At 34.8% G+C, this 72,089-nt stretch overlaps 3 protein-coding genes across 7 annotated transcripts in view; all 3 read right to left on the minus strand.

The window, feature by feature from the left end:
* Positions 1-1,047, minus strand: part of LOC120772978 — an 8,214-nt gene extending 7,167 nt beyond the window's left edge. Inside the window, exons 1-2 of one of the 2 annotated variants that reach the window (XM_040101901.1) lie at positions 669-1,047; positions 1-608 (exon numbers count right to left, since the gene is read on the minus strand). The exon at positions 1-608 is cut by the window's left edge and continues 1,221 nt beyond it. The gene's annotated coding sequence lies outside the window, so the exon portion shown is untranslated. The other variant, XM_040101894.1, reaches the window with a different exon arrangement.
* Positions 1,048-8,556: 7,509 nt separating this feature from the next.
* Positions 8,557-24,620, minus strand: LOC120782739 (intraflagellar transport protein 88 homolog). Its single transcript, XM_040115172.1, has 8 exons — positions 24,414-24,620; positions 23,886-24,085; positions 23,430-23,667; positions 22,581-23,352; positions 22,295-22,494; positions 19,950-20,874; positions 19,233-19,355; positions 8,557-8,824 (listed from the first exon to the last, which is right to left on the minus strand). The coding sequence occupies exons 1-8, from the start codon at positions 24,510-24,512 to the stop codon at positions 8,703-8,705; spliced, it is 2,679 nt and encodes an 892-aa protein (XP_039971106.1). The 5' UTR covers positions 24,513-24,620; the 3' UTR covers positions 8,557-8,702.
* A 17,662-nt stretch (positions 24,621-42,282) lies between these two features.
* On the minus strand, positions 42,283-56,136 carry LOC120782859 (glutamine--fructose-6-phosphate aminotransferase [isomerizing] 1). Of its 4 annotated transcripts, none has more exons than XM_040115393.1 (10): positions 55,991-56,136; positions 52,871-52,915; positions 51,165-51,362; positions 50,768-51,081; positions 50,508-50,649; positions 46,677-46,706; positions 46,150-46,173; positions 43,986-44,107; positions 43,074-43,913; positions 42,283-42,953 (listed from the first exon to the last, which is right to left on the minus strand). In XM_040115393.1, the coding sequence occupies exons 2-10, from the start codon at positions 52,875-52,877 to the stop codon at positions 42,579-42,581; spliced, it is 2,052 nt and encodes a 683-aa protein (XP_039971327.1). In that variant the 5' UTR covers positions 52,878-52,915; positions 55,991-56,136; the 3' UTR covers positions 42,283-42,578. The 4 variants fall into 4 exon arrangements, with proteins under 4 accessions (XP_039971327.1, XP_039971325.1, XP_039971328.1 ...); XM_040115391.1 differs by having other exon boundaries at positions 43,986-44,143; XM_040115394.1 differs by lacking the exon at positions 46,677-46,706.
* Positions 56,137-72,089: the final 15,953 nt, after the last annotated feature.

The raw sequence follows: 72,089 nt of genomic DNA on the forward strand, positions 1-72,089 counted from the left end.
CACTGCGACGAGCATTCATGAGATTATTTCTTTATTATTATTCAGATTGACACACACAAACACAAAAGCACATACACGTGGCTGAGTGCACACATATTCACTTTTGTCTTGTGAAACTGTTAATTTTCGCACTCATACGTAAGAACTTGGCCAACTCATAACATTTCGGACACTCGACTCTAGCATTTCGGGTGGATTTCGAAACTTAGTTTTGCACTTTTCAAATTATATGCATCCACATACATACATATGTATGTATACATTTGAGTATTATCACTTGATGTTCTTAATTTTTGTGTTTGACAGTTGAAGACCTTAGTTAAAATGTTCGCTGATGTGTTCGTTCATTTGTTCGTAGCTCAGGTATTTTAACTATGGCAGTTTATGGACTATAGAATCTTCGTGATCGGTTTCAAAGCAACTTGCCCCCAAATTTTTCCAATTGAGATATGTACTATATTTATGTACATATGTATATAGGTTGCGGTTATATGGTAAGGTGTGATGTCTTGTTTCTTATTGTTGTGGCAAACTAAATATGGCGTCGTTCAAGAATTTCCTCTTTTCTCAAATATTATTATGGGCAAAAGTGCAGAAACTGCTCCCTACTATACATACAAGTTCACATTTATATGGATGTGTATATACATACATACATACATACATACATAGTATATGCAGCTGGAATTATGGAATACGTATACATTCGCCGTTTTCAGCCTTTACAAAATGTGGATTCAGCACAATCGTCCAAAGGTTTTTTAGTTGGTAATAGCACGTTCGGTAAAATTATGTAAATTGAATTCAAAATTCAAAACTCCACTTTCATTTCAATTGAATGTTCGAAAATTTACAACTCAGTGGATTTACTCACAACGGAATGTCACGAAATTGGCAGTTTATACGAACCACATACCAAACTATGTAGTGAGTGTACTTGTTAGTACGTGTATATGTAATGAACAAAACCGACGATTAATCTAAGGTTAGCTTAATCCGTTGATTCCGCCAACGTTGTTCACTCAACGCGGGTATACTCGAGAATAGCGTATTTTACGAATGAATACAATACCTGAAGTACCGACTACGTGGTATTTTCCTCCTCCATTCTGCCTCCGATCATTGGCTTGGGCCTCTGATTGTTTGCTGCATTACTGCCTTGGCTGAGAATTTGCTCAGGTAAATAAGTCTCTGCACACAAATACTGTTATAAGAAGGTGACGCGTTGAATGTATTGCTGAGGTGAGTTTCATGAGTTACTTTATTCTTTGGTCTACGTTTACATGTAAATAAGGGTATTTGCCATTTTACGTCTTGTCTTTTCGCTTTTGTAGAGTTTGGAGAGAATGAGAAGCCAGATCTTCAAATGTGAGTAATTTAAATTTCTTTAGTAGTAGTGTTTCACTGCGTCTCAGTTTTCATACCTGCTGATTGCAAAACAGGTATAAAGTAATAACAAAAAGTGCATGCATACACAAGCCACTTTGACTAAGGAAATGAAAGCCCTGTGGGAAAAGCAACAAATAAAATGAGAAAATATTAAACTCTAAGGAATATGTCTTAGCTAATTAAACTTTAATTAAATTTGCAACATTTTATAGTATCCACAACATATCAATTTGATGAGAAAATTTTATTTAATTGTCCTCGTCCGCCTTCTGTCAGCCAGTAAAAGCGATAACTTAAGTGAAGATTACGATATCTTAATGCAAATTGGGAAACTAAAATTTAGCATATTAGGGAAGACCTGACCTGTTTAATATTTTAATGTACATACATATGTATATCATAAACTACTAAATCTATGATTCAGTTCAGAAATTAGGCAATAGCCATGGCACTGCTCGCCTTCAGAAGAAACTTTATATCCCAAAAATTAAATCGTATACCACAATTTGCGATCATTTTTTGTAAGCAGTTCGATTTTATGAATTGCGATTGCGATAGCAGTTCACAAAAAATTGAGATTTTTTAACAGTACAGTTTAATAGGTTAACTTTTGATCGCTGTAGTTGAATAGCAGAAAAGTAGCAGGTTGCGTAAATACGTACATACTTATATGCGATTATTCTACATGCGGCTTAAAGTTTTAAGTGTAACGTAAAGGAAAATAAGTGAGGTATAGTAGAAGTATGAAGTGCTATATGAAATAAGTATATGCCAAATGTAATAATTTTAAATCAAATATTTATAGTATAAAATCTGTATCGTTAACAAATTTTAAGAAGCATGAACAAAATAGGCATTCTCTCCTCTACGGCCACTTGAACAATAAAAACGCCAAAAAAAATACCTTAGTCGTTTTAAGAAGTACAGAAGTACAGTTGCTATCGCAATAGCAATGTAAAATCACAGTGATTTTAAAATATCAATGTTAGCTCATCTCCTGTACGATAAATTAATAAACTAAGGGTACTCATTTAAAGTGGCATTTATATAATAGTAGTCCAAGTAGACTGGATTAAATGAGCGGTCTGTGGCAATATTGCAGTATTCATTAGTATTGTTATTCAGTTATTATATTTAAATGTACTTAAAGTTTGAAGAAACCCAAACGCCAGAAAAGAGTAAACAGCTGATTGCGATTTGCGACAAATTGCCAAGGATGCCACAGGGAATAGTCTCGCATAGATCCAATTTTGTTGCAAAATAAATTGCATATAAAAATGAACAGCTGTTTTGCGATATAACCATTTTGCTAAGTTTGCACATAATGTCACAAATTTCCGACATTAAATGAATAACACTGTTTAAAACTAGACCATGCTGTTGGCAATATCTCCTAACAATGAATATCGAGTTCTTAGGCGACTTTTCTTATAATAAAATCTTCTTCTTCTTCTTACATATGTTTATTTATCGCACCTCGATGTCACTTGAGTACATATTTAACATATAAAATCTAACGCATAGTTAGGATTAAAGACGATATTCATATAAAAACGGTTGAGCTTACATATATCAGGCATAACAGAAAATAAAATCCACTGATCCTAGTCCAAACCCTTATTTCATATGCATACTTATGTACATCTTAAATCACTATGGAGCTGTAAGCTGTCATCCTCAACTACAATCATCTATACTGAGTCTATTAAAAAAAATTATTTGATACACAATAATTTTTTAAAGAAATCCCAGAAAAATGTGTTTCTTAAAATTATGTCAACGTGAAAAGCATATCCAAAAAAAATGTAATATTCATATTGTTCTTCTTTTCTGGCATAGACACCGCTTACGCGATTATAGCTGAGTTAACAACAGCGCTCCAGTTGTTTCTTCTTTTCGCAAGGTGGCGCCAATTGGAAATTCCAATCGAAGCCAGGTCCTTCTCCACCTGGTCTTTCCAACGGAGTAGAGGTCTTCCTCTTCTTCTGCTTCAATGTCGTCGTATATGTTATACAGCTCATAGTTCCATCGAATGCGATGCGATGACGAGCACTTACGTTCGAATTCTGAAACTCACGAAATTTAAATTTATTTTTTTTTATTTTATTAATAGATTTTATCAATCCAGTTACTTTGATCTGAGAATGTTAATAAATATTAATTTATCTTTGCGTGTGGAATCAATTCCCACAATCCACACAGGCAATCCACGGTCCATTGATGGAACTTGTTTTGAAATATATTTCAGTCCACGACGCCCAAATTAATCCTCCAAAGAGAAAAATTAAAAAATACTCCACATTCTACGGAGAACTTTTGCGTGTGGAATCAATTCCCATTATCTCCAAGGGCAATCCACTGGTCATTGGTAGAACTTGTTTTTAAATATTTCTATGTATAATCACTGGAAAATTCTTAAACTTAAAAATGTCTGCAAGCTTTCTGTTCACAACGTGATTTGCTGTAGAATTAATTTCGAAACCAAAGAAGTTTGTCATATAGTCGACGCTTCAAAATTAGAACCACTTTGCTTTTTTTGATTCTAATATTTGAAAAATTCTAGTTTCTGGAAATTTATTTGTGTATACTTATATATAAGCAGACAAACGTATTATATTAATTTAAAAAACTATATTAAGTTCTTTTTTTATTTAATTATTAAATTGCGTACTTCTGTTCACTATTAATAAAACCCAGAAAAAAGTTCAAAAATTCGTTTATTTTGAATCGGAAATATCAATATTGGAGAAATCACTAATGTGCTTAGTAGAGAATAATTTGAATAATAAACTCATTCAAACAAAATACGCTCAGAAATTCTAATTTCAGAACGTTTAATGTATTGCAAACTCTGGTCTAATTTCATTTGGTGTTTTGCAGTTCAACAATACATTCTTATCATTCTCTTGGCAAGGACCTTTTGTTTACTGTATAGAGTGTCATCTGCTGACAGAACCAATTTTAAAAGCAAATGTTATCTTGAGGAGTTTGTCTTTGCTGCGATTTTAATTTTGAGTACAGAGACATCTGTTAAGTAAATATCATATCCCACAGAGAACGTATATTTACGTTCTCTGCATGATTTATACGTTCTCTGATGTATCGCTAAATGAATCGTGGAAACAGAGCACGTATATCAGAGAACGTATTATGATATACGTTCTCTGGTTTTTAAGTTAACAAAATATAAATTTTATAACTGCAGAAATGTTCTTGTCCATGATAAGGCTAAGCAAACTTTTCCTAATGAATGACTTAGTAACGCTACTCGCCGATTCGCCGCTTTTAGCGCAAAATAATAAGCTATTTCCTGTTGAAACTCGGTGATTAATTTGAACTCTCGTTGCAGCTCAGAGCTATATTTCTACTGAAGTAATAAATGCGAGCCAATCTCAGGCAGAAGTGAATGCATGACAATTATGCTGTTATTTTCCGTTGAGTCACCGCGTACCAGAACCCGCCAACGTAAGTCAAATGATGTGATCATTTTACGTATTGTTCTTAAAAAACAATCGCCCAACTCCACAAATTAAGAAGAATTAAAAACGTCATCGACTAAACCCCGCAGTGTGCATATGTTTGCTCTCTTTCGCGGATCTCGTCTGACTTTCTCACCCGCTTCAGTGCAGTTATCTTTAAATATTCTTCTTTTGCGCTCTATCCCACCTAATTTCGAGAATCATACGTACCGCTTCTCACTTTTCCATCCCTCGAACGCTTCCCAACAAAAGTAGGAAAAATATTCCTTGGTGGAACGCTGACTTGTCCAGACTACGGCTCCCCAAGCAGAATTTATGGTATGAATACAAGCGAACACGCTCAGCTGAAAACCTGCTCCTTTACAAAAAGGCAAATGCGTTATTCCGACATTCTGCCAAACATTATAAAAATAAAAAGTTTGAAGAACTCACTGAGACCATAAACCCCCGCACTAGCCCAAAGAAAATATGCGATGATATCAAAATGCTAACCGGATCTCCTAAACAGCCTCTATTTTCCTACATTCAAACACAAAGCGGTCCATTAACGGCTCCCGTAGATATTGCCAACCATTTTTTCCTGTCACTCTCTTCTTCCGATGCAAGCTTCTCAGACACGTTCCGCAACCTAAAATCTCAACGAATAAGTATTGAACCACCTATTTTGTACCGTTTATCGCCTCCCGCTAAGCAACTAGAGTCTGAAATTCTACTAACCGAACTCGAATTCGCCCTTTCGTCCGTTATAGGCAAAACCCCTGGTTTTGACAAAATTACCTATCCAATCATTCAAAACTTGCCTATCCAGGCTAAGCATCGTTTACTCAACCTCTATAATAATATATTTGAAAGCGGATGCTATCCTCATGCCTGGAAAACTTCGTGTATAGTTCCTATCCTGAAGCCCAATAAGCCAGCGTTTGATGTCAACAACTATAGGCCGATATCGCTCTTACCCTGTTTGGGAAAACTTCTTGAAAAAGTTATAGTTAACCGGCTGATGTGGTATGGCAACAAAAGAAAACTCATAAGCCCCAACCAAACCGCATACAGAAAGAACTATGGCACCATCGATGCTCTTTTGCACTTAGATCACTTAATATCAAGCGCTTTTTCTTCTAAGAGCCATGTCTCAATTTTAGCAATTGATTTTCAGAAAGCATTCGACCGTGTTGGTGTCCATATCGTTCTGAGACAATTAGATAAGTGGAAACTAGGCCCTAAAATCAAGAAATTTGTCAAGAACTTCCTCAGTCACAGGCAATGCAAAGTAAAAATAAATGGTTTCCTATCCTACATAGCTTCACTTGACAACGGAACCCCGCAAGGGTCTCTATTATCCGCCTTCCTTTTTATAATAGCTTTCGAAGAGATTACTCAACTCACTTACAACCATCGCGGCATCGAGTTCCAGCTTTATGCTGACGATGTAATTTTCTACACAAAGAATGCAAACCTCACCAATACAGCCCATCTGTTTGAGAATATCTTATCCGAAATTTCGACATGGTCCCTATCATCAGGAACTACTATCTCTTACGAAAAATCAAAAACATTACACATTTGTAAAAAACGAACATGCTCAGGTTTACTAACCTATTCTAACAATATTAATATTAGTATGGTAAATGAACTTAAAATCTTAGGGCTAGTACTAGACTCTAAATATAGCTTTAAGGCCCATTGTAAGCATATTAAGGACTGCCTCGACTAAATATAATCAAATATCTAACGTCGAAAAAAAGTTTAATTCATCCATTAACGCTTATCAACGTCACCAAGGCTCTAGTGATTTCCAAGATCGACTACGCTCTACCTATCTTCGGCAACTGCCCGGTTTCTACAATGAAAATACTCTCCTCCCCTTACCATGTGCTCCTCCCCTTACCATGCGCAGAAGCATTAGAGCATTTCCAACAACACCACTAAAGAATCTCTTTGCTGAAACTGGCCTGCCAACTATAATAGACAGGACTATCGACTGCACCAGACGTTTACTACCAAAGATTCTGTTCATGACCAACACTATTCTCACCAAAGACGTCCACAATGCTCTCTCGAGGAAACGGAAACCTAAGTGCTTGTCAGCCATCGCGCGATGCGTTAACTTCGCCAGGCAACTTGAGTTACCTTCCTATAAATGTTCTCTTGGACCCGAAACTCGTCCACAATGGATGATAAAAAATTCGTCCTTTGCTATTAAGACCCTGCAACTGCCGAAGGATAAGACCTCAAGCGAAAAATACAGGCAACTCTTCGCTTCGGAGAAGTCAAAATACTCCAGTTACGGTTGGAACTTCATATACACCGACGGCTCAAAAACAGCAAACAGCTCAACATTCGCAGTCACAAAAGAAAATGGTGACTTGATTCGACACGGCACTCTCCACACAATATGTTCTTCATTTACGGCCGAAGTCGTCGCTTTATTAGAAGCAGTTACTTATGTAAATTACACCAGGGGAAAGTATATCGTATGCACCGATAGCAAATAAAAGCAGCAAAAGATAATTGGAATGGATATATTCATCACTATTCTAAAATCAACCCGTTCAGATTTAAGCCGACCTACACTGCCGACATCTCCTTACGCGCCATCAGGCCCTTTACCCGCTTACGTCTGGGACTCACCATAATTACACACGCTTATTTATTGCAACGTGCCCCTCATGGTAACTGCCCATTCTGCGACGAAAACGCAACGTTAGAACACATATTAACCGCTTGCCCTATAACTGCAACAATTAGACATGAGATTTTTAATTCGGCCGATCCATTCCAGCTTCTGAATGAGCCCATCGCTAAAAATGTGAATATGATTTATAATTTTCTTAAGGAAACAGATCTACAGATATAAAGATTTATAGCTACTCTAATTAACTCACTAACCCTACTTCCTAAGTACTAATCTATCCCTTCACTTCTGTTTTAATATTACATTAAACATACATATGTATGTAGCATAACAGACAACCGAAGGCCTCTGCTGCCAGTGCTGCTAGATATTTATTTGTAGAATATTAAGTATTGTACAAATAATTTATAAAATAATATAAAAATAAAAAGAATTAAAAAAAACGGGAACTACAAATTGTATTTTACCTAACTAGTGTCCGTGTCCGGTAATTGGATCGTACGCATGTCCGGTTATTGAAATGGTTTTTGCATGAAAATATTAATGAAAACACTGCTTTTATGAAAATTGACCGATTATGGGAGATGTCCGGTTATAAGGCCTATCCCTATGGGGAAATTCACTGCATATAAAAATGAATGCAGAATGCAAAAGTATGCATTTATTACGTGATGATCTTTAGCAAAGTGATTGCGCATGAACCAAAGAAGATTTCTGAAACAGATGGTGCGTCTGCCATAGATTAAGGTTTGTCTGTATATTCTTATATGCTTTATCATATGGTGATCTTAAGCAGTTATTGCAAATGAACCAAAGACAATTTCAAAAATAATAGTAGCACGAGAGTTGTAAAAGGTCAAAAAGTCAAATAGTCTTAATTGCTGGACTGTGCGAATAATAAAGTGCCATTTAGAAAGTGGAGAGTAAAAAAAATAAAATAACAAAAGCATACTTCATAAACCTATGTATATACATAATTGGATGTTAATGTCAACTACGAAATCTTATTTTTATATTGCTTAAACTTGAATAACCATTCGAGTAATTTGCATGTTTGTTTTCATTTTTAGCAACTTTTATTTTTATGTAACTTTTGTAGGTCAACATCTAAGATAACTTTTTTCTAGTTTTAATCATATTCCAAATGTGCTAAGCATGTTTTGAACATATTAGTATTAGAGGACTCAGAAGCTCGTGTTTTACATCGGCAGCAAACTGTCAGTATTTATTTCGTCATCTGAATCGTGGTCTTGGGATATACCAGCCATTCCAGTACGGGGCCTTTCAGCGGGAGGTCCCAAAGGATCAGAGTGGTGTGTTGCTGAAAGCATAAAAAATTTAATTGACTTGAATTAAATTGAGAAATTTAAATAAGCATATGCTAAAATAGTAAGAGAAAATTCACAATACATAAAATTCTATATTATTCATAAACAGGAATTAATGAAATAAATATCACCACAGTTCCACTTATTTTATTAATAAGAGTTTGAATTTGTAGTTCGGTTAGATGAATGTTTAGGCTAAGACGTTATGGCTGAAACAAAACAGTGACAACCAAGTTTCATAGTATCTAGTGCAAAGATGTTACCCCTATTACCATGCGATATTTTGCAATTCCATTGCCAATAGTCCAAACTAATGCAACTTGCATGTATTAAGTATACCTTCAGGTGATGACAAAATTTTATTTCAACAAAAATGTCGATTGGACCAAGGTCTAAACCAATTCCATTCGTATTCAACGTTAAACCACATAATTTTTAAGTAAGCTTGTTCACTTAAATTTAATAAAATATCCCACAGTTTGACCAATTTAAATGGCTTAAAGAAAAGTGAGAAGTAGGAAATTATTATAGAGGGTATATTGGGATCCGTAAACATCTGGGCTGATGCACTTTTGACATTGCTCAGGTGTTTTCATGAACACATTTTCAAGCAATTTAATAAATGTATAACTCACCGGCAAATTCAGCATAACAAAAATCATTATGGGGATGTTCGAGATAGCAAATAACTGCACCTGTATTGCGTTACTGTTATTTTCTGCAAACTCTTAGCTGATTCTTATCTTCAAAATTTTTACGTCGAATATGATGCCTTGTTATACCTCCGCAGTGATTGAAACTCGAACACCCCCTATATGTAGTATATTATGGTTTGAGACATTAATATTCCAATATTATATACAGTGTGCGACAAAACTAAAGCACGGAATCTGCCTTGTCGGTATTTAACCGAATAAAATCATAAAGTAGGCATTATGTGATGTTTTATTGGTTTGTATTATTAGTTCATGTATTCTTCTTTTAAAATTAGTAAAAATTTAACAAATTAACTTACTAAAATATTATATAAAATTAAATATATGAAGAACTCCAAAAATCTGGTGCGACAAAACAAAAGCACATAACTAAGAATTTACATTAATTGCACATTAAGTGTTTGTCAAACGGTTTTTAATGATCAAAAATGTTGGATATGTGTAGTTATTACCTAATTAGAAAAATATTAATGCATATTCAGTTGCAGTTCGTCATTCAGTACGGATGGTTGTATGTTAAAGAGAAAGATATTTCAATGGCTCGAAATAAGTATTCTGTTCATTTTAGAAAAAAAATTGTTAAGGATTTTAAGAAAAGAGAATCGGTTATGACTATTGCAAAAAAGTTTGGAATAAATCGTCCTAATGTTTCCCGAACATTTAGCTGATTTGGCAAATCAAGTTCTTTGGTTACAGCGCATAGAGGTAGACGGCCGTGGAGAGCAACCGAACGAGAGGATAAGGGAGTCATTCGGGCAATAAAAAATTACCCTTTTATATCGGCAATATCTATTGTAAGACAATTACGGTTAAATATATTACAGAGATCCATACAACGTCGAGCTGTCGATGGGGAATTTTCATGCTACCTGTAGCAAGTTATTGCAAAAAAGCCGTATTATTTATTTAAAGAACAGACTGGCGTGATTGGAATTTGTGAGGATGCACATAAATTGAGCGATTACCAAATGGCAAACTGTACTTTTTTCTGGCGAATCGAAGTTTAATATCAAAGATTGAGCTGGGCCGAAGCTGGTAGGCAGACCGAAGGGACAACGCCTAAATCAACGTTACAAAGCGCGGTGAAACATGGTGGAGACAATGTACTAGTGTGGGGTTGTTTTCCAGGGAATGCAATAGGATAAATTCATCACATAAACAGTATAATGGACAAATATAAGCATAAAAATATTTCTCAGAATATTAATGCTGCCACATGTTGCAGAAGAAATGGCTTTAAAATGGAGTTATCAACATGACAACGATCAGAAACACACTGCTATTTGTGCAAAACAGTGGTTTGTTGATAACAGGAATGAGGTTTTGAAGCGACTCGCACAATCAGCTGATCTCAATCCCATAGAGAACCAATGGTAAATTGTAGATCGAAAAATCAGACTTGAGAATTGTAAAACTAAGGCCGTTTTATACATTCAAGTGAAGGTAGCATGGAAAAGTATTTCCTGGGACACATCAAATAAATTAATTGAGTCCATGCCTAGCCGATGTGCAACTGTATTGAAAAATAAGGGATACGCAACCAAATATTGAAAGACATACATTTTTCAATCATTAAACCATTTCGTGCTTTTGTTTTATCGCACCAAATTTTTGGAGTTTTTCATATATGGTATTTTATATATTTTTTTAATAAGTTAATTTGTTTAATTTTTACTAATTTTAAAAGAAGAATACATGAACTAATAATACAAATCAATAAAACATCACGTAATGCCTAATTTATGATTTTATCCAGTTAAATACCGACAAGGTAGATTCCGTGCTTTAGTTTTGTCGCACACTGTACATATGTACATACTATTTTCGGCACAAACTATAATATATCCAATATTTCCGTTAATTTTGCAACGATATCTTACATAGTGCTCGATATATACAGCATAAAGCTAATGTGAAGCTTGGAAATCTCAAATCTCTTTCAATTTCATAAATAATATGAAGTTCGCAATTTTTTCTGATTTTACACACTGGCATATTATTATCAAATAAATATTCTCTCTTTTTGTTTCTATAATATATCTCACAGATTTATCGATATTTTCGATAAAAGAGTTGAGGGCTTGAACATGTTTGATTCGATTTGGATAATTTTTGATCATAAGCTGACACCACCATTCCGACAACATGACATAGCCAGCGTAGCCGTTGTCTTTTAATTCGCTGAACTACATATGTCAATGTCGTCGTATGTATATCTCATAAGCTCATTGTTCCATCGAATGCGAAACGGTGAATAACCGTGGCCAACGCGCAAAGAACCATAAGTCTTTCGCAGAAACTTTCTCTCGAAACTCGTAACGTCGACTCGTCAGATGTTGTCATCGTCCATGCCTCTCCACCAGTTAGGAAGACGGGAATAATAAGTGTCTTATAGAGTTTGGTTTTTGTTCGTCGAGAGAGGACTTTAGTTCTCAATTACCTACTCAGTCCGAAGTAGCTTACCTGTTGACAAGAGTAATTCTGGGATGGATTTCCAGACTGACATTGTTGGTGGTGTTGATACTGGCCAAGATACACGAAATTATCTAAGACTTCAAAGTTATGACTGTTAACAATGACGTGAGAGCCAAGTCGCGAGTGCGACGACTGTTTGTTTGATGACAAGAGATATTTCGACTTGCCCTCGTTCACTACCAGACTCATTTGCTTTGCTTCCTTATCCAGTCTAGAAGTTCTATGCGTGGGTGTTGAGGCCAATGATATCAATATCATCGGCGTACGCCAGCAGCTGTACACTCTTATAGAAGATTGTACTTGCTCGAATAAGTTCTGCAGCTCGAATTATTTTCTCCAGCAGCAGATTGAAGTCGCATGATAGTGAGTCGCCTTGTCTGAAACCTTGATTTTGACGGAGCTTTTGGTATTGCACAACGTCTGCTTACACAGCCGTAATAGTTTTGCGGGGATACCAAATTTAGGCATCTCAACTGAGAGTCGGTTACGCTCGATACTCCACTGGGTACTGATTAAGGATAAAATACGCTCGCAATTTGCGTTGCGACCAGGGATAGACAACAAATACTGAACCGCCAATATGAACCGAGAAAAACCTGAGCGGGTTGAACTCGGTCGAGTTTTGGAACGCAACCATGAAAGATATGATTCATGTAAATGCATCCTACGCGTGGCGCGCTTTAAATTTGCGCCCAAGTAGACTAAAATGCTGTGATGCTTACTTTTTTCACCCACTCGCTCAAAAAAATAAAAATAATTAAAAAAAAATCGTCGATTCAGGAGGAAACTAGGGAATCAGTGCATTTTTCACGAAAATCAGGGAATTTTCACGAAAATCACTGAATCAGTACCGAAGGTCAAAATCAGGAAATTCCCTGACAAATCAGGGAATATGGTAACCCAACGCATGGTGAATATTGGGTCGGTTGTTGATTTTCCAGTCCTAAAGCCACACTGATAAGGTCCAATCAGTTTCTTAACGGTGGGCTTTAATCTTTCTCACAATACGATCGATAGAACCTTATATGCGATGTTTAGGAGACATTTTTTTCGATGTTCCCTCATGTGAAAACTACAAATTAGTACTCAAAAAGATTTGATTTAACATTTGGGGCTTCTCTATTTGTTAACATTCTCCGCTGAAGTCGAGTACAACATAAACGTATTGGTAGCAAATAAATGTACACAATATGGATCTGGGCTAGAGCTGAAATCAAAATACCTTGGACTGTACAATATCATTAAGCTGTTAAAACATGATGGAACGAAGTAGCGAAAAATGGAAATCATGAAGGACAAGAGAACAGTCATTAAACAGTCAAATGACGGGTAAAAAGTTTCACGGAGAGAATTCATTTGTTACAATATAGGTGCGCTTTATTAAGGGGGGAGCCTGCTTTAGAGGGTTCAAAAAAATTAATTTTTTGAGGACTTTTTTGGGAGGGAAAGAAATAATTGATTAAAGCGAAATTATCAAAGTTTATAGTTATATGTATATTCAAACATCATCCACAAATTTTGGATACGAAACCCTTTATATTTTGCCTTTGAGAAGAATTGCCCGATGCATCACGCATGTGCATTTGCCGGACGGCGGGTAGGATGCAGGTCGCAATTTCAGAAAAAAAAAATTCAACGAGATTCTTATTTGTTAATAACTTATCTTCTAGCTAAACTTAGAAAATCCCAAAAAAAGTGTAAAATTCTAAAATTTTTTTCAAATTTAAAAAAAGTTGTTTTTGACCAAAAAAATTGTATTTATGTTGTTTAAAAATATGTTCAAACTTGACTTTTCTTTGTTTTTTTTTTCAGTTTAAATACACGATAATTTAATATAATAAACTTTGCTTCCAATTTCACACGACGTTTAGTTTTTTAGTTTTCTATTCTGCTCGCCAATTAAGAAAAATCGTAGAAATGAAAAACGGAGAAATTGCGCGTCAAAGTTTTCGCTTTCTATCCAAGCGCTCATACATACTACTGTGCCCAAAAAATAAGGTGACATTTGAATTTAAACTGCGCGCGTAGAAGGATATGGAGAATTATTTTTAGGTTGGTAGTACTGTCAGTCACATTTATGCCAAATTTCATGTCAAAATATTCATTAGTGTTTTTCGTTTTTTGCGATGTCGAAATTTGTTGAGGAAAGAATTTGCATTAAATTTTGTTTACGGAATCAATTTTCTGCTGCGGATACGTTGAGAATGGTGCAGAAAGCCTTTGGTGATGAGGCTATGTCTAAAAAAAATGTTTACGAAGAGCGTTCAGGGCGACCATCAACCTCAACCGACGAAGCTCACGTTCAACCGTCGATTAACAATGAGAGACCTTGCTGATGAAGTTGGCATATCGAAAGGTCCAGCCAATACCATTTTGAAGGATGTTTTGGGCCTCAAGCGCGTCAAATCTCGACTGGTAACGAAAACATTGAATTTTTTGGAAAAAAGGCGTCGCGTTGAAGTGTGTGAAACGATGCTTTCCGACTACCAGGGTGTCATGAAACGCATTATAACTGGCGATGAGACTTGGATCGATGCTTACGACCCCGAAACAACCGATCAATCGAGCGAATATCGTGCCAAAAGAGATCTTCGATTATCGTGATGTTGTGCATTATGAATTCCTTCCAACCGGTCAAACAGTCAACAAGGAATATTATTTGAACGTTATGCGTCGTTTGCGTAACGCTATCCGCATAAAAAGGCCGGAATTGTGGAAAGACAACTACCTTCGTAGTTCGTGATAATTTCGCCAAAAACTCAACCCATATCGTTCCGCAACCACCGTATTCACCTGATCTGGCGCCGTGCGACTTCTGGCTGTTCACCAAGCTGAAAAGACCGCTCCGGGGACACCGTTTTTATACGATAGAGGAGCCGCAGCGAAGACGGAACTGAAGGCCATCCCGGAAAGTGACTACAACCAGTTTTTCGAAGATTGGAAAATCCGTTGGCATAAGTGCATTGCATCGGGAGGGGATTACTTTGAAGGGAATGAAATTGATTTGGAAGAATAAATAAAGAATTTTCAAAGTAAATACAATGTCACCTTATTCTTGGGACACATCTGCTTTATTGTATTTCGAATTCTCATCTATAACTTTGGAGAGATATCCTTAGATAACACTGGTAGACACATAATTTGTGACATGTAACATTGTGTGGGGAGAAGCTTAACTCATTTAAACAAGTGTTTCTAATGCAGTTTGATACCTGAAGTCAAATCTGAAAACATAATTTTTCTATCACCCACAGATATTCTGTAACCTGCGGCTTTAGATTTTACAATACATAAAATTTCATTATATTGCATCATCTCATATTTTCATACGATCAGGGATTTCTCCGGTTTAGACCGCTTCTGCCTGCTTGTTTGAAGTAAACAGCGTATTTTACGATCATTTTATTTTACAAAATTTATCAGTAGACTAAAAGTGTTCGAATCGGTTAGGTGTTCTAGGCTTGGTTAGCAAAACGTTTTTGAGTTCCCATTCTTTTACGTTTTTGAAATTACAGTGCGTAAATAGTGCCAACAGTTTTTGTTATGTGTGCGAAGAACTAACTTCTAAATCGCAAAGACGTATTTTTACTTTTACAAAGCATGGTCCCCTCATATCTGTTGTAAAACTTGTGTAACATTGTTAACAGCTTAGTTAAAAGGTTCAAATCGTAAAATGTCCTTTGCAACCGCCAAGGAAATGACAACCGATCCTTAATTTGATTTACCAGGATGTTCAACAGTGCCCCATCTAATTTCACAGGGTGAACTTAATGATTTAGTTCGAGATCTAAACCTTTCAAAATCGCAGTCCGAACTTTTAGCATCCAGACTAAAAGGTTGGAACCTTCTCCAAACATGATCCACGTGATTGGCGTCTATTCATTGATTCCCCAAAAGTTAGTTTAAAGGCGGTATTGGTTCATAACGGTAACAAATATACATTTGTGCCCTTAGCTCATGTGGTTCAATTGAAGGAATCATATGAGGATATGAGAGTTCTTTTAGAGCAAATCCGTTATCATGGGTATGGTTGGGCAATATGTGGAGACCTACAAGTAATAGCCCTTCTTGGAATGCATCTAGGATATACGAAATATTTTTGCTTCCTTTGCGAATGGGACAGCAGTGCGATAGACTGTCATTATGTACAGAAGCAGTGACCTGTACGCCAGGCACTCAGTTCGGGACAAAAACCGTTACCAGTGAACCTCTAATTGATCCCAAAAATGTATTACTACCACCTTTGCATATTAAATTGGGTTAAATGAAGAATTTTGTTAAGGTAATGGATAGAAATTGAAGAGGGTTCTTGTATCTGAAACAACAATTTGCAAGAGTCAGTGAAGCAAAAATTAAGGAGGGCATATTTGTGGGTCCGCAAATAAGAGAACTAATAAAAGATAAAACATTTGACGAAATGCTCAATGAAACTGAAATACGAGCCCGGAGTGCCTTTAGAAGCGCTGTTAAAAATTTTCTTGGAAATGTGAAAGCTGACAATTACAAAGATCTTGTGACTGAACAACTTACTGCCTATAGAAAATGGGTTGTAACATGTCATTTAAGTATTACTTTCTGGAATCCCATCTCGATTTTTTCCTCGAAAATTTAGGAACCGTAAGTGACGAACATTTCTTCTATGGAGAAACGGTACCAAGGCAAGTGAAGTGCCAGTTTGCTTTTCGATTACTGCTGGACATTGTTAAGGGATACTCCAAAAACAAAATATCGCCGAAAAACATCGACAATAACATTTTAAACTACTCTTTGGTTAATAAAATAATATAACAACAGTACATCTACCGCTGTTCTATTTTTAACAAAAATCATCATAGCAAAAAAAACTATAGATGATAAAAGAAATCTGTAGCTATTTTCTGCATTGGTGCAGTTTTTACATAATAAACTCTTCGTTCTGTTCATGTCACAAAAAAAAGTGGATTTTTGTTTACCATTGCAATTTTTAAAGAGATTTAAGCAAAAAAAATCGATTTTTTGAAACTTCTAAAGCAGGTTCCGCCCTTGAAGGACGATCGTTCATATAAAAAAAAAGTTTACGAAGGAAAAGTTGTAGGAAATTGAAATTCAAACAAAAAATGTCTAATGTCTTGACGCTCATGTCATAAAAGAATTTTGTTTCCGCGACATAATCGATTTAGAAAAAAGGACAAAAATAAAGGTCTTAAAGAAATTTTTGTACTTATACTTAATTTAATAAACTTATATACTTTTTTTATTTAAACCTATCATAATTACCATAAAAAACGTAACGCTCTAATATATGTAAATACATATACATATCATCGTTAATTAGTTCCCGTTCACAATAATAAATATTGTCCAAATTCTTCTTTTTTTTAACACCTTTGATAATTGAAGCCGAACTAATAATTTTTGAAATCGAACATTTGGAGTAAATAAAAAGAGCACATATCAGATTATAATGAAACAAAAGGAACTGCGTTGGTATGACCTGTCGTCACGACTTTATTGTTAGCACAGATTTAAATCCGCAAGGAGCGGAAATTATATGCCTGCTTGTGCAGTAGGCACATGTACAAAAAATGCAATAATAATAACTGCACATCAATAGGTAATGCAATTTATGTAGGTGCGAATAGATGCGCTTATACTTAATATGTATATATGTATGTAAACTAATTATGATTTCGGGAATAGAACATACGCTAGCGATGTGCATATGTACAGTAGGCAGCATTCAGCGTCGCTAGCATATGTATGTACATACATATGTATGCCTATATGTCAATAGCTGACTGAAAATAACAAAGGAAAGAAGAAATAACGCTACAATCAGGCGATATTTGTCCCATAGGCGTAGCGTATGCAAACTTAGGTGGGGAATTATACCCTATACAATATCTCAATCTTGAACACATATCTGCGTGAATAATTTTGGCACCTAGGATAATGCGGAGCCGCCTTTGAATTTATTCGAGCTCAATTTGCTCCGATTGACTTTATTAGGAAGACATCGCTTGAATATTTGCTTCTATTCAGAATTTGCCAAGTAATAAATCTGCAAGATAATAGCCCTGGCAGACGACAGCGCTAATATGCATGAGCGGGCTTAAGTTACATTTATTTGCGCATTTGACCCATATTAATGCAAGTTTGTAATGCACAAGAATTTCGTGCATTTGGCTGAATTTACCAAATTTAAGTAGGCAATACTGCTCAAAAATGACCGAACAGCTCTAAATATCACTTGAAATCTGCCGCCTTGTTTGTGTTTACAGCTTCAGACGTACGAGGTGTGTTCAAAAATAATCGCGAATTTTGTGTTTTTTCAAAAATTATTTATTTATTCATGAATATCTATTTTGTCCCCTTCAAAGTAATCCCCATGAGATATTATACACTTGAGCCAACGGTTTTTCCAATCTTCGAAGCACTTCAAAAAATCATTTTTTTTTATCTTCTTCAGCTTCTCCTTCGATGCCGTCTTTATCTCGTCAAGAGAAGCGTAACGTCGTCCTTTCATGGGCCTCTTCAGTTTAGGGAACAAGAAAAATCACAAGGGACCAGATCTGGGGAATACGGTGGCTGTGGCATCATTAGTGTGTTGTTTTTGGCCAAAAAGTCGCGCACAAACAACGATGTGTGAGCAGGGGCGTTATCGTGGTGCAAAAGCCAGGCGTCCGGGCGTTTCTGGCGGATTGCTTCGCGCAAATTGCGCATAACTTACAGGTAATATTCCTTATTGACCGTTCTTCCCTGTGGCAAGAACTCATGATGCACCACGCCCCTGCAATCGAAGAAAACTGTCAGCAAACTGTCGCGATACTTTTTGAACACACCTCGTTCACAAGTATATTAGCAAAAACAAATTTTAATATTTTTAGATGGCAGAAAATAAACAACGCACAGTTTGCTATTCATTTTTCCAATATTCTTAACTTTTTCGCACACTTTTATTTCACTTCTTTTTTTAATAAATAAACAAATTTCACTATCAGCTGTCTATGCGCATTAGCGTTGCTTAATCCGTATTAATTTTGCTCTTCTGTCAGGGCTATAAAAATGTGTATAGCCATTATCAAAGCTAAGAAACTGTGTCACAGTAAAGAACATATCTAACAATCGCCGGCAACATAATTGTGCAAGGTTTTGAATCTTATCTTATTAGCGACTGTTTTTCTTTTTCGATACTAAGAATATTTAAATTAAACAAACATTTTATAAATACCTGTCATATTTGAGTTTAAATTTTGCAAATATTGATCTCCGTTGAATCCAGACGTTAAGGTTTTAGCTTCAACATTTTCCACACATCTTCTCAATGAAGCATCTTCTTTATTATTCTTCGACTCTACAATGAACGGTTTATTAAAAATTAAGCACCAAACAAAGAAAGGGATTATAAAAAAACGTATGATCAAATTTTAAAATAAAATTTAAAAGTCCGAAGACAAGCTTAAATCTTACGCAGTGAAATCCAAATGCAGTTGTTATTTACGAAAATAAGAATAGAAGAAATTCCTTGTAAGGAAAAATACAGTCGGCGGTCTTGTTATAACATATGCTGATATTTTTAGATTTCGTTTGAAAATCGAATTAGTAAAAAAAGATATATATTTGAAAATCTTTCTGTCTAATGGTTTTCTGTTTAGTTGGGATTTAAAGAAAAATACTTAGTTTTTGCCTATAGTAACAAATATATAGTATTTCTCAGGAATTAAAAATATAATTTCGAATTCAATAACTGTTGCCTAATTTCATGGTAAATAATTTAGTTCAGTTGCTAAGGTTTTATTTAATGAGGGTTGATTAAAATTTACTTCATAAAACAAAAATACTGAGAAAAAATTTACAGTCATTCGAATACAAGAAGTATTTTATTTTTTAAAACCTTAATAATTTATTAAAAAAGGATGTACATATGTATATGTTAAAAGCAGATTACCTCTAAATCGACTATTTCCCCTGCTGGATGTTGCTGAGGAAAGTCTTTGCTGTTGGTAGCGCTGGTCGTTTTGGCGCTCCGTCCTTACTTTATGTAAACGTGCATATTCAAGGGAGTATTTTTCATTTAAATCCGTTAAGCCAAGTGATTTTGTGACTTGTACCAATGCGCGGACACATGTCAGATTGTCCGGAAAACGGTTATAGATCTTTTGAAAGATACCCAAATATTGTTTAGAAGGCAAGTATGAATTACGAAAACAGCTGGCTACCCGTAGCATTAGATTCGGATCGTTAGGATTCGCCAGTACTGCGCGCTCATAGTAATATATGGCTTTTTCTATAGCCTGCAATTTGATATAGTAGGAACCAATGGAGCTGGCGGTATTTATATCACTTGGGTTAATGCGATATGCTTCGTTGTAGTATTGATTAGCTTCCTGGTGATCTTGTACTTGTTCGTAAATTGATCCTACTTTGTCGAATAGCCGTGAATCGGTATCAGCTGCGGAGATGCCCAACACCTGTAGGTAGGACTGTAAGGCCGCTTGTGTTGTAATATGGCGAAAACTGGTGCTTGGCAATGAATTAGTATGCAATTTCTCTTGCAATTTGGCCAACTGAAAATAAACATGGCTATGTTGGACTGAATGTGGTACCATCATAACGCTTTTCAAATTTTCAAATTGTTCCTCAGCTAGTTCCAAATTATTCTCTTGCAATCCAATCAAACCAAGATTATAGTTAGCTTCAAAGTTGTCCGGCTGGATTTGGAGAGCGCGTTCTATCTTTTTTCGTGCTGCATCATAATCCCTACGCTCATAATCGATAATGCTGGCATTAACAAGTGCCATGGCATTATTTTGTAAAACTCCAAATTCATTTAGTTGGTTTATGCAATGAGCTGCCATATCAAAATTGCTCAGCTATAATATACGTTAAAGAAAATGGCGTAAATTTAGAATGATGATACTTTAAGTATTAGTTAATTATAAAAAATTATGAAAAAAGTCGTAACTACTTGAATTGTTTAGACAATGTATGTACATATGTATTAGCTATTTGTGAATATGTACAATATTGTATTGGGTAGTCGGTCGAAAAAGTCTTTTCGTATTTCTAATCAAACTTCAATTTATTTTTTTTTACATTTATAATAATAAATAAATAAACAAATATGGACCATTGTGGTCGACTACTTTTTGCCATTTTCCATCAGTGTAAATCGAAATATTTAGAACGGAAGCGAACTGATACAGCATCGTTTCCGTAAACTTCACAAATTTCATTGGTGGCTTGCGTGGAATTCTTATACAAAAATTTCAAAATATAGCGAATTTCTTCATTATTTTCACTCATTTTGAACAGCTCTAAATTTTTTTCAACTTTCCCGAATTAAATTTTTTTTGGTTAAATAAAGCTTAAAATCTCACCTTTCCAACTCTACAAGCTCTACAAAAGTTTTTTTAAATAAAACAAAAACGGTTTGGGATATCAATGAAATTTTGCAAGGGTAAAACGGCAGATATTGTTGCATTTTCACGTTCGATATTCGTACGAAGGTCATCAATCGTCGCTGGCTTGTTGGCATAGACCAAAGACTTGACGTAGTTCCACAGGAAATAGTCTAACGGGGTCAAATCGCACGATCGAAGCGGCCAATTGACTGGGCCTTTTCGTGAGATAACACCAAACTTGGTTTTCAATAAATCGATTGTGACATTTGCTGTGTGACTTGTGGCGCCGTCCTGTTCGAGCCACATATTGTCCAACTCCATATCATCCAATTCAGGTCAAAAATATTCGGTTATCACCAAACCGTAACTTTTTCGGGATGCAATGAATACTCATGGAGTACTTACGAATGTACTTTCGTAGGAATAAATAATTTCATTGATTCCCGCTCTTAAAATTGAGGCCACTGACTCCGAATTCCGGTAGTAAATTTTAATAATTTAGACTCGTTGTTGAATCGTATATCTTTCCATGATGAAATGGCAAATCTTACTAAAGAGAAATGTTGAAAGAGCGGGAAAAAATATGGCGTGGTTTGCTGTCCCTATTTGTCTACTTTTGTAGCGTAACTATTGAAAAACCCGTTATGACATCTATCCAAAAGATACGAAAGGACTTTTTCGACTATCCAATATTTGTGAAAATATCGATATTGGACGGAGTTGTGCTGACCACCTTGTATTATGGGAGTGACACCGACTCAGGAAGTAGGCGCGACTAAAATCTCTCATATGGTGAAATTGGCCATGTGTGTGGCACGCTTATTGTCCAATATACAAAATATTTTTCCCTGCAAGCCAAGTAAATTATAAAAATCAATAAAGGTCTTACATTGATATAAATAAAGGAAAGGTTTATCAGTGCACTGGCAGTCATTGATTCTTCCGAGTTTTTGTCATGCATTTGCAAGGTTTCAATTGCCTGACTGACTTCGTTTTGGCGCAAGTAAACCAAGGCTTTATTTAATTCCAGTTCGTTCGCAAGCCAAGACAAACTTGAGGTTTTTATAACTTCAATGCACCAGTTATAGCCTAATAATAAAAAAAAAATAAAATAAAGTAAAAACCTTGGGTCAAGAGGTAGAAACTATATAAATTGATTAAATAACGGCACTTGCCATCGTTATAAGTCTCCTCGATAATCGGTGATATTAAATCTACAATCATGGTAATGCCCCGTTTGTCATTATTGCGTCGCTGTTTGACGTAACCAGCCAGCTCGTCACACTTGAGAGCTTTAGTAACATAACGCTTTCTGATCGCATCAGAATTTTTTTTAGTTTTGTCATTAACATCAAGCTCCATATTCGCACTTGCTGTTTCATTCATAACTTTCTCAATAGAGGGAATGACGTCTTGCTGGAAAGGAGATGAATTACTCTCCTGCTCATCAGCATCTGCACCCAAAGCGACAGTGGCATGTTGTTGAATTTTGACAATGTTGTTCTCTATTTCCAGATCATTTTCGCTTTCAATCGGTTGAATGTCGCATAAGTTACGAAATGTACTCTTAATCTTTTCAACATCTCCCATGGCATAATAGCATAGAATAGAGTGTATACCACTGCGAATATCAGCGCGTTCAGTCATTATGAATTCAAAGCTGGACGCCGCATCAATGTATTGCCCCATGCGTACAAATAGGATACCAATATTCTGAGTTATTTTAAGTCGAAGTTGTTTTAAGTTATTCGGCACTGAGTCGAGAGCCATCCGGTACATTTTAATTGCCTTTGGATATATTCCCATTTTATAGTATATATTTCCCATATTTAACTTCAGCTGATTCACGTGTGGAAACATTTTATTCTTTGTCATGATACTGTAGGTGTTAAGAGCCTCAATGTGCATGTCATTGCGTTCATACTGTTCGGCCAGGTTAAAGAAAACCTATTACACAAATATGCATTAATCGCTCTTATCAGTTTAACAAAAATGTTTGTGAGAAATGGGTTAAAATGTCTTACCGCATAAGTAAGGTCGAAATTGTGGAAAATATTTTCTCCATATTGTGCTCGAAATTGATGCAAAGTACGATCCAGTGAAAAAGCTTCTTTGGCCTTATTTAGCGCTTCTGATAATGTTGATTTTAATTCGGCTGTAGATGTGCCGTTATTAACCAATGCATTTTTTGTTGATGACACAATTGAAGCTTCGAGCAATTTTGTGATCTTTGATTCTAGGTGCTTAAACTTAACCTGTGGACTAAAAACATATCGTATGCATGAAAAAATGTATATACTTTATTAATATTCTTCTTAATATTCATGTTCATGTAATTTCAAAATTGTATTTATAATTTAAATACAAGTATTTATTTATTTAATATATTTAAACGATAAAGAAGATCTGTGTATACTATAAATTTATATAATTTATTGAATTATACGCTTAAATGAGTCCTTACTATTTGGCATACTAACTTGACTTCCTTTTTAGTGTCTACAGTTGCATTTGTAGAGGACAGCGTTTGCTGCTTGGCCTTTTCTAAAAATAGTTCGTCGAATCGTTGTCCTGTGGAACCAGCTGAGTTTGCACCATAACCAACTCCCCGTACAGCTGTAGACGGACGTGCTGTCGTCGATCTGTCATTGCTCATCCGGCTACTAACCAAATTTCCACGCTATATACATTTGTATATGAATAAAATATTATTTAATATAAGATTATTTACAAAAATTTGTTTATCATAAAGCGGCAAAGGGAATATATCATTGATAGTATGTATAAGTATAATTTAGAGTACTTCTTTTCGAAAAGTGTCGAAAATTATTAGCATTTACAAACAATAATAAATATAATTTTAAATTACAATAGCAGTAACATGATATAAATAGTAGTATGTTCGGAGAACATTCAAAAACTGGATATAGACGATGCAATTTAGAAATGCAATGTTATAATAAAATAAGACTTTCAGATATCACCGATAAAGTTCTCATATTACTTACTGAGAAGAGCAGCGACGTAGGAGGCCGCGCGGCTGAGGTAAGCGTTGAAGCTTGTGCATTAGAACGTTGACTGGACGCACTCTCTACCGAAACACTCATACCTGATGACTACTCAAATTAATGGTGTTTGGAAATGTAAATTATAAAACTGGGTTATATGTTTAAACCTTTTATACAAGCGCCGTATTTATATTTGATTAAATTTACTTAAATGTTTACATTACCAACAAAATACCATAGCAACTACTGCCACAACTCATACACTCGCGTCCACGCAAACCTTACTACTATACTTTCTTAATTTTTTTTCGGACTCTTTTTTCATGTTTTTAGTAAGCATAAGTAAACTAAATTATATTATCTAATTATAATTAAAGTTTTCAATTTATTTCGTTTAATAAGTAAAACTCAAATTATTTTAACTTTGCTTATACTTGTAAAAAACGGGCCAATTTTATTGTTTTTACCGCTATAAAATGTAGTCAAATATGCACAATACTTAAAGGTTTTGAGTGGTAAGGTTTGCGTGGCCACGAGTGTAGTTAAGCTATGATTGGCGAACCCTTAACATAGCCGTAACGTTGCCATGTCATCAGTAGTACCAAGCAACAGCTGCAATTTTATTAATATTGATAAGTGAAATTTATGTGTAATCATTTCAGAAGATTGCCTAAACTGTTTTTATACTCTTGTAACATGTTACTGAAAACTATAATATTTTTGTTCACCTAACGGTTGTACGTATGACCTAAAACTAATCGAGATATGTAGATATAGGGTTATATATACATATATAAATGATCAGGATGACTAGAAAAGTTGAAATCCGGTTGACTGTCTGTCTGTCCGTCCGTAAATGGGCGTAAGGGGACCACTGCCACGCCCACAAATCGACGTTAACCGAAAACATATAAAATGCCATAACTAAACACTAAATTAATATTTAAAATTGTAATTTGGCACAGGGCATCCCAATAGCAAAGGGCACCTATGAGTAACAATTTTTAAAAGTGAGCGTGGCCACGTCCTCCAATATATTTAATGTACATATCTCCAAACCCACTAAAGCTACAACAACCTGAGTACAAATCTTATAAGAACTTCTACCGACAGTGTGAAAATGGATGAAATCGGAGGATAACCCCGCTCACTTCCCATGTAACGGTACTATTCAAAATTACTAAAAGTGCAATAAATCCATAACTAATTACCGCAGAGACGTTAAATTTTACTTTCAAGATGGTATGAGAAGGCTTTATGAGAGCCGGAGAGGTACTTTTTCTAACAAATCTTATGCCGAATTTGTAGGTCAGAGTATGTGTTATACAAGTATAGAGTATAAGTATGTATATAAAAAATTCCTTACATTCCGATCCTCTGGTTGACGTTTTACATCTTAAGGTATTTCCCTGGCTTTAGATCTTGCAAGTTGCAAGAGTATATTGTAAATGTTCGGTTGCCCCCGAACATAGCCCTTTCTTACTTGTTTAATATAGAGTTTAGTCAACTGAAGGTATTTTACTACTATTTTTAAATCTCTGTTTTTGATAAATTTTGTTATTCAATTTTCATTTCATAATTTTTACTATCCCTCACAAATTCAAAATAAAAAGTATCATTCAACAAGTAAGGAAGGACTAAGTTCGGGTGTCACCGAACATTTCATACTCTCGCATGATAAAGTGATAATAATTTACTTTTTGTTTTATTTTGCTGTAAAATTAATTAGATTAGATCAATTTGTGTACTTTGAGCATTGAATTGTATTTTCATTTCCTAATGTATATACATACATATGTATTATACAGAGAAGGCATCAGATGGAATTCAAAATAGCGTTATATTGGAAGAAGGCGTGGTTGTGAACCGATTTCACCCATATTTCGTACATATCATCAGGGTGTTAAGAAAATATTATGTACCGAATTTCATTGAAATCGGTTGAGTAGTTCCTGAGATATGGTTTTTGGTCCATAAGTGGGCGGCGCCAGGCCCATTTTCAATTTTTAAAAAAAGCCCGTAAAATTTGGTGTTTCTGATGTTTTTTGTTAGTCGGTTAACGCACTTTTTGTGATTTTCAACATAACCTTTGTATGGGAGGTGGGCGTGGTTATTATCCGATTTATTCCATTTTTGAACTGTATATGGAAATGCCTGAAGGAAACTTCTCTATAGAGGTTGGTTGACATAGCTATAGTAGTTTCCGAGATATGTACAAAAAACTTAGTAGGGGGCGGGGTCACGCCCACTTTTCCAAACAAATTACGTCTAAATATGCCCCTCCCTAATGTGATCCTTTGTGCCAAATTTCACTTTAATATCTTTATTTATGGCATAGTTATGACACTTTATAGGTTTTCGGTTTCCGCCATTTTGTGGGCGTGGCAGTGGGCCGATTTTGCCCATCTTCGAACTTAACCTTCTTATGGTGCCAAGAAATACGTGTACCAAGTTTCATTATGATATCTCAATTTTTACTCAAGTTACAGCTTGCACGGACGGACGGACGGACAGACGGATTTCAACTCTACTCGTCACCCTGATCACTTTGGTATATATAACCCTATATCTGACTCTTTTAGTTTTAGGACTTACAAACAACCGTTATGTGAACAAAACAATAATACTCTCCTTAGCAACTTTGTTGCGAGAGTATAAAAATTTTGTGAACTTTAATGTCAAACGAAAGGTTATACCGATGAGCGCCGATCGGGTGTAGATTAGATAGGCTGATATGCGTGAGACCACAAAAAATCCAATTACACTGTTATAGCGGGATTCTGCAACCAGTCTCTAGTCTCTATTTGAGGAATTTTGAGGTAAAATCTCAATTTGTGACTAGTTACTATTCACTAAACAGTCTCTAGCTTTAGTCTCAAAATGTTGCCTCAAATTTAAGACCTGATGATTAGCAGGTCACAAAACTAAAAATTTTGAATATACTGAATAGAGATCATAATAGATATTAATCGATTGTCGTTTTTTATATTTTGTAAGCAACTCAAACACAAAGGTTAAAAATAAATAAATTTTACATAAATTTCGTAAATATTATTATGTTTTTTGACTATGTTATTGAAAATTTAATATTTGTTATCGACATATTTTTAATGCCCGGTTTCACAGTCCATACTTATGTTGTACTTAAGATAAAACAGGAAAATATTGTTTTACAGTTCATACTTATGTAATGCTTAAGTACTGAAAAGGGGAGACTTAAGCAGTGCTTAAATAACAGCTGATTTTTGTTTTGAATTTGCTTTGAATTTTCAGCGACATCTTTCGTAGCGTAGGGCAAGTGTCCGTTCGTTTGCACTCAATAACAGCTTATACTTTTCCTTCAGTTCCCATAGGTGCTCCGACTCGCTAGTGATGAAATTTGTGGTTCTTTTGTTGTTTTCATCAATTTTTGATATAATTTTCCTCTGCAAATTTATGTATTGTCTGTTATAATTTAAATATTTCAAACATATTTTTATGAATGTCATTTGTAAAACATATGTTGCCCATAACGTTGCCATATATCATATTAAAATTTTATAGAAATTGAGCATTGACTGTGAAACGCAAACGACCACTCAGTTTGCAACAATACTTAGCTAAGATTTTATTTAGGCACAACTTAAGTATGGACTGTGAAACCGGGCATAAGTGTAAAAATAATGGATAATGAAATGTAATAGATTTTGTGACTATCACTTACAGAATAGCAAAATCATCTCAAGTCTCAAAAATTGTCTCTAACTTAAAATCTCAAATTTAGAGACTTGAGACTGTATCACAGTACATAATCCCACGGTTAGAAACACTTGTCTGTTGTGATGCCCACAACTCCAAAGTACGGATCAAAAAGACCTTCGTATATCTATAAAGCGCCTAGACCCAGCTACAAATTTATTGAGCTGGCCAATATCTACTCCAGCGAGAGCTGGTAGAAAGTATAGCAACAAGATGACAACCTTGACTTTGACAAGTTGCATCCTTCGAAATCTTTCGCATCACCGCGTGAGTTCTAATGGAACAGTACCTATTTAGGACACAGAGAGGGTCTAACTTAATACCCAAAGTCTGCAAGTTTGTCAACATATTTTTTCTTCCTTATTTTAGCACATTGCGGTTACCTAATAAACTTTCGATTATCAACCCAAAACTTTTCCAAGATTAATTTTCCAAAACAACCTTAACTTTCTTAAATTCTGTATCTTTTCCTAATTTCTGCTTGAAATATTTCACCTTTCAACTTTCCCATAATAAGCTTTGAAAATTTCTACAAATGTCATTAAAACAATAAGATTCCTAGATCACGTATTAAATCACAGAATTCATTTTCAGATAATAAATTTGTATTGTACTGCATGGATATCTGGGCATTTGGCGATATCGTAGACCATTTGAATTACTTTTGAAACGAAATCAAAATTTTCATTGAATAAAATAACAAATTTAAAAACTGTGTTTCTAGATATCTCCGCGTTTGATTTTTAGAAAACCCTAAAACTTTCTGCATAATTTTTTTTCATATTTTCGGTAAGTTTATATACATATAAAAATATATTGTTAACAAGTCGATAATTGATTAATGTATAAGGTATGTATTAAACCTAAAAATAAGAGCACATTCAATAGTTACATGGAGGATTATCTGGGCATTACCAAAAATTTCTATGCTGGGTTGCGTAACTGCCCACCTTTATATAGTTCTTCCGTTCAATATGTGCTTGAATTATGTTTTTAGAAATTGGCCTTTTTGGTTGTTTGATTACACTGTGGAACATTTTTGGGATTATTGTCTGGGGGGTGAGAAATTCCAAGTCAGGGTACCATCGTACTAGGTCAGTATAGTAAAACCCTCAAAGGGTTTGGCGTTCGTATGTGTCAGTTTTTTTTATGACCTTTTAAATTTTTTCCTTATCTTGATGTTTTATCGCTTAGTTGTAACATTTTGGCAAAAACGTAGTTTAACATAACTCGCGAACTACTATTATCTATTTTTCCAATCCATTAGACGGTTGTAGCAGCTTTCACACACTATATTTGGTACCCAATTCTCGTTCACTATAACATAAGAAAAAATTTAAAAGGTCATAAAAACAAACTGACACATACGAACGACAAACCCTTTAAGGGTTTTACTATACTGACCTAGTACCATCAACTTTTTCAACTTTTTCATTGGTATTGTTTTTTACGTGGCGGGTCCCAAGCCCAGCGCACAACCCTATGTAGGGAATGTTTCGCCTTCTCACATTAGCTCGCCTTCGAACGGATGTTCTTAGGCTACCCAGAGGATACTTGGTCAAAGACCGGAAGTAGTGAGCTGCTTGAGCCATGTGTAAAAGAATCGTTTCTGGCCACTCCCAAGTGAATGGCGATCAGAGAACTTTCCTCACTTGCGTGAACTTCTACACATGACTCCATCCTCTCATCACCCTGACTTGGAATTTCTCACCCCCCAGATTAGCTGTTGTACTGGGTTACAAAACAAAACAAAACAAAGTTTAGCATTAAATATAACATCCGATACTAGGGAACTAGCTTTAAAAATGTACTCGTATGGTTAATATAATGTAAATTAACGTATTTGAGTAGACGTAAAGAAAGTTGAAATAAATCGAAACTTACAAGCAAACATACATATCTATTTAATGTATATATATATACATAAATGAATTGCTGTTCGTTTGTCTCGCTAAAACTCGAGAACGGCTAAACGGATTTATTTTAACTTAGTCTTGAAATGTTCATGGAGGTCTAGGGAAAGTCTAGAAGGCGAGAAAAAATCGAATAATTGCCGCGAAAACCCTGAAAACAGCCCTTTTCTATTTCCCATAAGTGACGTGATGTCACATCGCATGGCATGATATCACATCACATTGCATAAATACCCATCTTATATCGGGTGATTTTTTAAGAGCTTGATAACTTTTTAAAAAAAAAAAACGCATAAAATTTGCAAAATCTCATCGGTTCTTTATTTGAAACGTTAGATTGGTTCATGACATTTACTTTTTGAAGATAATTTCATTTAAATGTTGACCGCGGCTGCACGTCTTAGGTGGTCCATTCGGAAAGTCCAATTTTGGGCAACTTTTTCGAGCATTTCGGCCGGAATAGCCCGAATTTCTTCGGAAATGTTGTCTTCCAAAGCTGGAATAGTTGCTGGCTTATTTCTGTAGACTTTAGACTTGACGTAGCCCCACAAAAAATAGTCTAAAGGCGTTAAATCGCATGATCTTGGTGGCCAACTTACGGGTCCATTTCTTGAGATGAATTGTTCTCCGAAGTTTTCCCTCAAAATGGCCATAGAATCGCGAGCTGTGTGGCATGTAGCGCCATCTTGTTGAAACCACATGTCAACCAAGTTCAGTTCTTCCATTTTTGGCAACAAAAGTTTGTTAGCATCGAACGATAGCGATCGCCATTCACCGTAACGTTGCGTCCAACAGCATCTTTGAAAAATACGGTCCAATGATTCCACCAGCGTACAAACCACACCAAACAGTGCATTTTTCGGGATGCATGGGCAGTTCTTGAACGGCTTCTGGTTGCTCTTCACCCCAAATGCGGCAATTTTGCTTATTTACGTAGCCATTCAACCAGAAATGAGCCTCATCGCTGAACAAAATTTGTCGATAAAAAGCGGATTTTCTGCCAACTTTTCTAGGGCCCATTCACTGAAAATTCGACGTTGTGGCAGATCGTTCGGCTTCAGTTCTTACACGAGCTGTATTTTATACGGTTTTACACCAAGATCTTTGCGTAAAATCTTCCATGTGGTCGAATAACACAAACCCAATTGCTGCGAACGGCGACGAATCGACATTTCACGGTCTTCAGCCACACTCTCAGAAACAGACGCAATATTCTCTTCTGTACGCACTGTACGCATTCGTGTGGTTGGTTTAATGTCCAATAAAGTAAACTGAGTGCGAAACTTGGTCACAATCGCATTAATTGTTTGCTCACTTGGTCGATTATGTAGACCATAAATCGGACGTAAAGCGCGAAACACATTTCGAACCGAACACTGATTTTGGTAATAAAATTCAATGATTTGCAAGCGTTGCTCGTTAGTAAGTCTATTCATGATGAAATGTCAATGCATACTGAGCATCTTTCTCTTTGACACCATGTCTGAAATCCCACGTGATCTGTCAAATACTAATGCATGAAAATCCTAACCTCAAAAAAATCACCCGATATATGTATGTATAAAAATAAGTTGAGCTATAGCTGACTAAACCGTTACATGAAATGAAAAATGGCCTGAACCACTTTGAAGGAAATCCAGTGAGGATGGTTTGTAAAAAAAAAAATGAGAAAATGTTAATTTTTAACGGACTTACGAGCGTAAATTTCCAAAAAGTGACTTTTTCATACCAAATTTTTTTTTGTTTTGTTTTCCAATTAATTTATTTGTAAATTATTTGAATTTATGTCGTTTGTTTTTTTTATTTGCGTCAGTGAGCCATTTGCGAGAACATTGCTCTATTCGGAAATTACTTGATATTATACATGGAATGCATCTTCGAGGAAATAGTTACGCAGAAAGCAAGGCCAACCCGTAGATTGACATCCAGGTGTGTTCTCAACTAATGCTTTAGGACGAATTTATGCAATCCACCCGAAAAACGACGATTGCTGCTACCTTCGGTTGCTATTGATAAATGAACGTGGTTCAATTTCAATTGAGTCATTGCTTACTGTGAATAGCACGGTGTGTGCAACTTTTTGAGAAGCATGACAGCAATTACAATTGCTGGAACATGATAATCAATGGAATCGAACGAAGGACGATTCGATAGCTACTTCGCATGCCACTGAAGTTCGCACACTTTTCGCGATGATAATTTCGACACATCAGCCTTGAAATCGGCGTCAATTATGGGATACGAACGAAAATGACATTGCCGAGGACACTTTAACCGTGCGATTCTGTAACTTGAGACAGTCTCAAGTCTCTAAATTTGAGATTTTAAGTTAGAGACAATTTTTGAGACTTGAGATGATATTGCTATTCTGTAAGCGACAGTCACAAAATCTATTACATTTCATTATTCAGAGATGTTTTTACACTTGAATGAAAATAAATATGTCGATAACAAATATTAAATTTTCTATAACATAGTCAAAAAAACATAATTATCAATGAAAATAAAAATATATGTTGACTTTGTTTCATAATATTTACGAAATTTATATAAAATTGGTTTATTTTTAACCTTTTCGTGTTTGAGTTGCTTACAAAATATAAAGAAACGACAATCGATTAATATCTATGATGATCTCTATTCAGTATATTCAAAATGGCAGACAAGAGTTCTTTTTAGTTTTGTGACCTGCTAACTACCAGGTCTCAATATTTTGAGACTAACGCTAGAGACTGTTTAGTGAATAGTAACTAGTCTCAAATTGAGACTTTGCCTCAAAATGTCTCAAATAGAGACTAGAGACTGGTTACAGAATCCCGCTATAAATCATATTCGATAAGAATTGGAAATAGGCAAATTCCGGTTGATACTTCCAGTGGTTTGTTATCAATTCCACCTGCCTTTTGTCAATTCACTTCAACGAAAGATGAACTCATCACAAATGTTTATCCGAACATTAACCAAATTATCGTAACTACGATTTCTTGAGTGCACGCACAATTTCAGCAGCCGAAAATACCGATGTTAATGACTTAAACTGGAAGATTCTATGTCAAATTCCGGGAGGTTTGCGCTCATACAAATCGATCGTATTGACAATGAATACGAAGCCGTGAAGTATCCAGTGAAATTTCTAAATTCTTTGGAGAGGCTTGGTATACCGTCGCATCATTAGCGTCTCAAAGTTGGATCTGTCATTATTATGTTTTCCAATCTTCACGCGCCGAAACTGTGTAATGGAACCCGATTGATTGTGACGCAGCTATCGAATACATGGAGGCAGAATGCTTGATTCTACGAATTCCTTTGATTTCCAACGATTTGCCATCTCAGTTCAAACCTATTCAGTTTCCAGGGAAAATTGCATTTAAGATGACAATCAACAAGACACAAGGATAGTCGCTAGAAGTGTGTGACATAAATCTGGAAATCCCATGTTTTTCACACGGCCAGCTATCTATAAATGGCGCGTTCGTAAGTTGGAAAACCATCCTCTCTATACATTTACGCACCAAAACAAACTACGCTACATTGAAAAAAAAATGTGGAAAAATCGCAAATAAATAATTTTTAACACAATATAAATTAAACTTTCTTTTCATTTTAAAACACCTAATTTCACACAGGACAACGCCTGTGGGGTCAGCTAGTTACACTTAAATATTTAAATATGTACATATTTATATTTAGGCGCTTATCGATTGATAAACATCCACATGTACATATTTCATATATACACTGCATCCCTACAGTGATTTGAATTACATGGAACGAAACTAGAAGTGCCAGCACAACTAGTCAGCTGGAAACTCTTTTCCATATACATATGTACTAGTATCCATATATGTAAAACGGATGCTTTGAAGAGAAGTAAGAATTACCATGCGATTCTGTTCTGTGATACAGTCTCAAGTCTCTAAATTTGAGATTATAAGTTAGAGACAATTTTTGAGACTTGAGGCGATTTTGCTATTCTGCAAGTGACAGTCACAAAATCTATTACATTTCTTTATTCAGAGATGTTTTTATACTTGAATGAAAATAAATATGTCGATAACAAATATTAAATTTTCTATAACATAGTCAAAAAACATAATTATTCATAAAAATAAAAATATATGTTGACTTTGTTTCATAATATTTACTAAATTTATGTAAAATTGTTTTATTTTCAACCTTTTCGTTTCTGAGTTGCTTACAAAATATAAAAAACGACATTCGATTAATATTTATACTGTGATCTCTATTCAGTACATTCAAAATGATAGGCAAGAATTCTTTTTAGTTTTGTGACCTGCTAACCATCAGGTCTTAAATTTGAGGCAATATTTTGAGACTAACGCTAGAGACTGTTTAGTGAATAGTAACTAGTCACAAATTGTGACTTTACCTCAAAATGTCTCAAATAGAGACTAGAGACACCTAAATAAAAGCGCTTTCGATCCATCGTTTTGAAATCACTCGTCAATAAATTATTTTTGTCGAGTGAACCAGTCTTTGGGACTAGTTTCCTCTTTTACTAAAGGTTAAAAATTAGCTAAATATTACACGTAATAGGCTATTAAGAGGGAAAATCGGAAGGTTTTAATGCTCTTTACATAGGATTTGGTTCCGATTCAATCTTCCCTTAAAATGTATTTTTGAAACGATCGCTCTTCTTTAAAATATATTAGTCGTTCGGTATTAGCTTATAAGTTGTAGGTCTACATACTTGTCGGATGGCTTCAAGGTGCGTATCAAAAACGGAGGTAAAACTTAAACAAGCAATTAGCAGAAATAGGTTATCTCTTTGCTGGAAAGAGGGCATAATTGTTTTAATTTATATCTATGTATATGTATAGTATGTATGTACTTCTGTATATGTATGTTTATGTGGATTTATGAACATATAGCAGCTTAATCACCTGAAAAATCTCTTTGATGTTCAAAAACGCCCTTAATTTACATGCATACATACTATGTATACAAAAACATAGTACTCGTATACTCATCCCGAGCTCTCTTTAACATTCTTAACGATGTCCTCAACCACATTCATACATAACTAATTACAGAACATGAAGGCAGAAATAAAGGGTTGTTAAACTTATTCCAGTGTGAGAGCGCCTCAAAATTAGCGTTTTTTATAACATTTTCCATTATGGCCAGATTGAACAAAATTACAATTTTTGGGCATTTAAATTCAAACACCCAACATTTAGTATGAATGAAAATTACTATATAGCGGTTATTTATTATATGGAGAAACGATTTAAATCTTTTTAAAGAATATTATAACAACTGACTTTTGTCCTTTCAATGCCCAATAATTGGATTTAAGCTTGTTAGCTCTCAATCATTAAACGTTTTTAATCATTTTTCATCAAATATCTTTAAATTTTACAAATTTATTTAATTTTCATTTTTATAAGTGGTCTTGAACGATGCAACTAATCCCTCCGTTTACATATTTTTTTGATAAAATTTCAATCTGGCCATCGCTCGTTTCCAATTGCTAAACGTCAAAACCTCCTGAACTCGATCAACTGTCAAAGTTTTGCTGGTTTTGACGTTTAGCAATTGCTCTCTCACTTCCAGTGAGAGAGGAGTTAAACATCTCTTTATCTCTGATGAAGGGGTGCTTATAGGAGCTGATGACACGGGGCTGTTTAGCAGAGATAAAGAGATCCCCAACTCTCCTGTCACTGGAAGTGTGAGAACCGCTCACCTACCGAACTTTGACAGTTGACTGGATTGGCTAGGTTTTGACATTTTGCAATTGGAATGACTGGAACGGTCAGATTGAAATTATATTAAAAATATATGTGAACGGAGGAATTTGTTGCCGCCGTTCAAGATCGCTAATAAAAATTTAAAAGAATGAAAATCAAAGAAAATGCGAAATTTAAATATATTTCATGAAACGTTTTACATAGTAGAATTATATGTCAATTACAAATGATTAAAAACATTTATTAATTGAGAACTAACCGGCTTAATTCACCTTGTTAAGTATTGAAAGATCCAAAGTTAGTTGTCTTAATATACCATAAAGTCATAAAAAACAATTTAAGTAGTTTCGCAATATCTTAAAAGTCCAATATACTATACAATAATTTGCGATCTTAATAAATGTTGGGTGTTTTAATTTAAATGCCCAAAAGTTCTTATTTTGTTTGATCTGGCCATAATGGAAAATGTTATAAAAAACGCTTATTTTGAGGCGCTCTCAAACTGGAATTAGTTGGGCATACCAATATCTCTGATTCCTGCTGTTTAGTCTGTCGATGCGCACTGGTTCGGTTAAAATAAGCTGGGCAAAAGTCGTTCTCGTATTTATACTCTCGCAACAAAGTTGCTAAGGAGAGTATTATAGTTTTGTTCACATAACGGTTGTTTGAAAGTCCTAAAACTAAAAGAGTCAGATATAGGGTTATGTATACCAAAGTGATCAGGGTGACGAGTAGAGTTGAAATCCGGATGTCTGTCTGTCCGTCCGTCCGTCCGTCCGTGCAAGCTGTAGCTTGAGTAAAAACTGAGATGTCATGATGAAACTTGGTACACGTTTTTCTTGGCTCCATAAGAAGGTTAAGTTCGAAGATGGGCAAAATCGGCCCACTGTCACGCCCACAAAATGGCGAAAACCGAAAACCTATACAGTGTCATAATTAAGCCATAAATAAAGATATTAAAGTGAAATTGGGCACAAAGGATCGCATTAGGGAGGGGCATATTTGGACGTAATTTTTTTGGAAAAGTGGGCGTGGGCCCGCCCCCTACTAAGTTTTTTGTACATATCTCGGAAACTACTATAGCTATGTCAGCCAAACTCTACAGAGTCGTTTTCTTCAGGCATTTCCATATACAGTTCAAAAATGGAAGAAATCGGATAATAACCACGCCCACCTCCCATACAAAGGTTATGTTGAAAATCACTAAAAGTGCGTTAACCGACTAACAAAAACGTCAGAAACACTAGAATTTTACGGAAGAAATTGCAGAAGGAAGCTGCACCCAGGCTTTTTTTAAAATTGAAAGTGGGCGTGGCCTCGCCCACTTATGGACCAAAAACCATATCTCAGGAACTACTAGACCGATTTCAATGAAATTCGGTATATAATGTTTTCTTAACACCTTGATGACATGTACGAAATATGGGTGAAATCGGTTCACAACCACGCCTTCTTCCAATATAACGCTATTTTGAATTCCATCTGATGCCTTCTCTGTATAATATATACATTAGGAACCAATGATGAAAGCGGAATAAAACTTTACACAAATACGGTATTTGAAAAATATGTAAATGACGGATAATGAAATCTCGATTATCACTTTATGATGCGAGAGTATAAAATGTTCGGTGACACCCGAACTTAGCCCTTCCTTACTTGTTACTATTAATAACTGTGCTGGAATAATTGGCTTTCAAACTAATTTAATCACTAAATCAATATTGCTTTTAGTTTTCAATATGTGTAATTTAAATATTGTTGAAAACAAGTAAGAAAGGGCTTAGTTCCGGTGCAACCGAACATTTTTTGTGCACTGCAAACTGAAAGAATCAATGGGAATTTAAAATTGTGTTATATGGAAAATAGGCGTGATTGTAGACTGCGTTTATCCATATTCATACTGAATATGAGAAAAATGCTACGTACTAAATTTAGTCGAAATCGGTATGTCGGGTCCCGAGTTATATGATTTCAGCTTAAGTAGTTTAGAAGATATGTTTACTTATTAGGGTGTGCACGCCCACTTTTTCAAAATTTTTTGCCCACAGTGCCCGTTGCTACTGTGATTCTTTGTACCAAAATACCGTTTTATATTGTATTAGTTTAGTGCTTAGTTATGGCACTTTATAGATTTTGGGTTAATGGCGATTTGTGGGTGTGGCAGTGTTCCGAAGCTTGCGGAAAGAAAGTTACCCGGATTTCAACTTTTTTTGTCATCCTGGGGTCGAATCATTTCATACGTGCACGGATCGGCAAACATACGAAAGAAAATTCCGTGATACGGCAATCGTATACGGTGATTGGCGTTATGACATTCGATAGCAAACGGATCGTAATTTGTTTTTAATTCACTATAGTTTTTAAGATCCACATTCTTTTGGATCATATGTTTAGGTCACAATAGATGTGAAACTGTCAAAACTGTTGCAAATTTTCAATAAACTAACAAAAGCTAATTAAATATTAAAATGGATCCAACTTTTTTTTTTTTTTAGCTCTAGTGAAAATGATGGGGATGAAAAAATAGTGGGGATGAAAAAATAGGAGGTAGCTAAAAAATTTTATTTGGAGATGGATCGTTGAACGAAGCGTTGCAATCTTAAAAAGACGGTGGAGAATTTTTGGATATAACAAGAGAAGAAGGTATCACCGGCATTACATTGCATAAAATTTAAAATAAGTTATGACCCTCAAAATTGCGATTCTGATCATACGCAAGAAATAGACACCGAACTGCCTAATCACAATCGGAATCCAGAAAAGAGACAAAATAAAGTATTATTCGTTAAATTTAATTTGAAAATGTATATGTCTTTAACTTTGTAAATATTATTTTTTATACAAAAATTTTGTTCAGATAAATTATTATTTTTTTTAATTAAATTCACTGATTTCTTGTCTTTGTTCTTTATTACAAAAAATTATTAAAAAAATATGAAGTTTAAAAAAGTTTACTCACATTTTTAATAATTTGTGTATTACGATTGGCATTTTTCATTGAAATGACATTTCGAACGAAAGCCTTACGATCTTCTTCTTCTTAATTGGCGTAGACATCGCTTACGCGATTATAGCCGAGTTAACAACAGCGCGCCAGTCGTTTCTTCTTTTCGCTACGTGGCGCCAATTGGATACTCCAAGCGAAGTCAGGTCCTTCTCCACTTGGTCCTTCCAACGGAGTGGAGGTCTTCCTCTTCCTCTTCCTCTGCTTCCCCCGGCGGGTACTGCGTCGAATACTTTCAGAGCTGGAGTGTTTTCATCCATCCGGACAACATGACCTAGCCAGCGTAGCCGCTGTCTTTTAATTCGCTGAACTATGTCAATGTCGTCGTATATCTCGTACAGCTCATCGGTCCATCGAATGCGATTTTCGCCGTGGCCAATGCGCAAAGGACCATAAATCTTCCGCAGAATTTTTCTCTCGAAAACTCGTAACGTCGGCTCATCGGTTGTTGTCATCGCCCAAGCCTCTGCACCAGACAGCAGGACGGGAATTATGAGCGACTTATAGAGTTTAGCTTTTGTTCGTCGAGAGAGGACTTTACTTTTCAATTGCCTACTCAGTCCGAAGTAGCACCTGTTGGCAAGAGCAATCCTGCGTAGGATTTCCAGGCTGACATTGTTGGTGGTGTTAATGCTGGTTCCCAAATACACGAAATTATCTACAACTTCAAAGTTATGACTGTCAACAGTGACGTGAGAGCCAAGTCGCGAGTGCGACGACTGTTTGTTTGATGACAGCAGATATCTCATTTTGCCCTCGTTCACTGCTAGACCCAGTTTCTGTGCTTCCTTGTCCAGCCTGGAGAAAGCAGAACTAACGGCGCGGATGTTGAGGCCGATGATATCAATATCATCGGCATACGCCAGCAGCTGTACACTCTTATAGAAGATGGTACCTTCTCTATTTAGTTCTGCAGCTCGAACTATTTTCTCCAGAAGCAGGTTGAAGAAGTCGCACGATAGGGAGTCGCCTTGTCTGAAACCTCGTTTGGTATCGAACGGCTCGGAGAGGTCCTTCCCGATCCTGATGGAGCTTTTGGTGTTACTCAACGTCAGTTTACACAGCCGTATTAGTTTTGCGGGGATACCAAATTCAGACATCGCGGCATAAAGGCAGTTCCTTTTCGTGCTGTCGAAAGCAGCTTTGAAATCGACGAGGAGGTGGTGTGTGTCGATTCTTCTTTCACGGGTCTTTTCCAAGATTTGGCGCATGGTGAATATCTGGTCGGTTGTTGATTTTCCAGGTGTGAAGCAACACTGATAAGGTCCAATCAGTTTGTTGACGGTGGGCTTTAATCTTTCACACAATACGCTCGATAGAACCTTATATGCGATGTTGAGGAGGCTAATCCCTCGGTAGTTGGCGCAGATTGTGGGGTCTCCTCTTTTATGGATTGGGCATAGCACACTTAAATTCCAATCGTTGGGCATGCTTTCGTCCGACCATATTTTACAAAGAAGCTGATACATGCTCCTTATCAGTTCATCGCCTCCGTGTTTGAATAGCTCGGCCGGCAATCCGTCGGCCCCTGCCGCTTTGTTGTTCTTCAGGCGGGCAATTGCTATTCGAACTTCTTCATGGTCGGACAATGGAACGTCTGCTCCTTCGTCATCGATTGGGGAATCGGGTTCGCCATCTCCTGGCGTTGTGCGTTCACTGCCATTCAGCAGGCTGGAGAAGTGTTCCCTCCATAATTTAAATATGCTCTGGGCATCGGTCACTAGATCACCTTTGGGGGTTCTACAAGAGTATGCTCCAGTCTTGAAACCTTCTGTAAGCCGCCGCATTTTTTCGTAGAATTTTCGAGCATTACCCCTGTCGACCAGCTTATCAAGCTCTTCGTACTCACGCATTTCAGCCTCTTTCTTTTTCTGTCTACAAATGCGTCTCGCTTTCCTTTTCAACTCTCGGTATCTATCCCATCCCGCACGTGTTGCGGTCGATCGTAACGTGCGAGGTAGGCAGCCTGTTTTCTCTCCGCTGCGACACGGCACTCCTCGTCGTATCAGCTGTTCTTTTGCACTTTCCGAAAACCAATGGTTTCGGTTGCAGCTGTACGTAAGGAGTTTGAAATGCCGTCCCACAGTTCCCTTATACCGAGTTGTTGACGAGTGCTCTCAGAGAGCAGGAATGCAAGCCGAGTAGCAAATCGTTCGGCTGTCTGTTGTGATTGCAGCTTCTCGACGTCGAACCTTCCTTGTGTTTGTTGGCGTGCGTTTTTTGGTGCACAGAGGCGGGTGCGAATCTTAGCTGCAACAAGATAGTGGTCCGAGTCGATGTTAGGACCTCGGAGCGCACGCACATCTAAAACACTGGAGACGTGTCTTCCGTCTATCACAACATGATCGATCTGGTTGGTAGTTTTTCGATCCGGAGACAGCCAGGTAGCTTGATGAATCTTTTTATGCTGGAATCTAGTACTACAGATAACCATATTTCGGGCCCCGGCGAAGTCAATCAGCCTCAACCCATTTGGGGGAGTTTCGTCGTGGAGGCTGAATTTACCAACCGTAGTGCCAAGGATACCTTCTTTGCCCACCTTGGCGTTAAAGTCGCCAAGCACGATTTTGACATCGTAGCGGGGCAGCTCCCATAAGCGCGCTCCAAGCGCTCACATACATAATATATATGGATTTGAAGCATCCGCTTGACTTCTTACCATATATATTGATCAATCCATGCAGTTTCTTATTAAAATTCAGAAAGTTTATATTTCTGGTAATCATATATTTTAATATAAAAACTGTATAAAATCGGTTCAAAAATTTCCATTCCGCGCATATACCTTATACATATAAGAAAATTATATTCAGAATTTCAAAGTTGAGTTTGGTATTATACCAATATCCGATTTACATATGTCAAATAATGATATCATTGCAAAAAAATCGATCCACGCCTTTCCCCAGCTCCCATATATCTTAAGAGTTTTATTAGTTCAGAATGAAATTGGGATTTCTCGTCCTTGCGGTCAATGTATTCTTCGTATACCCATATATTATATTTAGGCCCTTCGATTGGGTTTATTTTCCATATATCTTTTTTGAGTTAATGAGGTTGATCTAAATATTAATATTTCGGACATGCAAAATGTAGTAATGAAACCAAATTTGATTGTAATCCATTCAGTTCCTTTGAATAAAGCATTTTCAATTCTGTTTTTCTTAATATAAAGTTTTGAACCAACTGAAAGTATTTGCTCGCCATTTACCTCTTCAAGATAAATTTTGAAATGTTATGTTAACAAGTGTTCAAATTAAAAAAGCAAACCGCATACAAAATCTAAAAAAAAATATGGGATGGGAATTTAACGATTACAGAGCAGGTTAAGAGACTTACATATATATGTACGTACTATAAATTCAGTATGTTCATTCGTTAATACTCGTATATGTATAAGATAACACATATTTCAGGATTCGACCATTCCAAATTTCTGTCGAACAACTTTTGCCAAGCTTCCATAAGAATTAACAACAGGTATTATCCAAGGTGTTCACAATGTTGTTCTTTATATTATTGTAAATTTTGTTTTATTAAAATTGTGTAAATATGGTTTTAAATCCTAAGGCCCAGCTCTATAGAAAACAGAATAAAACATATTCAAGGAGCCATATACATACATATATGTACATAAAATCACTGTTAATATCAATCAATTAATGTATAATTATATGTACACATGTACCTATACGTATATAAGTGGAGTACAAAGTGTACAAAAACCAGCCATATATACATATGTATATATGTAAATATTTTAAATATAAGTATATAAACAATTGGAAGGAAATCATCACTCCACGGTTACGGACTTCGCCAAATTACGAGGACAATCAACATCACAGCCACGCAGTACGGCAATATGGTATGAGAGCAATTGCATCGGGATGACCGTTAGAATACCTTGGAGACAGTCTACTGTGCGCGGTATCTCCAGAGAACGAGATGAATAAGACTTTGTTTCTTCATCGCCTTCCTCGCAGATAATTATTGGGCAGCCCTTACGTGACGTTACTTGTTGTAAGGCGTTGATACATTTGATATAAACCGGATCTCGCAAAACTATCATCATAACTGGCATGCGATCATCAATGAGTGCTAATGGGCCATGCTTAAGTTCTCCCGCCATGATACCCTCACTATGCATATATGTCAATTCTTTTACTTTCTGCAATAGATAAGTGTCATGGTGACTATGTATAAATCTTTATTCTTGAATACATTATTTTTTAAATTTTTGTTTTGAAATCCACTTAGAGTATTTCAAATAAAAAATAGCTTCACTTACCAGTGCTCCTTCCAGACAAGTGGCAAAGTTATAACCGCGCCCCATAATAAGTAAGGATTTATGTTGGAAGAGATCCTTGGCTAATTCTTGAACCTGAATATCAAGTTTTAAGACCTGTCTAATACGATCTGGGAGCTCGTATAATGCCTGTATGATTTCCAAACGACGTTGCTGCAACGAAAGTCGATCTTCAGACATAACAAGAGCGAACATCACTAATGAAATGAATTGTGAAGTATAAGCCTTGGTTGAGGCAACACCAATTTCAGGTCCAGCATTAATGTGAACGCCACAGTGAGATTCACGACATATACTACTTCCGACTGTATTAGTTATACCGACAATGAGAGCACCTCGTTGTTTACAGTATCTCAAGGCCATCAGAGAGTCGGCAGTCTCACCTGACTGCGAAATAAAGAAACAGACGTCATCACGGAATATGGGTGTATTGCGATCGAGGAAATCGGACGCCAGTTCAACCATAACTGGCAATTCCGTGAGCTCTTCGAGTAATTGTCGAGTGGCGACGGCGCTGTGATATGATGTGCCGCAACCAATCAACATTAGCCGACGACAACGTTTAATTTCTGGTATGAAGTCTTTAATACCTCCCAGTACTATAGATTTGGAATCAAAACGTACGCGCCCACGCATGGTGTTGACCACTGATTCGGGCTGCTCGAAAATTTCTTTCAACATGAAATAATCGTAGTTGCCCTTCATGATCTGTTGGATTTCCATTTTTAAAGTTGTAATTTCACGTGCATGTGGATCATCTAGACATTTTTTCAAACGGTGGATGCTCAGTGTTCCATCGCGAACAGCGGCGACATCATCATCCTGAATAATACAAATTTTTACATTTCTCATGTACATATATGTATGTATATGTTACATTCGTATTACTATTACCTCTAAATAAATTACTCGATTCGTGTGTTCAATAACAGCTGAAGCATCCGATGCGAAGAAGTACTCAACCTCCTTTTCCTCCAATGGCATAAATTCGGATGTACTCTCTGTGCGTGGCAACACTGCCAATTCACGAGTTTGTCCATGTGGACGATGTTCTTTTTGATTAGGTTGTACGTTATCAAAGGAAAAGCGGAAGCACAAGCAAATGGTTGCAATTTAGCGTTGGCGATAAAACGTATTTACATGTATGAATTATTAAGTGCTTAAAGGGTGCAGTAAATATACTTAGTCTTGCCATAAATTCTGTTAAAAGGATACAATACATACAACGAGGAAAAAAAAACGCGACACGCGGTCAACGGCCTTAAAGTATCATTTTTACAGATGAAAAATGTTTCATTGTCAAGTAGTTTTTAATAAGCAAAACGACAAAATCCGTTCAAAAACTTCCATAGACACAAAATAAAGTATTCCAAGGGTTCAACGTCTGTAATGGTTTGGTTGGGAGTCACCTGTTAACGCATTATACCTCTTCACTCCTGTGAGTAAAATGTTAAAACAGGGATAAGCTTGTATCAACAGGAAGGTTTAAAAAAAGTGGTAAATCAGTTAAGCAGTACTCTCATCGATGTAGAACATTGGACTTTCCAATAAGGTTCTGTTTCAGCAAACAAGACAAAAACTACAAAAAATTAGAAGAGTGTCTAAAAATCTTCAGTTCAAGCAGTGCCGTCAATACCTTTAGAAACAGTGCGTGCAATTTGAACGCTTGTGTGAAAACGAAAGGTGACAACTTCGAGTAAAATTTTGAACATCGCTCAATTAATACTTGCATTAATTCATCAAATTAAGTTTATTAGAAATGTATTATAGTTTCTATTACATAATAGCATAAAATTGCAACAGAACTAATGACAGGGTTTAGTGAAAGATCACAAATTAAATCAAAATATACTTTAGAGTGGACCAGACGGACCATATGTTTTTGTGTAGGATTGTGTTAAATAAAAACTTAATGCAAATACCAATTTTTGCTTACCAATTATTAGAGAATTATAAATATCTTAGAACCATACTCTGATATAACAAAGAATTCTATGCATTAATAAAGACACATATTCTCATACTGTCTGCAAAAACTGCTACAAGTCTGGGATGAGGTTGTGATTAATCACAAAGAAACATGCGAATTATAATTTTTATACATACTGAACCTTTTTCATTTCTTCAAGCAAGTCCTATGATGAGATAATTGTACCCTTTCATACAGGAAATGTTAAGAAGTCGATGTTACCTTAAACTCCTGTGTAATAGACCATAAGCGCTTTGAGCCTGTCACAAATTTTTTTGAGGCGGCTAACGTTAACTATGCCTTCTGGTTCGACGAAGATAAGACCGATGAGATGTGTCAACCTACGTATTGTTAAGGTTGGACAATGGAAAAAAGAAAGATGAGGACAATTTGCGTCTGACAAAATTTTTAGCCTCACCGCATTAATGACTTTTGGACAGCGTCCAGTAAGAGCCCCTACGGGAAGATGAACTTATCTAAGGGCAAGTTGTCCAACTCTGTGTTCTACTATAGGCCAAAGCGGGTCGCCGACCAGCGCCTACTAAGCGCTCTCGACGACCATTGTGCTAGAACGTTAGACACCAATGTAGATTCAACACGGTTCCATTCCGATGTGAGCGGGATAAGAGTGCCCCTTTACTTGAACGAATTAAATAGGTACTATTGTATTTCACAATTTCGCTTTAAGGTAAATGTAGTAAATCGCAGACTCTTCCATTAATATTAAGTTAGCTGACATTGATAAGTTTTGAAAAAAAAAATTTACCCATATACATACATATGTATATATTATCTAACTACGTCTAACTTTATTAATTGATTTTTGTATTCGTATGAGTTTTCTCAGTTTCAGCAGACTTTTCAGATTAATGCCCTAAACTATATTATACATTTTGAATCATCGTTGATGTTTAATAATTTTATGATATAAAGTTGGAGAATTTAGATGTGCATAAATTCGAATGATTTTTTAATGTTGTTTCGGCCTTAACCAATGGACGTTACTAAGAAATTGAATACTATGATTGCGTATGTATGTAAATGAAATGCATAAATACTTTTGCTTCTAAATATTTTAGATGGGTTTACCTTTCGTCTTGGGTGCCTCGGTGTCTTTGGTGATTTCCGACAGGATTTGGAGAGTTTTCGGAGTGTTGCAGGTTTGCACATTTTTCGAGAATTATAAATAAAAGTATAAAAGTTAGTTTACAAATTGCAAATGGATACTAAATTTAAAAACTAGAAATGTAATGATACAGTGACAATTAACACTTTTAATACCATAATATGTTGTATACATATGTAGGTGTTGAAACAATAAATTGTAACACTGAATGCATGTTTTACTTTAATAATAATGTTATATTACAAATAATTATCAACAAAGTTAAATCGTGGTTAGTCGCTACAGCGATAAGTTATATACCATACATACATATATAATCTGCATTAGAGTTATTTCTTGTATTACGAGATACTCTTACATGTATATTGTTTTTAACCGTAGTATATTATAGAAGCTATTGAACCATTCCCAAGTAAGCAACCAATTTGATACACTTATGCATGTCTGTATGAGTAAGTTTAGAAATTCCGGTTTAAGTAATAAGAGGTACCTTTTTCACAAGTTTGCGGTGACTTTTCGTCTGTTTGAAGCGAATAGAGTTGAAAACGATAGGCAAGTAGTAGGATTGGGTAGCGGTTTCAAAGTTCAGATGAGGGTTTTGTAACATGTACAAATTGTACACATGATTCCCATATATTTATGAAATGTCGGTGGATAGAGTACATAAAAGAGAGGTTATTAAGAAACAAATTACATTAAAGTTAACATTTTACAGTATATTTAGTTTTAAAAACATACAAATGTATACAACCAAGTTCTATGTACATCATTACAACATATATATAATATTAATAAATACAAAATATAACTTACTTCCTACCTTAGAAAAAAATGTACATATGTAAGTACATATATACAGGTAAACCTCCTACAACGCGGTTCCCAAATTGCGGACATTTTCTTACAACGCTACTCTTACAACGCGATTTTTACGAAATTTTTTCAAATATTTACTATTTTAATTTGAAAAAGGTGTTCAGTCTAATACCTATTAAATTATAAAAAATTTGTGAAACAGTTGTTTTTTCGTAAAAAAGTTTTGATAAAAATATTTTAAGGTGAATAAGTAAGTTTCGTTTAAACCTTATTTATATTTATGTAACTTTATTTAAATGCAAATAAACTTTTTAATTTAGCCACAAAAATGCCGAATGAAAAAAAACGCCGTTAAAACGAAAATTTGTTTCCATTGAATTAAAAAAACAAATTTTGGATTGACTTCAAATTCAAGAGAGGACAAGTGATATTGCCAGACATTTTAACTTAAATGAGTCAACAATAAGAACTATCAAATAAAACGAAGAAAAAATTAGAAGTTCGGTAGCATCTGGGTCCTCTGTTGTCGCGAAAGTAACTGCTCGTCCTAGACCGCAGATAATGGAGAAAATGGAGCAATCGCTTATGGTGTGGATAGAAGACATAACAAAACAAGAAAAAACGTTAACTTCGGTTGCACCGAAGCTAATATACCCTTCACAGGTGCATTTCTTTTAGTAACTATGTGTTCAATTTGTATGGAAGCTATATGCTATAGTAATCTGATCTGAACAATTTTTTCAGAGATTACATTGTTGCTTTAGAAAATAATCTATACCAAATTTGGTGAAGATACATTGTCAAATGTGAAAGTTTTCCATACAAGAACTTGATACCGATCGTTCAGTTCATATGGCAGCTTTATGTTATAGTGGTCTGAGATCCGCCGTTCCGACAAATGAGCAGCTTCTTGAAGAGAAAATAACGTTTGCAAAATTTCAAAAGGATATCTTAAAAACAGACGGACTAGTTCGTATATATACAGACGGACGTACGGACGGACATGGTTAAATCGACTCAGCTCAACATACTGATCATTTATATATATACTTTATAGGGTCTCCGACGCTTCTTTCTGGGTGTTACAAACATGGTGACAAACTTAATATACCCTCTTCAGGGTAAAAAACCGAATGCCCTTAGATGGGAATGTAATTAAGTTTAAAGCACTAAAAATATTTGATTGTTTAAAGGAAACAGGACAATCGTCAATCGATGAAGACAATCGTCAATTCGTAGGTAGTAATGGATGGTTTGGAAAATTCAAAAAAAGACATGCACTTCACAATTTAAAAATATAGGGAGAAAGTGCATCCGCAGACGCAGATGCAGCAGAAAAATATCCAGCAAAGTTCGAAAAAATTATACAAGAAAATGATTATTTACCTGAACAAGTGTTCAACGCAGATGAGACAGGCTGGTGTTCGAAAAAAATGCTTTCAAGAACTTTTATTTCGAACGAAAAAAGAGCTCCTGGCTTTAAAGTTTTGAAAGATCGAATAACATTTTTGCTGTGCGGTAATGCGTCTGGTGATTTTATGACCAAGCCAATGTTTATTAACCGATCATTAAATCCAAGATGTATGAAACAATGCAATAAAAACAACCTTCCAGTGTATTGGAGAGCCAACAAAAAATCAAAAAAAACTGGCAGTCAGTTTATTTAATGATTGGTTTTATCATTGCTTTGTTCCAGACGTAGAAAATTATCTAAAAAAAAAAGAACTTAGCATTTAAAGTTTTACTACTTTTAGATAATGCGCCATCCCATTCGACTGATTTAAGTCATCCTAATGTTCAAATCAAATTTTTACCGCCCAACACCACATTGCTATTACAGCCTTAAGATCAGGGCATAATAGCAGCATTCAAAGCTTACTACATTCGGAAATCCTTTGAGGTAATATTAGAGAAGATGGAGTCAGCAAATATTACGGTTAAAGAATTGTGGAAACAATTTACAATTTTAAATTCCGTTGAAATTGTTGATGCATCACTTAAAGAAATTCGTCCGTCAACACTAAGAGCTTGCTGGAAAACCCTAATACCGGAAATAGACGTTCAGGGCACTGTTTCTATACCAATAGAAGATGAATATAGGAACATAGTGAGATTGGCGCATGAAGTAGAAGGTGATGGATTTGATAAAATAACAATGGCTGATATTCAAGAATTAATTGCGGACGACGAAATAAACGAAGCAGATTTGGTGACAATGACAAATGAAGAATCAGTTGGAGGTAGCTCTGGCGATCTTTCCAATGTTGAAAATAAAAACTTTTCACTGAAAAATATCGAGAAAGTTTTAACTATGGCAAAGGAGTTGGAAGAATACATTTTGGAGAACGACCCTTTAAGTGACAGAGCAGAAATATTTAAAAGAAATCTTCAAAACAATTTAGCTCCCTTTCAAGAAATGTATAAAGATTTGCGACATAAGAGAAAACAAACTTCAATGCACGACTTTTTCAAACCAATAATCGTCGAAAGAATGCCCGAATCTGAAAGTGGATCAAGCTCAGATTTTGAACTAGTACAAACAAAACGTTCGAAACAAATCACACTAAGTGATGAGAAGGAGTAGAAAGTTATGGTTCTATTTTGGCTTTAATTTATTAAATCTTTAAACTTGAATATTTTACGTAGAATTGAAATTTTATTTTATTTTATTTTGTTTTGTTTTCTTTTTGTTTAAATAAATGGAATGTTATTAAATTACATAATATGTACATATGTTCTTATGACTCAACAAATAAATACACAAAATTATATTAAGCACATATTTTTACTATACAAATTCCAATATTTTATTGAACATTTTTCTACCTTGGAACCAAACTCTGATTTTTGTATGGAGTTAGTGTCTCCTATAACGCGGTGTTTTTCAGGAACCTATTCACCGCGTTGTAGGAGGTTTATCGGTACATTCATATGTATAGTCAATATTTATGATGTAAACATTTTTAGTAGAAAAATTGCGATCAATAAATACTTGAGAAAATAGAAAAATATTTCCGATTTAAGAAATAACTATTCTTCAAAAACAAAATATATTAAATGGTCTCTAAACACATATGTATACTATATTTGCGAAACGGCATAAATGTTTTTCAATAATACCGATTTCCACTTTATTCGTATTTTAATTTTTATAAACTATTTCACCATTTTAAAGGGCAAAATGACAAATTTCTGTCTATAATGAAAATACAAGGATATACTGTTAGTGATAACTTACGACCATAAAAATAAAACATAGTTGTTTATAGGAAAACTAAGACATGAACCTTACTAAAATTCAACCGTTACTAAAGTGTTATTGACGTGGAAAGAAACATTTCTCCATGTAAAGGAGAAGCGCGATACAACTGTTTATACGTCAGAAGACATACATAAATATTAAACTGCTGTCAGTTTGTTTTAAGAGTTGAGTAATTGAGCTTTTGTAATTTATTAAAAATTTTGTAATATATGTATATACATAGAAGTGATATTATTAAATTACCTTTGCCATATAAAATAGGAATATGATCAGTGGATAAGCGGGTCTTCGTTTTAATACCAACAAGTAGTGGTGAACCACGTCTGGAAGCCACGCATTCTCCAGGGAAGTGCTTTGACTTAATTGCAATTGCAAAGGCACCCTCCTAAAATAAAATAAAAATAGTTACATATGTGTTAAACATTTCAGACAGATAGTAGGTTCTTATTTGATTAAATATTAAGTACTCAGCTTTAATTAAGTATTAGTGAGTCATATCATACCAGTTGTTGAATCACTTGCTCCACAAGTTCTCTAAACGAATATCCTGGATGCTTCTTCCACAGGTGATGCACCAGTTTAGCTATGACTTCTGTATCGGTGTCTGATTCAAAAATGTACCCCCGCTTCTCCAAAAATGTTTTTACATCTTTATAATTGGTAACGATGCCATTGTGAACTACAACGAAGCTATTCTCATCGTCTGATCGTTGTGGATGAGAGTTAGTTTCACATGGTACACCATGGGTAGCCCAACGCGTATGCGCTATACCGACATGTGTCATCACGGGTTCATCATATTCTTTACCACTAAAATCTACATTTTTATATCCAATTAATTTAAATAGTATTATAAGCATTTTTATTTCTTAAATAAATCGGTTAGTGAGGTAGGCTTACGTTCAGCTATGGCATCCTCTAGAACCTTTACTTTTCCGCAACGCTTCACCATTACAATATCATTGGCTTGCGGTGAATCTATTGCCACACCTGTTGAATCGTAGCCACGATATTCCAAACGTTTTAATCCATTTAGAAGCAAGTCCAAAACTTCGTGACGAGACTTAGGGGTAAGGTAATTTAGATAAGCAAATATTCCTGTTGGAACAAATTTATAAAAATTTATCATTCATTTATTACAAAGATATTCAACATAGAGTTTGTAGAAGAAGGAAGGAGTCGAGTTGAAATTCCAGACAAAGCCATACCTCCGATGTAGGTTAGATCGTAGTATGGAGATTTGTTCCTACTGTTAACCATAAACACAAAAAAGTGTATGACACAATCCTCATGGATCGATGACGCACTTTGAGCTTACCACAATTTTATTGAGGTGGTTATTATCAGTCGCAGCCCCTTCGCTAGGCTCGGAAAAGGTGTATCCACCGAAATATTTCAATCTCAATATGGCAAAAGCCGGAAAATAGAAAATAATGTAACAAGATATTCCACCTCGCCGCATTCCATTCAGCTTTGGTAAGGAGCGCCCGACAAAATATTTAACCGCACCGCGTGTGAACCCTTTGGACAATGTTCAGTTAGAAAACATAGAAGAAGGATCTCGCTTCCGCAGATACCCATAAACTACCACAATAAATGAGCCTATAGGACTAATTCCTGAATTAAGTGTTGCAACCAACGTATGTATATCTCAGTGGAAATCTGAGAAAAAATCGTATACATTAGGCCGACTAGTTATTTGTATAATGAAGGTACTTTTTTCAAAAGTTAAATATCCAAAAACTCCAAAATTTTTCATTTTGAGTCGAAATAAAAAAATACGTTCAATAGTTTATTTTATGTTTTGAAATTTCTCACCATTTCGGGAGATTTTGATTTAATATTATAGATAACTTACTCTTTAACATTTGGTTTTGAGGAAACCAGTTCATATCGATAAATGTCAAATCGATGTGACACAATGACACAGGTGACACTGGTACGAATTAGTACCGTAAAGCAAGTCAACAAGTAAGAAGCCACGCAAGCAAAGCGCACCTTAGTGCAATAATGTTAGCGAAAACAGGTTTTTAATTTTTGTATAAATCTTGTCATCGCACACAAGGAAAATTGATTTAGTACAGTTTTGAGCAAAAATGTTGTTTGGTTATTAATCTAATTTATATTTCAGAGTTTTTACAAACGCGTTATTGAACTCTTCATAGATTTATCTTTATCCCTTAGTACAAAGCTCTATTTTCAATATTTTATATATACTATTTTTTTTGCTATTAAACTTTACAGTATCTTTGAAGGAAGAGGATGCTAACAAAAATCAAATCCTCGTAAACTCGGATTTTCTTAAACCTCTAGTTGAGAATTAGATAATACTCTAAGCGCAATTTTCATCTGACTAGATTCAAGATTAGAAGCGAAGTATTTATTGTTTAAAGCTTTTAATATACGGCCCAAGCAGCTCCCATATGTAGTAATAATAAACTCAGTATGCCTTTTATATCCTCTTCAAATAGTTATACAATTGCCTAATAAGAAGTTGTCGGGTTATTGTGTATGGTGAATCTCAATTTCTTTTTTGTAACTTGGTTTAATATTTTAACCGGAAACCGATTCTTAAATTTATTTGGCTATTTACAATTATTACTTACCACACATTTTAATTTTGGGTCACTAGTTGCACTGGTTTAACACTTCTGTAAAAAAATTAAAGAAATAATTATAATATTTTGTTGTTTACTATTTAAGTACAGAGTATATTATGTATGTAAATGGAAATATCCAGTTTAAATAAAGCAATTCGATTGTGTTTAGAAATTTTCTTCTTTTTGATGCTTTTAGGATTGCATGATTCCCCAAAGGTTTTGATATCTTTTAAATTCAGTAATTCAGCAGCATTACAACACAGTTTATTGTGTTGCCATTAATGTTTCAAAGATGTGCGTTTGAACAATAACTGAGCGTCTCGGTTTTATCAAATTTACTTTTTTTGCTTTCTTTGTATTTTTGGAGAACCCTTTGATTGGTTTTGTATCCGCACAGGAAACAGAAGAACATACCGTTATCATTTTTCAACGTTTGTTAATGTTTACTTGTTTTTACTAATTGAAGTGATTCCTGTTCGTGGAAAATAGAAATATATAAGACAGTTTGCACATTTGCACAAATATTGTGAGTTTTCCTCTATATCAAATTTACTTGCTTATATGTATAATTAATAATTGATTTTTTTAATAGAACATTTGTTGTTAGTCGATATGCTTGTAATTGTGCAAAGATTGTGTACGATCTTCGATTGCATATCAAAATGTATGTGTTCTTTATTGTTAAAAAATATGCTTTTCCTTCGCTTTGACCTTTTTAATAAGTATACTCAAACATAAAGAAAACAAAATTAATATGTGGATTTAAAGCATTATCCGTATCTTATCAGTAGTTTTGCGCTATTACAACTGACGTACATAGGAAGACCAGCTGTAATGCGTTCAGACAATTTATAAATTAATATTGCATTACCCCATTACCTAGAAGGCGTTGGTATGTTTCTTTTAAAGTGCTTCACACATGTTTATGTACAAAACTTTTTAGTAATGATATAGGGCACATTATTTTATGGAAGATCAGAGTGAGATCATTATCTGTTTTAATATCTTGCATTTTATTGATGGTCTCTGTACCATATAAGTAACCATACCGACATCCATGATTACAAAATTAGTAAATATTTGTTCGATATATATACATATATACTGTTGTGTGAGCAACAAAATATTTTTAGTTTTTGAAAAAATTTTTATGTAATTGTCTACATTAATGTTGTCACCTTATAAATACTCTCCATCCGATATTATGCACTTATGCATGATTCTAAATAATTTGTTAATTTTCGTATTAACTATTTCCAGGTACTTATGCGAATATCCAAGATAATATTGAACAATATACTTTAAATCGGCCGTTTCGACAAATGAGCAGCTTCTTAGAGACAAAAGGAGTATGCAAATCGATATCTCAAAAACTGAGAGAAAAAAGATGTATGAAAAATTTTAGACGTACATATATCTCAAAACCTTTCGCGCGTATAGAGACAGACGGACATAGCCAAATCGACTCAGCTCGTCATTCTGATTATTTATACATATATATATACATTTTATAGAAAATCTGGCGTTTCTTGACATCATAAAGACAATGATGTAGCAAAAGTCAGAAGACATGTATTTGAGATTGAAGAAGGATAATAGTTTTGCTGGCTAACTATTTGGAAATATGTTGTAAAAGTTAAACTTCTTTCTATTTCTAGAAATTAAAATTTGAATAATTTGTCGTTACGTACGCATATTTTTATTTTTAACACTTATGCTCTCTGCGTACCCAAGTGGAGTTTGGGAGTTCACCATATTTAGAAAATGGTTACTGTATATACATATGTAGTGGTAGAGTGGTAAATATTTAGTTTTTTTTTATAAAATTTCCTCTTCAAATAGAACCTCAAGCGTGTATTTATAAATACATATATTATTTATTTGTATTATTATATCAGTTGTTTCTATTTATTATCACATTCTATAATTTGTGCAGTGTTTTTGTGCGGGCGTTCAAATTATTATATAATGGAATATTGACGAACATAAAATATTTGGATCTTAACAATGAAATAAAATTTAATTTCGTCACTATTACTAAAGTGCGCACACAAGTCTCACTTTAGGACTGTTCTATTGCAGTCGTGGACCATACAAATACAACAAACACAGCGAATTCTGAACTTCGTAGGCGTCGTTTTATGACTTTTGAAACACTGTGTACGTTTACTCATTTTAAGTGGAGCGTGTATGTTTATATTAGCCAACATGATTAGCTATGAAAGCGTGGTAAATACTTTTATTTGGGTGACAGGTAGTAAATAAATAAGAATATGCTGTTAATTTTATTTTTTAGAATAAAACTTCCGGAAATTAAAAGCAAAATACTTAAGGGGCATTTTCTAATTGGGCACCAAGAAAGAGCAATGTGTAATAAAAGGTAAGTAATAAATTGGTTTGGCTACAATTAAAAATGCAATGCATGAGCCACATTGTGAGATTGGTTTTTATTTAACAATTACGAATGTATGTTGGAGAACTTGTAAATTATATGGCAATTCAAATCAAGTAAGTTTCGAATTTTCGGCTACTCATGTACATATGTAGGCACATAAGCGTGCACATATAATATATAATATATTCATATGGATGTACGTATGTATGTATATACCTAGACGAGGGTGCGTAATGATGTAAAATCAGTTTACGAAATGTAAAAAACGGCGTAAATGTACGGTATGTACTCGTATTACATTTTATCTGATATTAGGATAATCAAAGTGTCGACTATAAATTTCTGGTATTAATATGGAAGTATTTCCATATACATACATATATACAGGCGTACATGCATATGAATTTTAAGTAAAAGTATTGTTCGTGCATAATTTCAACTGCCTCGACTACTGCAAGTTTAGCAAGCAATTACGGAATGTCTAAATGCTGCTGCTTTGCAATGTTGCAATATCACTTAAGTTGCCCCTTACGAAGTACAACAGGTTCCACAACTTAACAATTTCAAATTTACTCTTGTCTTTAACAATTATGCAAATAAAGGTATCTTGGTTTGTGTTTTAATTCAAGCTTGACTTGAATACTTTATTATACAGAAGAAACACAACAAAAATTACAATAACAATATTAGTCAACCGAATGAAAACAAGTTACAAACAGCTCTTTACACACCTTCGCGTTATTTAATATTCGTGGTCGAGCGTAAATCGTATTGACGCGTTTAATGTAGACCAATTGTACCACACTTCGCCGGCAATGAGTCACAAATTTGTATTTTATCAGAAACTTAACTTGCCAACTCCGCAGTTGGGTGCAGACTGAGCTGAAACGGAAAAGTATCGCGAACGTTATTCTCTGTTTTTATACTTTTACCACAGACGACGTCAGTGCTGGGTGGCATAACGTTGGTGGAGCGAACGTAGGGCCAGCGATCGTGCTCATTTAGCCACATACTCACCTACTGGTATTATGCTGATTTATACCGCTACGAGTATCAGTATTTATTTGTTATTGTTGCTGTTGGCATGATGCTTTTTTATCTTTAATGGAGTTGATGTAGTACATACATATGTGCATATATACCTACGTATATAGCATACATACATATCTTTGATCGAGTGCGTAATAACGAAGAAATGTGTCTTGTACAGGGTGTTGTGGCCAAAATCACGAATTGATTGCACTTTCAGTGAGGCTTTGCACGTTAGCACTTGATATATGTACAATATGGTCAATAAAGTTGAGGTTATATCGTGGTCTGCTCAGTCTCCTGACCTTAATTCCATAGAAAACTTTTGGGCAGATATTAAAAAAGATGTTGCTAACTGTAGATTATCAAATACAAGGAAATTATGGAGCACAGTCCACGAGGCATGGCAGCAAATCCCGATGAAAAGGTGTCGGGATCTGATCGATCCCATGTTCCGCAGATCTGCAGCAGTAATAAAAAAATGGCGTTTACTCTACTAAATATTAACTAAACTTACTTATATACTAGTGATAATTTCCAATTTTTTAAATTATTTTTAAGTTTTATTGCATTTTGTGGTGCACTCCTATTATTTTGAACACCGAATTTTTGAGGTTGTTATTTAAATAATTAATTTTTTTTCATTTACTGTGTATTACTAAAAATTTAAAAGTGCATACAAAGACTACATAAAATGAACAATTTGTGGATAAAAAAATAAATTAATAAAATTCTTGTTTTTGTTGAAAAACATCACTTTGAATTTTATGTTGTGATGCACTCCTATTATTTTGAACACAACTGTACATATAATATGTTTGTGTATATGTATGTACATTTGCATTTAGCCAAATAGCTGAGTCTATTCGTATATTCCTTCTCCACCTGGTGTTTCCAAAGGAATGGAGGTCTTCCTCTTCCTCTGCTTCTCTCGGTGGGTACGGCGTCGAATATTTTCAAAGCTGGAGTGTTTTCGTGTTTCGAAAGCGATATTCGCGGTGCCCAACACGCACAGAGGGCCATGATTCTTCCGCAGAACCTTTCTCTCGAAAACTCGTAACGTCGCCTAATGAGATTTTGTCATCCTCCATGTCTTTGCAACATATAACAAGACGGGAATAATGAGTGACTTATAGAGTTTGGTTTTTGTTCGTCGAGAGGACTTTACTTCTCACTTACTTACTTAGTCCGAAGTAGCACCTGTTGGCAAGAGTTATTCTGCGTTGGATTTCGAGGCTGACACTGTTGTTGCTGTTAATACTGGTTCCAAGATAGAGGGTAGTTAGATCTCTTTTAAAATATTAAACTCTTCATTATATATGCTGGACAAATACTTATATATGTACATATGTATACAAAAAACACTTTCCAATAAAACATTTACAATTCGAAAACTATTTCATTCTCTGTGGGAAACTTAAGAGAACACTGAAGGAAAGTGAAAATTATCTAAATTTTGTAAAAATTAAATTTATGTTTTTTGTCTTTTTGTTTCATGTACTTAATTTCAATAAAGCACCAAAACCGATTAAAAAAATTTCAATGACAATACCAAAATGTATGAAATAGGAGTTACAAGTCAATTATTTTTGTTCTAAAATTAAAAAGGAATGCTTACAGTTACTGCGAAAGTTAATACAGCCAAGCTGCACTGTAGAAGAAAATTTAGGGGATATTTGAAATCAATTAAAATTGGACAGAGTTAGAATGAAAAAATTGATGTGCGATCATCCGGTATTAAAAGCGATCAGAATCGGATTTTTTCAATGGGCATTCTGATACTTTTAAGATTTGTAAAAGGTATGGTAACTTTCAAATAATAGAATTCAAGAAAACTACAGTTCTGAAAAAATCGGATTCATATTCCTTTTTATAATTATAATAAAAAAAAAATATAAATTCTTACATAATAATGAACAAAACTCCTATACTAGGCTGTTACCAGTGTACTTTTCTCTTTTACAAGAATGAGACCAGATATTTATCGTTTTAGTGCTCGTTATGGTATATGACCGTTTATGAAATTTTGTTATTGGAAAATTCGCTTCTTTGCAGAATAACTTTTATATTTCGTATTTGCTTCAAAACAGCGATCCCAGTGTAACGCTAATTTTATTATCCGTTGAGTAAGAGATGAGAAAGTGTTTTCTCTTTAACCTGCTAAAGTAATTAACAAGTATTAGTTTTTTATAAACAATTGATTAATTTTCGATCTACATGATTTTTATTGGATACAAAAATGTATTCTATTGTTCTATCAAAAAGAACATCTAGATACCGTCGGCGTAGTAAATCAATCAACCAGCTAGTTAGTAAACACAACTCAACCCTCTCTTAAGTTCCGTTCATATCTTGCCAACAATTGCATTCCAGTTTTATAGGTCAAAAAAGATTGAGCTTGATATATCTAAATGGATTTTTAAAGTTGATAAGTTTAATAGCGTTTAATGCACTATCCATTCCATATATTAATATTACTTCACTTGATATTTATACCCTGAATAGGTTATATTAAGTTGGCCAAGATGTTTGTATCACCCAAATCAAACATCAGAGACACTATAAAATATACATATATATATAGTATATAAATGATCAGCATGACGAACTGAGTCGTTTTAGTTAGCCATGTTCGTCTGTTCATATACATATATGCGAACTATTCCCTTAGTTTTTCAGATAATGATCTGAAAACTTGCGGCCGTTCTTTTCTCATAAAGAAGCCGCTCATTTGTCGGAATGGTCGATATAGGGCGACTATAGCATATAGCGGCGATACAAACTGAACGATCGGAAATAAGTGCTTATATGGACAACTTTTTCATTTGACTAGATATATATACGAAATTTGGCATGGGCTTTCACTGGAGTCATTATAGCATATAGTTGACATGCAAACTAACTGATCAAAGTTCTAGAGAGGGACCTTCGGTGCATTCGAAGTTAACCACTTTTCTTTTTTTATGCGCACTTTGCATTTCTGATTTAGCATATTCGATATCTTATCAGATGAATACATACATACATATGCATGCATATCTTTATGTCTACATAAGTTTGTTCATTTCGATTTAATTATGGCATCATGAAGTGTTGAGTATTTATAAAAGATAGTGCGTTGTTATTTACAATGAATTTTGAAACTTATCATACAATTTCCACGGATGAGAGACTGAATCTTGGATACCGGGATAGTTTGAAAAACATACTTCGTATATAAAGCTATGTATACTTAAACATTAATTAAAGTACCGTATTTTCATTATAGTTATTGACACACAAAAAAATAAGATAACAGGGTTCGCCTGAGTTGTCTTGCTCTCGCCTTCCCTTTCTCCTACTTTTCATAATTGTTTTAAAAACTATATAATCTTAGATTTACGGGTTTGTTTACTATATTGTGTGGTATGTATTAGCGATTGTAAATATGTATAAAGTATATTATAAAGGTAATATGCAGGCCTTTTACGTAATAAGAATTTCAGCATTTTGAAATACTTATTTGCTTCAGTAAAAAATTATAACTTTAAGATTTTGACGCAAATGCAGAGCAATTTTTTACAATAGACCAATATAATGCCAATGTATGAATAAGTCTGCCTATTAAACGGTGTCTGTGGCGATAAACAAGTTAACAAAAATTGCTGGTCTTCTATTCACTACCACTTTGTTCGCGGAGGTAGCCCAAAGGCTAGTTCAAGAAACCAGATATCGCAGATGAAACTAGTTTTTTATCCGTATCTGAAATGTTAAAATAGCTTTATAATGTAAGCACATATAATCGAGTGGATCTATATGGGTGATGTGTATGTGTATTATAATTGCATGTCCATACATATGTACAACCAAAGCTAAAGCGATTGTTTACTGCCAGGTACATGTATTCGTATATTTAATAATATGCACGCATGTTAATTAGCTGGTTATTAATGATCTTTCTTGCTGGTGTCCGAGTAGCAAAGAAATAGATGACCTTGACTTCGATTGTTGCCAATAGAAATGGAAAGCTCTCACTAATATGCTTGGTTATGTTTAAGTTCAAATCACTAGTTACTTATACTGCTTACGGGAAATATATAAAAACTTGTAAGCATCAAAAAGAATTATTTTTATATTTAAATAAAATAACGGTTACTCAGGGAATAGATATTCGGTTCCGAAATTATTCGAAATAAATGTAATAGAGAAATAGCACACTTATTGATTCAAATATTTGAAGTAAATTTTTTTGATAAGTTGCATATTACAGCTGTTTAGAGAAATAACACACTTCTTGGATATTATACAAGTAGATGACTTCTAATCGAAAGTTGTTCAAGAAAGTTATTGCGTTTAGTGTGGAATTTTAAAGGGTAGAGGAACACATTGGACTCCAGAAACATGGAGTGTTATATACGAACTCATTAGAAAATAGAATCATCCTTCTAAAATCGCAGAAAACCGGTATTTATTGCTATTACATCAGTCAATTCTGATTCATATACAAAAATTAATAATATAATCTTCAAGGCTCCTCCACGTACCTCCACTTGCAAAGTTGGTCGAACAATTGTGAGAAAGTTCAAGGTTGATCCATTTACTTAAGTCGTCTCGCGCCATCCAGCAGGCTTGTCTGAAGACGTTTAAATGACAGTCCTCTTTATGCATCGAAGAGGGAACACTAGACCTAAGGTAGCGGTGCAATCAGCGTATAATAATTAAGGCATCGAAACCGACCGGAAAAAAACGCTTTTAAAAAAGTGTTTGGATTATATTTTTATGGAGCGATGAATCAAAAGTAAATCGAATTGGACCCGATAGTAAAACGTTTGTTCATTGTCTAAAAGGCCAATCCTTAAGCCCAAGATACACAAAAAAAAGGTAAAAATTGGTGGAGGCAATGTTACTATGTGGGATGCGTTTTCGCGGTATGGGCTGAGACCGTTGCTCGGAATTGTTGGTAGAAAAGATCAGTATTCCTATTTAAACATCCTAAACCACACAATGTATTCATCCTCATTTAAATCAATGCCTGTAAATAAAAATGGACCAAAACATGCAGCTAGGGCAGTGAAGGACTCGTTATCTATCGAAAATAGTGATGAATTAGACTGGCCTGCCAAAATCCCGATCGTAGCCCTACTGAGAAACTTTGAAATGATAAGATCGGCCAAAAAAAATCGAAATTCGGAGGATTTTTTGGCTGAAATTGAGAAAGCGTCCTATTATTAGTGTTTGTTCTTTTTTTATATAATATAATATCACATCTAAAATAAGTTTCAAAAAAAAAATATATACAAAATGTTTACATAACAAATAAGGAAGGGCTAAGTTCGGGTGTCACCCAACATTTTATACTCTCGCATGATAAAGTGATAATCGAGATTTCATTATCCGTCATTTACATATTTTTCAAATACCGTATTTGTGTAAAGTTTTATTCCGCTATCATCATTGGTTCCTAATGTATATATTATATAGAGAAGGCATCATTATATTGGAAGAAGGCGTGGTTGTGAACCGATTTCACCCATATTTTGCACATATCATCAGGGTGTTAAGAAACTATAATATACCGAATTTAATTGAAATCGGTTGAGTAGTTCCCGAGATATGGTTTTTGGTCCATAAGTGGGCGACGCCACGCCCACTTTCAATTTAAAAAAAAAACCTGGGTGCAGCTTCCTTCTGCCATTTCTTCCGTAAAATTTAGTGTTTCTAACGTTTTTTGTTAGTCGGTTAACGCACTTTTAGTGATTTTCAACATAACCTTTGTATGGGAAGTGGGCGAGGTTATTATCCGATTTCTTCCATTTTTGAAGAAATGCTTGAAGGAAACGACTCTATAGAATTTGGTTGACATAGCTGTAGTCGTTTCCGAGATATGTACAAAAAACTTAGTAGGGGGCGGGGCCACGCCCACTTTTCCAAAAACATTACGTCCAAATATGCATCTCCCTAATACGATCCTTTCTGTCAAGTTTCACTTTAATATCTTTCTTTATGGCTTAGTTATGACACTTTATAGGTTTTCGGTTTCCGCCATTTTGTGGGCGTGACAGTTGGCCGATTTTGCCCATCTTCGAACTTAGCCTTCTTATGGAGCCAAGGAATACGTGTACCAAGTTTCATCATGATATCTCAATTTTTACTCAAGTTACAGCTTGCACGGACGGACGGACGGACGGACGGACAGACGGACAGACAGACAACCGGATTTCAACTCTACTCGTCACCCTGATCACTTTGGTATATATAACCCTATATCTGACTCTTTTAGTTTTAGGACTTACAAACAACCGTTATGTGAACAAAACTATAATACTCTCCTTAGCAACTTTGTTGCGAGAGTATAACAAGAAAAAACGTAAATTCGGCTGTACTGAACCTATAATACCCTTCACAGCGGTATTTTTTATTGTTATTGATCCGTCAGTTTGTATTACATATTATTATTATTATATTATATATTTTAGTAGCCCGATCTGAACACTTCTTCAGAGATTGCAACATTGCCTTAGATAATAATAAATGCCAAATTTCTTGAAGATACCTCGTCAAATGATAAAGATTTCCATACAAGCATTTGATTCCGAGCGCTCAGTTTATATGGTGGCTATTTGCTATAGTAGTCCAATATCGGCAATTCCGATGTGCAAAATTTCTGGCCAATATCTCAAAAACTGAGGAAAAGGCTAAATCGCCTCAGCTCGTCATACTTCTATATATGTATATGTTTTAGGGTTTTTACCCGTTTTTTTGGGTGTCACAAACTTCGTGGCAAACTTAATATACCTTGTTCACGGTATAGTAAATAGATAGATGTATTGAAAATGATATTTCTAAATCGTTTAAATTCAAATATTATTCACAGCAATAACTGCAAAGTGACATATTTTTTAGATGATCGTCTTTCGTGTGCCCAAACCATATCGCATTGCAGGCACCGTGTCCAAAGTTACGCTTCACTTTCGTTTTCCACACTACAGCCACAGAAATGAAATCAGGGAAGAGATCATTGCCAACGCAGCCTACTAAGTTAAGAGATTCTTCTGAATCGGAAGATTGGATTTTCCTATAATTTTCTTTGCTTTAAGCCGTCTTTTACTTTTAACTTAGAGTTCTTGAAAGTATCCGTATGATATAGTTAAAACAGTATGTTTTCCTTTTTTCGCCCGTGATTTGTAAATTGTTTTCTTATCTTCGGAACGTGAGATATTTGCGATACGACTTGAGCTAATACCTGGTGGAAATAAATAGCTTTCATTGGTGGGAAGCATATTGTTTCGAAATTATAAATGTATCGAAAGGATTTACATATGAAGGTGCATTTAAAACCTTAAATAGACTTAAACATTGGTATGATTTTGAAAAAAACTCACCAATGTCAAAATGTGTAACTTTCCTCTCTGTAGCCTTGTATTTCCTCACTGTTGTATGTATTTAATGGTCCCATGAACGTTTTATTTCAAGATTGGAATTTTTGGATTGTGGTGGAAGAGAAATTATTGTGACTCCTTTTACTGGCAAGTGACCGTTCGTTTAAATGGCATACCGAATCTGATCTTGGAAGAGCATTTTTCATAATTTGCGGTTTTTAATTTTTCAGTGGTACAAGCAGCCCATGCAGTCATTCAGCTTATAACCGTTACCAATGATTCTCGCTCAGTAGATGCTATTGCATCAACCTTACTTTGCATGACAAACCCTTTGGTAACTTACAAATACTCTGTACAATTGAGAGCCCTGTATCAATCACGTTCCAACTTGAAGATGGTGAAAACTTTTGTTTATCGTACTCTTGCTTAAGTACGTAAGTTGTCATTTATATTTCGGGATGAGAAAGCAAAAATAAATATTAAACATCGAAAATCGCTTTGTTGTTTTTAAAAATATTTACAATAGAGATCTATACATTTTTTATACACTTTTGCCATTATACCTTAATCAGTATTATTAAGTGCTCAAAATGCAATTGTTTCAGTCGTGGTCCGTTTTTTGATATTACTACAACTCGTTTTAAAAAACTAAAGAGCAGTTTAATTTGGATAACTCAAAAACAAATTACATAGAAATTAATAATATTCATACATATATATTTGGTATATAATAAATTCCTTTGTATTTTAGCTTCTAACTAAACTATGTTTTATCGACATAATCGTCTAGAGAGGCATGTGTCTAAGAGAAAATTTCTCGCCTCCTCGTTCACATGTGCATTATTTTGTAGAGGGCATCTGCCCAACTCCTTATTTCTTCGGCGTCTGTATTCACCCTTAGGTCTCGATGAATATCAGCATTTCTGTAGGATCCTTGTTTTGAAAACTTTGTATAATATTAAAACTGCTATCATTGGCACATCCCCACAATTGCGAACCATATGACCATACGGGCTTGATTATTTGTTTATAAAGAAGTAATTTATTATGTATGGTCTCAGAGAGCTGCAACGAGTATGATTAAATCAGAACAAACACTCGTGCCATAAATACAATCAAATCAATTCAGTTCATCAGAAACAACATTGTTGATCAATTCGAGTACCCGCCAGCGTCAACTGATTTGATGCAGCATGAACAATCTGTTCTTCGGCAATCACTATCGAGTAAACGGTATGGTTCAAATCGTATCACGTCAGTTCACAGCGTTGCGACGATTGTTTGAAAAGATGTGAAACTGCGGGTAAATCTACGAGTACAGCAAATTTTCTCGAATAGAACATAAGTGCACGAGAAACTCAGTGTTTAGGGGATGATATATAAACCGAACGCTGTCGATCATTTCAATCACTGAAGCATGAGTATAAGCCATTTCGGGTATTTTCTGCTAATGCGAACGTTCATAAACAAATCATGTATAAGCTGATCGCTAGTCATTCAAAGTTGTTCTCTATCGCTGATTTGAAGACAAACGGTTCGAATCGTGTACATGAATCGAACTGACAGAATCAGGCAGAGCAACAGATCAATCCCTGATTATGAACAAAAAATGTTTACCCGTTGTAGTTCTCTGAGTATGGACCGGTTTGACTTTCGCCCAATTAGCCATTTCATTTTCGACAGTTTCAGATTAAGTTCAATTCATTTTTTTAATATGCTCTTTCCAACTTAATCTAGTATCGAGCGTGATGCCAAGATAAATATTTGGTTGTATTTGCATATGGTATGCAGATATCTAGAATACTTATAGGTTGATAAGTGATTCTTTTGTTTGTAAAATTTACATGAATCGATTTGCCACCGTTTAGTTTTCCAATTTATTACAGAGCTGATTGCATGTTGCAGGCTTAGCGCCTACCTAAGTGGACTTAAGATACTTAAGATACCCTGAGGAACTCCTGCTTCAATTTATTTTAGTTTGGAGAATTTATTTCCATGTTTGACACGGAAAAATCTCACGGCGATATACGATTTGCAAAGGCTTGGAAAATGTGTCGGACGGATTGCTGTATTGAAAAGATAGGTGAGCTTCAGTAAACATATGTATGTATGGTAACTGCTTTAACATTTCAGCTGTAATTAGATCGAGTCCAGCTGCTTTTTTAACTTTATGCTTCTTAATATCACTTTTAAGTTCACAAATGGGGATTGCTGGGATTGTTGCATGATCCTGTTGAATACTACTGAGGAACGGTATTTCTCATTTGGACGAAAGTTTTCAGCTAGCTGTTTTGCAAATGCATTAGCTTTATTACGACGACTTGTAGTATCATGTATTGGAAGCAATTTTTAATGGTACAACGTGGCTTGTTGTACGTTTCAGATACTTTAAACTTTACAAGAGTGAGTAATCACCTTTTTTGTTGAGATAAATATTTATTAATTGCCTCATTTCTAATATGAGCGATTTCTCGTTATACTCTCGCAACAAAGTTGCTAAGGAGAGTATTATAGTTTTGTTCACACAACGGTTGTTTGTAAGTCCTAAAACTAAAAGAGTCAGATATAGGGTTATACATACCAAAGTGATCAGGGTGACGAGTAGAATTGAAATCCGGATGTCTGTCTGTCCGTCCGTCCGTCTGTCCGTCCGTCCGTCCGTGCAAGCTGTAACTTGAGTAAAAATTGAGATATCATGATGAAACTTGATACACGTATTCCTTGGTTCCATAAGAAGGTTAAGTTCGAAGATGGGCAAAATCGGCCCACTGTCACGCCCACAAAATGGCGGAAACCGAAAACCTATAAAGTGTCATAACTAAGCCATAAAGAAAGATATTAAAGTGAAACTTGACAGAAAGGATCGTATTAGGGAGGGGCATATTTGGACGTAATGTTTTTGGAAAAGTGGGTGTGGCCCCGCCCCCTACTAAGTTTTTTATACATATCTCGGAAACTACTATAGCTATGTCAACCAAACTCTATGGAGTCGTTTCCTTCAGGCATTTCCATATACAGTTCAAAAATGGAAGAAATCGGATAATAACCACGCCTACCTCCCATACAAAGGTTATGTTGAAAATCACTAAAAGTGCGTTAACCGACTAACAAAAAACGTCAGAAACACTAAATTTTACGAAAAAAATTGCAGAAGGAAGCTGCACCCAGGCTTTTTTTAAAAATTGAAAATGGGCGTGGCCTCGCCCACTTATAGACCACAAACCATATCTCGGGAACTACTAGACCGATTTCAATGAAATTCGGTATGTAACATTTTCTTAACACCCTGATGACATGTACAAAATATGGGTGAAATCGGTTAAGAACCACGCCTTTTTTCAATATAACGCTATTTTGAATTCCATCTGATGCCTTCTCTGTATAATACGAGTATATACTTACATTAGGAACCAATGATGATAGCGGAATAAAACTTTACACAAATACGGTATTTGAAAAATATGTAAATGACGGATAATGAAATCTCGATTATCACTTTATCGTGCGAGAGTATAAAATGTTCGGTGACACCCGAACTTAGCCCTTCCTTACTTGTTTTAATTAGGGTTGGTTTTGTCGAGTGGTGTGCGTGTTTGTTGCCAGTATTATCCCAAGCTGCTTGTTAAATTTCTTTCGTAAATGTGTCAACTTCTAACTTTAGGTCTTTAATTGTTGTAATTTTCGGACACTTTATTTTGGTCTGAAGTATTTGTGTGAACGAAGTTCAGTCCGTTTTTTGTTGTATAGCTTCAAACTAAGATCTCTTTTAATAACTGTTTCACTTAGTGTTAAATATAATGTGATCAGAACTTAGATCCAACCTACCTTCTATTTCGAGATATCTTCCTGGTTATAAAGAAGTCTATTAATCTGGTATGGGTATCCGTCAGCCAGTAAGTTGGTGTTTCGGTTGATACAAACTCACACCCCGTTTCTTGAGTTGCCTGGAATAAGCCTCGCCTTTTAGCGGTCGTTAGGCGCGATCCCCAGTAAGCATGCTTCGCAGTAAAGTCGCCTCCCATAATAAATTTGTGTGGGTGCATATTGAGAAGTTTGTTATATTCTTCAACGAAGATTTTGTATCTTGGCGGACAATATATTGCAGTAATTGACAAGGATTGCAGTAATAGTTGTGGTTTGAATATTGTGCGTACTTCTTTGTAATAATAACAGCAGTGCCTCTCCTCGCACAATTACTAGCGTGGATTGTGTGATAGTTATCGTAGTTTTTGAAAGTTTTATGGCTGTGTCTCGTAAAATGAGTTTCCGATATTAGACATACATATATATATTTTCTCTTTTTGTAGAATAAGTTGAAGCTCTTCTTGGCGCTTTAATAGTCCATCTGCATTCCATGTCATTACTCGGCGACCTCCATTCATGCCTTAGATTTGCTTTATTTTTTATTTTTTCGAGGTTATCTAAACGGCTCAGAGATCGATATTGAAGTTTTCTTGTTTATTTAACATCTCAAGGATTTGATTTAGTAGGTCTTCGGTCAACTTTGTGCTTTTTTCGTTCACCCCGTTTGAGTTGCTTTTCAGTACTTCAGAGAAAGTAAACTTACTCGTTTGTACACGATTCTGCTTGTTGACAGTACTTTTATTACTTTTTGTTTCTTCAAGACTTTGTTACGAATGCTTTGAAGCTCCTTGTCAACAATGCAACCTCTATAGCTTACCAGATGGCTTTCGCCGCAGTTACAGCATATTGGTTTTTCTGAGTTTGGTTTTTGGCACTCGATGGTTTTGTGCTTACCACCGCATTTAACGGACTCTGACATTTTGCCGCACAAGTTCTGGATGTGTCCAAATGCCTGGCAATTTTTACATTGTGGGATAAGTTTAGAATTCCTAATAGGCTCAATGAGAACAAAGGTGTGAAGAATGTGTTTGATTTTATATATTTTCTTGATGTCTTCATTAGAATCAAAAGTAGCTAAAAACATGTTTAAAGGTTCTCGTGTTTTCTACTTGAGGTTATTTACGACGTTCATAACATTTAAACCTTGTTCTTTTAAATCAGCGATAATACATATCACTAATGCTACACGAATGATGCAGATTTTTAAACATAACCTTTATTTAGCGCTTTTGTTTGTCTTCAAAGGAATACCATGAAGTTCCCAACGCAGACAACATTTTTGTCACCGATCTATAGTCATCACTTGATGTAACACTTACTTTATGAATGTCGTTATTTAATAGTTTTAGTACAAATGAACTTTTGGTATTATCTTTAATTAGGTTTATTTAGTTCTTTATAATTAGAGATATTTGAAATCTTCGGCTCATACTTCGGTTTTTCATTTTTAGCTGTGTGGTTTTCACCATTCGGTCATAAAGTATTTTCTTTAATGATCATTTCTGGTGAAGCTTCGGCTTTACGCTTTTTATTAGGCTTTTAGTTTTTCTTTAGTATGTTTCCTTCCAGTATGTTTCCAGAGCTAATTCTTCTTCATCAGTTTCGTATTGTGATTGACTATAATTAGGCACAAGTGGGCGATTATTATTTGGTTATTTAAGCTTTTAATTTTCACTTTTTAATTGTTCGTATAATTGTTCTAGTTCTTTCAATTTTTGTTTCAACTTATCAATTTCGGAAACTAATTTTTTCGGTTGCCTTGTTGGTATTTCTTGGAGGGGGTTGCGGGGTACGAAGCATAATACAGCTATATTTTATATGATTATTGTATAGAGGCTTATTTGTAGGTGTTGGCAGAGAACATATATGATATACTTATGTTCTCTGGATAAACTTTTAGCAGGTGCAACATCCTCTCCACTCAATCATCTCACCGCACTTCAAATTCCAGGCGATCTCCGTGAAAAACACTTCCGTGTATAATCAAGTTTTTTAATTTAATTATTGTAAGTATTTAAAATGATTGAATTTATTGAATTTATTTCTTTCACACTTTCTTTCTCTCCACTTCGCTCCAGATTTGCCAAATACTACTACTTATTATAAATTGAATGTTTTTGAGAACTTCTGTAAAAAATATTTATATAGAATGGAAAAGAGGCAAAAAAAAACCAACTATTTCAGTCAGTTATTTTGTACAAATACAGTAACCCCAAAAATTTGTTGAGCCTCTGAAGAAAGATCTTTAAGTTGGACGAAGCAAGCCAGTACATTCTACTATTCCCAGGAATATCCTTTAACAATAAAATTTTGAGACTTTTTGGAATATATGTACCTTTTGAGTAACATTAAAATTTTGAAACGTTTTGTGCTTGTTTTCAGTAATTTTTATTTTTTCTACTGCGCACAACAACAGTATTCATAGGATTTAAAATCTATAGTAATAAAATTGAGTTGATTTTATGGATGTCCACTGAAATATGAACCGAATGAATCAAACAATCAGTAAACATATATGTGCATATATATTACATACTCACACAGGTTACAATGAAAAAAATGTCTGTTGCTATATTAAAATTAAAGAAATTTATTTTCTATTTTTCTATTTCTATATTATTTACATATATATTGTGTACATAAATATTTACAAACACATTTCATAACAATATACTAAAGCCTAAAACAAACTTAACTGATTGGTTTATATGTATAATTTTTAACATATACATAAATATAGCTTTAATTATATATATTATATGTATATAATTATATACATACATATGTACATATGTATATGCATATGTTTATAGGTATATGTATATCGTACTGCTATTCATTAATTGATTGACCCTCCTTTTTTATCTCTAGATTAAACTATTGGGGTACTTACAATATGTCATACAGCTTCGTAAAATCATAAAATCCTAAATTTTTATACTAGTTTTAAAAAATTGTTGTGGGATTGCATAGTAAAATAAGTTTACGCAAATACAACTCTACGTTTTCGAAACGTTATAACTCATAACTTTATGAGACTATGTGAAACCCCTATACTCGTATGAGAATATGATATCAATATCTTACGGTGCTGCCAGCTCCACATGAATTTAATAGGGTTAATTCGCGCAAATTACACATGTTTTTGTGATTTCTTTGTGTGGACACAATTAAAATCTCTTTATTAATACCAATGGTATATCAAGGTATGGTATTCCAACAATGAGAAATATAATTTTCACGAAACAATATTAAAAATACGGCAATAGCAGTTTAAAAAAAGGAGTTTTTGAATTTCAATTTTTCATTTCTTTAGATCTCTTTGAAGGACAAAACTCGATTTTCGCTTTTTTCGAAATAGTCGAATAATTAAATATAATAAAAATTATTGAAAAATTTGAAAGTATGATAATTCAATAAATATACAGAAATAATGCTAAAAATCTTAAAAGAATCGATGCAGTAGTTTTGAACTTATGACATTTTGACTTTCGAGCTGTGGAGAAAACGCTTTAAAGTTTTGAACAAAAAAGTAGAAATGATAAATGTTGTGTAATTTATTCATGGTTTTTAGGATCCAATTAATTCCTCCAGCGGTATTATTATTATCACTTAATATTTCTTAATTTACTTACTATGCACTTACAGACATTTTATATACCGCATAACACAAATGTACATACATACATACAATACTAAATATTTACATACATTATTATTGAATATCTCTAATCCTTATGCCCATATAATTAATTGTCTATAACAAATTTTAGATTTATTTATTCTTGTATGCACTCTTTATACATCTTTAAGGAAATTTGCAATTATATTTAATGTGTGTATTAAGAAAGGCACTTTGTGTAAAAGATATTAAAATTATTGAATCGGTTAAGTATATGGTATAATATACTATACGCGTCAAAGGTTAAACCATATTAAGTACGTGTTGTGAGTTCTGAAATTTCTTTTATTTTAAGAAGTACTGCCATACAAATTAGTTGACATTGACGTTTTTGAAAATGAATGAATTTAGAATAAGTACAAGATATTTTGTTAATTATGATAATATAAAATCTATTGAAATGAAATTCCTAATTTTTTCCAATATAAGTCTGATCGGGTTATGCTATATGGCGGTAGAAAGAAAAGAATTCGACAAAAAAAGACGGAGAAGCAGGCTAAAGGGCTGAAAATGTGAAGTGTTTATGGTTCTAAAACTGTAATAGCTAATTATTCGTAATCTTGGTTTCGTCGATTCCATTCCGGAAATTTTGATGTCAAAGATTTACCATACTCTGGAAGTTCAATTGTTCAAAATATCGATAAAATACTGAAAATCGCCGACTCAGAGTGTCAGGTTAGCACTGTTTTGATAGCCCAGAAACTAAACACTACACAAATATACGTTTTGAAACATTTAATTAAGGTTGGACACAAAAAGATTCAACGATGTGTGGATTCCATAGAAGAATTGGCACCCAATGATTGATGTTGCGTGTGAAAAATTCGTCTAAAAAGGTTTCCACGATAGTGGCATTATGAAATTACCTTCAAAATTGCAACTAGTTATCGAACAAAA

The sequence above is a fragment of the Bactrocera tryoni genome, chromosome 1 (genome assembly GCF_016617805.1).
Source record: "Bactrocera tryoni isolate S06 chromosome 1, CSIRO_BtryS06_freeze2, whole genome shotgun sequence".
NCBI classification, from domain to species: domain Eukaryota; kingdom Metazoa; phylum Arthropoda; class Insecta; order Diptera; family Tephritidae; genus Bactrocera; species Bactrocera tryoni.

Excerpts from the sequence above, each read along its gene's own strand:
- LOC120782739 (XM_040115172.1), bottom strand. The coding sequence starts at position 24,512 with ATGAGTGTTTCGGTAGAGAGTGCGTCCAGTCAACGTTCTAATGCACAA. Across the intron at positions 23,668-23,885 it reads GACACTAAAAAGGAAGTCAA|TCCACAGGTTAAGTTTAAGC; the intron begins GTTAGTATGCCA and ends ATATGTTTTTAG. Across the intron at positions 19,356-19,949 it reads GGGAAATAGTCGATTTAGAG|AGTCGAAGAATAATAAAGAA; the intron begins GTAATCTGCTTT and ends CGTTCATTGTAG.
- LOC120782859 (XM_040115391.1), bottom strand. Across the intron at positions 51,082-51,164 it reads AGAGGATGCCATAGCTGAAC|ATTTTAGTGGTAAAGAATAT; the intron begins GTAAGCCTACCT and ends ATAAAAATGTAG. Across the intron at positions 46,174-46,676 it reads ACCGCAAACTTGTGAAAAAG|ACACCGAGGCACCCAAGACG; the intron begins GTACCTCTTATT and ends AAATCACCAAAG.